General features: G+C 33.7%; 1 protein-coding gene across 1 annotated transcript; it reads right to left on the minus strand.

The window, feature by feature from the left end:
• Positions 1-1288: 1288 nt before the first annotated feature.
• Positions 1289-28930, minus strand: LOC114325624 (homeobox protein koza-like). Its single transcript, XM_028273734.2, has 3 exons — positions 28629-28930; positions 6745-6994; positions 1289-4253 (listed from the first exon to the last, which is right to left on the minus strand). The coding sequence occupies exons 1-3, from the start codon at positions 28804-28806 to the stop codon at positions 3902-3904; spliced, it is 780 nt and encodes a 259-aa protein (XP_028129535.1). The 5' UTR covers positions 28807-28930; the 3' UTR covers positions 1289-3901.
• Between the last annotated feature and the right edge of the window lie 43159 nt (positions 28931-72089).

Genomic DNA, 72089 nt, shown 5'->3' on the forward strand with positions numbered 1-72089 from the left:
GGTCTTCCATCTTCCGAAAAAAAAAACGAATACTGCCCATCATAGCACGCATCCAACTAAAATTTTACTAGGTGAATACGGCGGACTTATTTTTAAATTCATCTGCACTTGCTAATTTGGGTACTACCAGTGCCGATATGATGACGTCACGTTGCCATGACAACCGTTGACGCTTGTGCAGCCGAGAGCCGAAATTTCATCTACGTCTTCATCTAACTCTGCTCGAGTCATAGAAGTCAAATGACACAGGTCAGTATCTGACCGTCAAGGACCTACAGTTTTAATTTTTGGATTACATATTAAAATTCTTTTTTAATTTTTGGATTAATTAAAAAAATAGGTTTATAATTAATTTCAGTATTTAGATATAATAATGCTACTTATATTTTTTTATTTTTTTTTATCTCAATTTGATTATATTTTTTGGTGAAGATCACCTTCACCTACTTCACCTGGCCGGCCGCCGCTGACGTATGCGACTTTGAAATCGATAAATATGTGGTAGATGTAGACGCAAAACTCTAGGGTTTCTTCAAGAATCTGACTCACTGGAAAGATCTGATCCATAGTTAGTTTATTTGGTCGGAAGCCCCACTTTCTGGATATCCTGCCACAATTCTTTCGACGTACGGGAGCATCCTTTTGTACAATTTTGTCACTTGTTATGTTGTGAATTTTAGCTTTCTATATTGTTTTAATTATTAAAATATTCAGAGACTCAAGCAAACTAATGATTACAGAAATATCGTCTCCCATGGTGAGAGGCTCAAATTAAAGGGAATGAGAGAATTTTACTCTACGAAAAGAGTACAAAAATAATGTTGATTTACATGGGTAAATTGTTGATATATTAGAAAAGTATAAATATTGCTAACATCGTCGGATAGCTTTATAATAAGGTTGGTTCTCCAGTCTACTTTAATCTCCATGGATTCTGACCTTATGTTTCGTCATTAGAGTTAGCTATATGCTTATATTGGTATATTCTTCTCCTTTATTTTGGTGATCATCATGGCAATCTCTGTCTAGACTGGAGCAGCTCGGAAAAGCTGCACAGATGATGTGTTGAACAAGGTTCTGAGATTTTTTAAGCAGGATTTTCTTCTTCCTGGACCTAGCTTTTCAAATATTTTCCCTTGCGCAGAATGGCTTGTAGGAGAGCATAACTACATTCATTTCGCTGGTTCATTCTTTCATTCATTGCCATAGTGTGTTTGTTATTACTGTATCGGCATGGCTTCTTTTTGTTCTTCTACTCTATATTAAAACCAGCAATTAATTGAAATATCTATTTTATTACATAAATGTGCAAATAGAGGTGATTTTTTAATATCTAAACACTATAAAAACAAAAAAGTATATACATATTATACAATTTATACAAATAAAAATATTCGGTACTAAAATAATTTTACTGTTTACAAAAAATCAGTGAAAACAACATTACAAGTAATACTTGAATATGTACTTAGTTTTGTCAAATTATTGATTTTGGAAGCAAAAAAAGACGAATATCTTTAGATAACGTACCAAAAATAGTTTTCGTGAGTGGTTATGCCCGTACCATATCTAAAAGACTCATAATATATTCACCTTAGCGGGATGCTATTGCTGGAGGTGTGAAATTACATAAACAAGGGATTATTTCATAAAACAGGTAGATCCCTTGTTTATGTAATTCCACACCTCCAACAATAGCACCCCGCTGAGCTGAATATTAATGAGTCTCTTGGACAGCTGATACTAGGTACCTTAAATTGTGCATTTTCAACATTTTGCGTAAAAACGTTTGTATAAAAACAATATTGTAATGGTTTGTTTATATCTACGAGATCCTAGTGCTTAAATTAAGGTAACAATTGTATTTAAATCAGACTTGAGATACCAAAAACATTTTACAAAATACAGTAGTTCAAATACAGTCATGAATTTTTAATTTCACGTCACTTCTGCTTATCTAACTTTCATTAGTCAGCCATATTGTTTTTAAAACACTTTTAAAAATACTATTTTCTCTCTCAAATTCACATGGAAATTAAACAGGGAAACCCTTTTTTAATTAGATATTAAATTTTTAATTAGACATCAATTATAACCAGCTGACCTTGTTTTAAAAACCAGCTGACCAAAAAAACGATTGACCATAAGATGATCGTATGACCACTTCTCAGCAGTGTTTAGACCATATGAAGAGCAATCCGTCGGACTTTTGGCATCGATAGGTAACAGTTAATGAAACCAGGATCTACTTATATACACCAGACAGAGGACGGAATAAACGCACGGCAGTGGACTGAAGGCGACCAAAGTGCTCCGAAGCGACCAAAAGTCGATCAATGAGTTGGAAAGATCATAATCATTGTATTTTGGGATTTCAAAGGCACAATTGACAACCTTGAAAAAGGTAAAGCATTAATATCCAATATTATTTTGCATTAATGGACAAATTGAAGCAGAAACTGTGAGAGGCCCCATAGCTGAAGAAAAAAGTGTTAATTCTCCAAGGCAATGCCAACTCACAATAGCGTTATAATAATGGCAAACATTGGCCTTGAATTGCTTTCTCATGCAGCTTATTCTCCTGATTTGACCTCCTCTGATTATGTGTTCCCAAATCTGAAGAGATGGCTCGTAAATAAAAATATTCAGCTCTAACGAAGAGATAATTGACGAAACAAACACCTAAATGTAAAAGGATGCTATATCGAATGAAATAAAAGAATACTCTGGAAAACATGTAATTCCTTTCAAAGGAGATTACTTATCATATATAACTTTCTTACATCTAGTAGACAATACTAAATTACAAACCCAAATGGAACGAATTTTGATGCCAAAATAAGCAGACACGTGTCTTATCTCTGGAAGAAGAAGGAAGAGAATGTTTTTGAAACCACTAATAGAGAAACTACTAAAAAATAACAAATTTTTCAGATTTGTTATTTAGCGCGAATATCAGATTTGTTATTTAACTACAAATTATGATGAAGGAACTCGCAGACAGCTTACAATACGTCGGGCTAAAAATGAATATGACAGAAACCAAAACAATGACAAACACAGACGACCCCAGACGTATAACTATAAATAATGGCAGTGAGATAAAAGAAGTCCATCAATACCTATAGGTCAAATTGTAAAACTTGATAAAAAGAACCAAAGTGCGGAAATCACTAAAAGAACAAGACTGGCATGGACAGGATTTAGTAAATTTAGTTGGATACTTAAAAACTGCAAAATACCTCAATACTTGAAGCGCAGATTGTTCAACCAGTGTATCCTTCCTATCACAACATATGGATGTCAAAGATTTACCCTAACCAAGGCCAATATGAATAAACTAGCCACGACAGAAAGGTCAATGGAAAGAGCGATGCTGGGTATACGAACATCAGATAAAAAGAGGAACCACTGAGTAAGATCAAAAACAAAAGCCGAAGATATCACAACAAAAATTGCTAACCTCAAATGGAGCTTCTCAGACTACACTGCTAGACAAAAAGGCCAACGATCTAATGCCATGATACAACATTGGAGACCGTACGATCGTACGAAGGTAGATGACCAATAGGAAGAGATGAGATGGGTAGATGATAGAAAAACAATAGTCGGAACAACTGGAAGTATGTTGCTCAGGATAGAGATTGATGGAAGGAGTTGAGAGAGACTTATGTCCATAAAGTGGACCATAGAAGGCTAAGAAGAAAAAGAAGAAGTTATCTAGCGCGAATAACTTCTTCTTCTTCATGTACCATGTCCTTTCAGACCGTTGGTTAATATCCTAGCTATCTTAATTTTATTCACTGCCACCCTGAATGAATAACTGACTTTATAACATTGTTTTGTGTATCTCAAGCATATTTTTGTGAGTATTTCAGTGCCACAAGTGATATCTTCTCCACTAATTAAGATCTTCCCTACTCTCTACATTCGTCTCTTCTTCGTGATGGCTCATATTCCCAACTAACGACGGATGATAATAATTAAAATAAGGAAACAGTTGTATAGAACTAGAATACTGTTGACACAGACTCAGCATCGATTCCTGGATGGATTTGGGGTATTTCTGAACCATAAAGAAGTCGTTCTTCGCTTGGTCGGGGTAGTAACTTGTTTTTTGGTAAACTGGGTTCTTCTGTTGTAGAAAAACGGGGATATCGTCTTTGACTAGTACTTTTACAGCTACGCGTTTTGCGCTTTGGTTCAGGAGGCTGGATTCTTGCATTTGGAGCTGCTTCCGTTTGGTTTTGTACCTAAAACAGACAAAATGAGAATTAATAAACAAAAATCAGTGATTCCAAAGTGAAAGTGAAAGTTTCTTTGTTGTCGGGATATAAGGTTAGAACTATGCCTAAGGATGCTTCGGTGTTACGTGTTCTCTCTCTTTTTTATGGCTTGGAAGCGTGGACATTAAAACAAGTCCTACGAATATAATGGATTCAAAGAATGTCAAACGTGGAAGCAACTAGAAGGATAGGAAATGAAGCGGAAATAATATTAACTATCAAAAGACGAAAACTTGAGTACTTAGGACATGTGATGAGAGGGCAAAAATACCTATTATTACAACTTGTGCAAGGCAAAATGCGAGGAAAGCGAAATGTGAGAAGATGAAGAATTAAGCACTTAAGTGATTGTTTCGATAGCAGTAGTGCAGAGCTATTTAGAGCGGCAGTCAACAGGGTTCGCATAGCGATGATGATTTCCAACCTTCGATAAAAGATGGAACTTAAAGAAGAAGAAGTGATTCCAACCATTTGTGTTGAAAGGAAGAAAGGAGATAAAGACTCATTTCAAGACTATAGCTACCAATTATCATGCATATCACTCATGAGCACAGCATATATAAAACTACCAATTATCTTGTTAAAGAGGCTTACTCCGTATTCAGAAGATATTCTTGGCGACTACCAATACGGCTTTTGGAAAGTCAACAATATGTCAAATATTTACGATCCGAAAAATATTAGAAAAAACTAGGAATTCAACTGAGATGTACATTTTCGTAGATTTCCAGAAAATATAGCAAGATTATGGTTAGCAATGGTAGAAATGGGAATACCAAGAAAATTAGTGGAGCTTACTCAAATGTGCATGACAGACTCATGCACAGATAAAGATAAGAAACAGAACGTCGATGCAATTTAGCATAACATCAGGACTTATATAAGAAGACTCCTTATCACCTTTGCTATTCAATTTGGCGTTGGAATATGAAATAAGTAAAATATCATCTGAGCTGACAGGCTTGCGAATCGAGGATCAAAACTATTGTTGGTATTAGCTGATGATCTAGATGCAGTCGCTCATTCTACAAGAGACGTGAGAAAGGTGTTTTCACAACTCGAGGAGGAAACATATAGTATGAGTCTTCGAATAAATGAAGAGAAAACAAAATACATGCTATATAGTAACCAAAAATTCAAGACTAAGAGTTCAGCAGAACTTAACTATCTAAGAGCGGGAAGCACAGATGACAACCACATAAAGAAGAGGACTCAGCAAGTATAGCTGCGGGGAATAGAGCATTATACTTCTTATCATCATTATTAATATCCAAGCTGCTAAAAATACAATCTAAATTAAAACTGTAGATGTATACATGTCAATTATTCGACCAGTTGTTACATCTGGAAGAGAAAAACGGACTCGACATCAGAGTTGTTGGCATTTGAAAGGTTCTCAGAATGATATTTGGCCCTGGGATGAATTGATAGGAGAGTGGAGAAGGCGCCGCAATGCTGAATTTTTGACTCTGTATGGTACTGAAAACATAGACAGACATATAAAAGATACCGTATAAGATGGACAGGTCATATGGTAAGACCAGAAGAAGACACAGTGTTAAAGCCAGTATTTTTTGAGAGATCAGGTGTTAGAAAATCAGTAGACCGTCCCAGAAAAGATGAAAGGATGATGTTGAAGCCGATTTATCTAGGATTGGGGTACAATAAAGGTAAATGGAATCGCAAGATCGTAGAAGATTTTAGAATCGTAGAAGATTGTAGAAGAAGGTGAATGTGAATATTTGGAATGAAGCTTTAAAGAAATTCGGGATGAAAATAAATATGGAAAACCAGTAGCTTTAGTAATATCGAAAACTCAAGAAAACATAAATGTAAGGGTAAATAATGAGACCATTACACAAGTAGAGGACTTCAAGTATCTAGGATCAACAATGAATGGACATGTAAATATAGAATCACAAATAAATAGCAGGGTAATGTGTGCTTTAAAATTATACTATGCAGTAATGCATATGTTTTATTAGGAAAAAGGAAGTAAGCATGAAAACAATATTGAAAGTATTTAAAACTGTAGGTATACGAGCTGGTGCCACTCTGCGCTAGGAAACGTGGACAGTGAACCACAGAATTCATAAACACGAAGAAATAAGTGAAAAGTGCGGTATCAGAATGACCTTTAAAAGACTTGAAACTAAAACTAATAACAGTTATCGTGGTTCGGCCATATGGCGAGAATGAGTGAAGGTAGACCTGTAAAGAGGCTATGGAGAGCTGTATCAGATAAAAAAACGACTAAGGGGCAGGCCAGCAAGAACATGGAACGCAGATATTGGAAAGGATTGCGCAAAAAGAGATATTAGGTGAAGATAGGCCGAGAGACTAGCTACTGACCGTAAGCATGGAGACGTCCGATTTCTTCTCTTTCCTCGACACCGTAAAGTATAAGAGGACGGCTTAAATAAGTATAAGTGCGCTGTAAGTGATATTAAATTCTTACCTTCTGTTTTGATACCAAATTTTGACTTGCGTCTCTGTCAGCTTGAGGGCCGCCGCCAGATCGGCTCTTTCGGGACCGCTGAGATATCGCTGTTGACTGAATCTGCGTTCGAGTTCGAAGACTTGCGCGTGTGTGAACGCGGCCCGCGAGCGTTTCTTGCGGTTAGGTTGGTTGGCATCCCTGCCGGCATCGTCTGATTGGTGACACGACGAATAGTCGCTAGCGAGGGTCGACAAGTCCGACAGTGAATCTGAAACAATCACTTTGTTTAGCAGGTGTATGATATGTATCTTAACTAAACTAGTAATATAAAGAGAAAGAAAACCGCAGAAGACCAATCAGTAAATATTTCATGAAATAACTATATCTCTGATTTGCATCTTAAGAGAGAAAAAAATAGTTGAAAGACTGATAAGTTTGTACACACTTGAATGAACAAAGGAAATGAAAATGTAGTATGTCAAAGTGTGTAAATAATTTATTTCTTTAGCTGAGCGCTTTCGACATAAACGTCATCATCGGAGCTAATGCTAAAATAAAAAAAGAGATCTTGTAAGAAAAAGAAGTACAAAACTCTTTTTTTACTTACGTCAAATAGTAAAAAAGTACCGCCACATTGAGGTGTAATAATGTGCATCTTATGAATATAAATGTGATTTTTGATTGCAAATGCTAACTTCTTTGTCCTCCGTACAACACCAAACAGTAAAAAACAGAAAAAACGGCCACATACACGTTGCACAAACACATAAAAACTTTTTTCATGGTATGGGTATAGGTATCACCCATCCATTCTTGGCCTAGTAGAGACAGCTGACTGACAAAGTCGGATATTCAAATCTGCTTTTATCTGTTCTGCGTTGACGTTTGACAGCTGACATAAAAAATGAATATTTTTAACATACTGAAAGGAAAATTGAAAATTTTTACAATGAAATTGATAAGGAAATGTACCGTAGATGTTTGTACTAATCAACTAATAAATTAATTGATAACATGATTGATTGTAAGACTAATTGGCCCAACATACATACACACCGTGTTAGATTAAAAAATAAAAACAGAAAATAATGAGAAAGATCAATTTTAATTGTGAGTTCTCAAATTCAATATTCCAGAAGATATTAGATTATTGAAATTATCGATTGAGATAATATTAGATTGTTGTTATTTATCATCTTTTTGTCAATTATGTAAGTCATTGAAATGACCTTGACTGGGTGTATGGCTATTTTATTAAGTTGAATCCCTAATGTTTATAGTAGACATTAATATTAAATGATTTTTAAATGCTAAGATGTTAAATTGGGTATATTCAGTTTCTACTGTTGTAAGACATTGATAACAAATTAATAGGATAGTGTTCAGTGGAATTCAATTGTTAACAAAATAGTTTCGAACACTTTTGTTGTAAGGTGTTTTATTTCTAAAGCTCTCATTACTTGTTGATAGAAGTATAATATGTAAATATCTGTAATACAACAATGTATATATAAATCTGGCAAATAGTCACATATTTTCCTTATTTAAAGTTATAAAATTAAATGTTAAATGTAAATACAATAGTTTTTATATAACTTTAAAAATAACATCAAATTGAGCAGCTGTACTAGAACCCCAAAAAGGAAGACCATATCGAAGATGAGACTCGAACAACGAAAAATATGTTATTTTAGAAGATGCCAAATTGAGTTCCCTTGAGACTTGAGACAGATCTTATTGCATAGCAAGCTGAGGCGAGTTTCTTACTTAACGAATCGATATGAAGGGACCATTTGAGGTTGCTGTCTAAAAAAATACCAAGAAATTTTACAGAATCAACGGTACTGATCTGGCTGTTATTAAGGGGCAAAGGGTGAAGAGCTCCTTTATAGGATAATGCTACTGTTTTATTTACGTTAAAAGAGAGTAAATTAAAGTCAGACCAGGTCTTTATCGTCAGTAGATCCGAAGTTATAGTTTCATGAAGAGATGCAATAGTTGAGTTGCTCCAAGTGATACTAGTATCATCAGCAAAAAGAAAAATTTTCCCATTATTCCAGTTCAATCAGAGAGTGCAGCAAGCACCTCTACCTCTATGCTGCTCTCTCTGACCCAACTAGGACAAACCCCAGCGTGCGGGTACGGAATGCACCGAACGAAATGGCAGGGATGCCCTAGCGGCAACTGCTGTTAATATGCAGTCATAGGCCGAATTAAAATGAACAAAATATGGTATGTTCCTTACAATACTTCTTTGTCTTTTCCAGAAGTTGTTTCATTATAATAACAGAACCCATAGAAACAAACACAGGAATCAGGCAAGGAGATTCACTAAGCCCTCTACTGTTTAAACATAATGTTGGATGCAATAATAAAACAAGTGAAGAAAAAAAGAGGGTACAAAATGGGCAATAGAGAGATAAAAATACTCTGTTACTCTGATGACACCGTGTTAGTAGCAGAGTGCGAAGACGACCTACAAAGATTATTGCACGAGTTCAACATTGACGCAAAAGAAATAAATATGAATATATCAGCCCAAAAAACAAAAAGCTTAGTAATTGCCAAAGAACCAATAATATGCAATTTGGAGTTAGACAATCAAATTATACAACAAGTAGTGACTTTCAAATATCTGGGAATTAATCTATCAGCCAACAACAATATCGAAGAAGAGGTAAAAGACCAAATAATTAAAGCCAGTAGAACGGCCGGATGCCTAAACGACACAATTTGGAAAAACAAACACCTAAGATTGGAAACAAAGGCCCGAATATATAAGTCAGTTATTAGTCCAGTTATGACTTACACGGTCGAAACAAGACCAGATACAAGCAAAACACGAAGAAATCTGTAAACCAACTAAATGAAGAACTTAAGAAGGATTGCTGGAAAAGGACTACAGGATAGGGTAAGAAGTAAGGAAATCAGACGCCCATGTGGGGTAGACAATATAAATACCTGGGTAAAAAACAGAAAAGAAGAGTGGAATGAGCACATAAGCAGGATGTCTGAATCAAGGATAGTAAGACAAGTCACCGTTAGGCAGGAGAAGTATAGAACGCCCAAGGAAAAGATGGAATGACAACTTAGGGGCAGAATGAAAGGCACCGTTGAAGAAAAACAGGCAGTACTGCCTACATAAAAGAAGAAGAAGAGAAGAAGGAGATAATCTCTTACTTAGGCTAATTTAATGTCCAATTAACCTCGTATGTCCGAATCTTTTTAAACTTAATGATATTCTACGCCCTGTATATAATATACCTATTCTAAATTTGCCACTACATATTCCTGATTACTTAATTATATTTAGGTTAATTCTGTGGGTTATCCAGCTATTAGAGTAAATACTTAAACTTTCATGGTGATTTATAATTTAATGAGGATCGGAACGTGAAAGGCCGGCCATCTTTTTCAATTATACATAGTTCTTAATCAGCTTCAAGCACTGGTAAGCGTTCACGAGTGCTGACGTAACATATTATATGCTACCGAAATTAGCTGAAGAGGTTTTTCAATTATGCTAAGTGAAAGCATTCAAAACAAAATATTGGTATTTTGTTGAATATTCGTGAAAATACGAATACCAAATCGTAGAGTTGTTTTGGGTGTCAGAAATAGAATAAAATGGCAAAACAAACAATAAACAATAACAATTATTAAATAAATGCTTTATTATTAACCATTGTACTTTCACATGTTGTTAATTAAAAAATGACACAAAAATGGATTTTCTGAACCATATAAATAAGGGATTATAAATATATTTTTTATTGAAAATTAAAGTAATACTCTAAATCGATATAGACTATATGCTCAGAAAACTGGAAGATGAGTACACTAAGTGGGGCCTTACAATTAATATAAGTACAAAAAACCGAGTACTTAGTTGTAGGAGAAACACCACAACGCCTACAAATTGAAATGGGAACTATAAACCCAACAGAAGTCTTCAAATACTTAGAAGTCCAAATAACTTCAAAAGCAGGGAGTAACGATGATATACATTCCAGGATTGGCCAAGCAAGATCAGCCACCAGACAGCTACACGGACTATTGTGGAGTAATAAAATAACAAAAGAAAATAAAAGAAGAATGTATAAAACAATAATAGAATGTATTGGGTTGTACGGCGCTGAACTCTGGGAAATCAACCAAAGAAACAAGTCAAAAATTAAGGCCATGGAAATGAATTATTGGAGACGATGTTGCCGACTCATTAGACTTGATAGGGTGAGAAACGAAGATATTAGGAGACACATGGAAATTGATATCGATATAATAGACACAATCGAAACCAAAAGACTTAACTGGTATGTGCACCTTCAGAGAATGCCCGAAAATAGATGGATAAAATGGACTCCACCCACTAGAAGAAAATGAGGTAGACCAATACGATCCTGGAGAAAAGATGTCGAAGATGCAATGACCGCCAGAGACCTAAAAACTGAAGATTGCTTCGACAGAAAACGCTGGAAATTAGGATGCGAGAAGCGGCGACAGCTGTAGAAGACTCGCTTATTATATATTATATTATATATGAAAGTAATACAATATAGAACCATGAAAAGAAGTTGCTAAAACACAACATTGGTTCTTAAATAGATTTATGGAACTTTGGGACCAATAATCACTTAGTAATATTCTTCTTTAGGGGCCGGCGTAGCCGAGTGGTAGTGTGCTAGGCTAGCGTGCCGGTGGTGCGGAGTTCAAATCCTACCGCCGGCAAGAACAACTAGACATTTTTAAAAATGTTTATAGGCCCTAGGTCGACTCAGCCTGAATAAAATGAGTATCTTGGGTAAAACCAGGGGTAATAAAAGTGTACCCGCACTCTAAATATACCCTGGTAACTAATATACCCTGGTATATTTAGGACACCCAAAGAAGAAGACCTGTACACACTTTATACAGGGTACAAAAATTATAGACTGGGTGTAAGAAACAACAATGGGCAGCAAATATAATAAGCTTCAGCTGCAGTGATAACAGATTTTGGATCAGGGAAGAAAAAAAATTACGTTTTTGCTAATTCAATATCAAACAATAGTCAACCATAGATTACGTCATGTGCGTCATTTCCTAGTCTTATAAAGTTTTTCATTATATTGTTTCTTGCCTTCCAAGAAACCAAGAAGTGTAGCTAAGAGAAGAAGCAAACTAACCCTTAAAATGAAAGTGGGATTAATAAACAGCATAATTTTACTCATATTGTGATATGCATTTCTCTTTTGGAAACAGATATAGAAGGCTAACAGAAAGAAGAACCAAGCTGTACCCAAAAGAAATAGTAAACGTTCCCCAACGTTCAGATAAACAGTAGATCAGAGTACTGGATCTGATGACGACAAAACAAAAAAAAATTATCTGAACTACATGACCCCAAATCGAATCTTGCAAGAGACAGAAAGGTATGCTCAAACCTAGATCCTAGATCTTCTTCTTCTTCTTAAGATGCAGTGCATTTCTGTGTAGGCGTCCAGCGTACATTGTCTTGTCAGGAGGTAAGATGTTAGATAGTCAGGATTTAATAATTCTGCTTTTAGCAGCATTTCAAAGCATGTCATAGTTGTGGATTCATGTCCATTGGCGAATATTACGCAGCCATGACATCCCAAAAAAATTAAAAAAATACTAATACGGAAACGACATGATAATATGACAACAAAAACGTGTGCTGATAATACTAGGATAAATTGCATTTTTTACTCTTTGATATTGTGATCGCCACCATAAGTTATAGTCCAGGTTAATAAGATTTTTTCCATGACACTTCAACAGCCAGGATACTGAAGCGATTTTTCGACAGGTAATAACTATAAGAGCAAATTGTAACTATTTCCTGCGTAGGATCTGGCGGCCATTTTTATTTATAAACAATTTAGTGTCAAAAAATGGCATTTTTCTTTTTTTTCAAATCAATGAAAAACAGTGAAACCTATGGCTTTTTTAGAAAAAATATCTTCATTATCATAGAAAAGCTTTAAAATGACGTATTATAATATTATTATAATACATTTATTATTACACACTCATTTATTGTTATGGTAGGGGAGCAAAGTATGCTAAATGTGCAGTCACTCGAGCGCTTTGGAGACCTATTGAGTTGTGAAGAGTAGGTCCTAAAACCAAAAAAAAGTTAAGTAACATTTTCCATTTTAGTGGGCGCTTGCCATTTTTTAATTTAATTTTCCATTTCCAACAATCGTTTTTTCCGATTATAACGCCATCTATACATAATTCGAAAAAATGTTTCGAATAAAAGTTACTTATTTTTTCGTAAGGAATTCAAATCTGCAATAAAAAATGGGGGCTCCTATTTAAGATTTTAAAGTAACCCCATACCCCACCTCCGTGGGGGGTCGTGTTTGGTGCCATTCGATAGATTTTTAAAAAATAATAAATAAGTGTATTTTACAGTTTTTCGATCTGATGTTCATTTCGCGAAATATCGCGGGATTCGTATTTAAAATATTAAATTTACCCCCTACCCCTCTCCGTGGGAAGTCGTGTTTGGTATCATTCGATAGATTTTTAAAAAATGTTGAGCACATATTTTTTAGTTTTTTGATCTGGCATTCATTTCGCGAAATATTCGCTTTTTTCTTGTGAAATTTTGGGACTCACCCATTTCCTTACGCCCGGCTCAAATCGTCAGATTTTTTAAATATACACTCTTTTGCATGTACTTAACTTACCTTATCTTAATCTGACAATTTCGAGTTTTTTTAAGGATAGATTTTTTTTTTCGGGCCCCCCTTAACGAACTCCCCTGTGTTAAGAGCCAATATATGGTAGAGGTACATCTGCAGGGTACCAGGTTTCTCCCCATATGATAATCTGACGCGCTCGAGTAACTGCAAAAATCCCCGCTTGGGCTCCCCTACCATTAATATTATTGCGAAAAAACGTCGAATTTGCAAAAAAATGAGGGTTCTTTGGTGCTTAATATGTGATAAAAATTACAAGGCAACTTATTCAATTATTTAAATTTTATTCAAATTGTTTATCCCAGACAGCATTTTTTTTGCAATAACATAAGTCAGAAAAAAATGACGGTAGAACCATTCCATACGTCTCTAATGGAAAAGTATGAGCTATATTTTCAACTTGGTTTAAAAAAGTGAATAAAAAAGCATTTATTAGTAATAAATAATTTTGCAAACCTTTCGTCAATCTTTCCTATAAACTTTTTATTTTTTATATAATAAATTATATATATCAGAGGTGGCCAAACTGTGGCTCGCGAGCCACATGCGGCTCTTTGAAGAATTATTTGTGGCTCTCGTTAAATATACCCGAGATCCTTTTCAATTTTGTGTTATTATTTAAAAAAGTTATTATCGTTCCGTGTGTGTTTCAGAATGTTTTTTAAATTACTGACAACAAATATGAAAGACCAAATGCAACTTTATAACAAATTCCATTTCCATCCAAGCTAAGAGTGATATGACAAATCGAAAACTGCGCGAAAGAATATTAAGAGTGACGCGACAAAAAAGTCAGTAATCAGCCCACTCCAGAGCGATTTGTAGTCATTTTACTCGACTTGAAAAAAATTGTTACAATATTAAACTGGAAAAACTTAACGAGTAAATAAAAAAGCCAGAAGGAATATTGAGCGAAGTCCAAAATTTATTTCAAGACTTAAAATATTTTAAATCGTCTCTTCATTTTTTCTGAATTCATGAAATAAACATGGTCCACGCCTCATTGAAATAAACCTGGTCCATAAGGTGAATTTTTTATTACCATAATATGACCCAAACAACATCTGGAGAATTAAAATTAACAGAGACGCAAGAAGATCAAGCTCGAAAATAAAACTATAAGTTGACACCGATTACCGAATTTTGAAAATTTGTACCAAAATCGAAGTACCTACATACTCTAAATTAAAAAAGGATGATGTCGAATTATTTCCATATTAGAAACAACGTACATACCATTTAATTCCATTTTAAAATTCGTGAAATCCTAACACATTAGTATTAACTAACCAGCATCTAAAAGAATTACTTAGAAGTGCTACCACAAATTATTCACCAAATTTTAAAGAATTACCAAAAGAAGGAAAACAAATGTTGGACAGGGAAAGGAACGAAAACATTAGAAACATGGTAAGACAACGACCAAGAGAGAAAAAAATTGAAAAAAGAAACCTGAATTGGTTTGGACATATAACTAGAATGAACGAGAACAGACTAGTAAAGGAGGTGACAGATGCCAAGTGACAGGGGAATAGAAGAAGGAGCAGACGTAGAAAGGGGCGGATGGAACAAATCCAGGTAATCGGAACCAAGAGACGGAAAACAGAGTAACAGGTGAAGGAAATGGGAAGAAGACCGGAAGACGTGGAAGAAATAAGTAAAAGATGGATAGGTGATAGCAAAGTTCGACTCTCTTATTGGGCGTAAGGACAACGAGAAGAAGAATAAGGCAAACAAATGTAATTAAGTTTTAATATTTCGTAATTTTATTTCTGTTTTCAATAAATAAAAGTTCTGTTAAAAAACATTGTAGACTATTTACAAAATCTCATGAACCTGACTCACTCATTTGGTGATGTCAATCTATGAACAAAATGCTGGAAATGAACATTACTGAAAACATCAGAGTGTAGATCGGATCCTGTTGCGCAATTCAGTATGAAATTAAAATAGTCGAATTTTTTTAGGATTAATTTTTTTTAGGTTATGCTTATTTTCAAGGTTCATGAGGTTTTGTACCAATTCTACCTACATACCTTCTTTACATACTTTTTGAATACGTTTTTAATTGCGGCTCGCGAAAAATTTTAACTTGTGAAAAGTGGCTCTGGCTATTAAGGAGCTTGGCCACCCCTGATATATATTTATTACAATTTTTAATCAATTATTATATAAATAATATTACTTGGTAGTTGTGCAAATAAAAAAGGATAAAAAATAGATTTTTTTGAAAAAATTTATTTAAAAAGTTTATGAGGAAAAATTGACGATACTTTTGAATAATTATTTATTACTAATAAATGCAATTTTCATTCACTTTTTTTAAACCAATTTGAAAGTTTAGCTCATGCTATTTCATTTGACATATTTAGAATGTTTCTAAAATCATTTTTTTCTGACTTATGTTATTCCAATAAACAGGTCTCTGGGATAAACAATTTGAATAAAATTTAAACAATTGAATGGATCGCTTTGAAATTTTTACCACATTTTAAGCACCTAAGAAACCTCATTTGTCCAAAATTTCAAAGCTGTGCACTAATTCTGACAATAGTTATTGCGAAATTAATATTTTGCAATTTCGCCATTTTTTTGCAATTACATTAACAATAAATAAGTATATCAAACTTTGTGACACGCCATCTTAAAGCTTTTTCCATGCTCTCGAAGATGTTTGTACTAAAAAAGCCATAAGTTTCACTGTTTTCTATTGATTTGGAAAAAGGAAAAAATGCCGTTTTTAACACTAAATTGTATATAAATAAAAATGGCCGCCATATCCTACGCAGGAAATAGTTACAATTTGTTCTTATAGGTATTACCTGTCGAAAAAACGCTTCAGTACCCTGGCTGCTCGAGTGTCACGAACAGGGTATATTTTTGTCTTATTACCCTAGCCTATTATTGCATTATTATATAGTTACTTCCATTTGGAAATTGTTCATGTGAGCCCTCTTATTCTTTTGTAAGTAAAATTGATCTTTCTTTTAAATCATTTTTAATTTAATTATCATTAGCACAAAAGCAAACTGATGAATTAACTATTCCTAATTTATGCAGATGTGCCTCCTATTATTTTGTTTTTGTTAAAATTAAAGCCGATGAATTTTGTACCAAAACTTTAGGACATACGTTAAATGCAGCTGCTATAACTGAAAGGATCCATTGTAAATGTACACGATAGTATATTCCATTTCCATAATTTGAATACACCCTCATTGACATTGTCCACGACGTAAATACAAGTAAGCAAAAATCCGCTTTTAAATAAATAATATGTCAATGGATAGAAGCCAAAAGATGACACGGCAAAGAACCCCACAAAATGGTGGTTGATACAACCTGGCACCTATACTTGCGGAGCTTTCAGCCTAAAAGCTTTTTGCACTTTGTTCCCTTCATCTTTCCATTATCATCATCATCAACAGCTATTCCATCCATAGTCGGATGTAAGCCTTCCTTAGGTGTATTCATTCATTTCTGGTCGCAGTTTTTTGCATCCATTCCTGACAAGCCATTCGCTTGATGTCATCAGTCCATCTTGTTTGAGGTCTGCCTCTACTTCTCTAATTTACTCTTAATCGCCATTCAACAATTTGCTTCGTCCAACGGTTGTCTTCCATTCTTCCTATGTGCCCTGTCCAGTTCCATTTTAACATAGCAATTTTTTTGATCACATATGTTACTTTTAATCGTCTTCTTATCTCATCATTGGACTTGCAATCACTGAGCTTAATGTTGAGCATTCTCTGTTCCATAGCTCTTTGAGTCACTTGAAGTTTGTGGACTATGATGTTAAAAGCCCAAGTTTCAGTTCCGTATGTCAGAACTGGCAATACGTATTGATCGAAGGCTTTTACTTTAAAGTATTTGGTAAGTTTGATTGCAGTTGGTTCAGTAGCGTACCGATAGATCAGCGGGCCCTGGTTCCAGTTGGGATGCGGGCCCGCTCTCCCAATAAAAACAAACTTTGTATATCAAAAGTTTTTAATAATCATTAAATATAAATCATCATACATCATAAAATATATCATATACATAATATAAAATCTCAAGCTTATAGTCGATTTACTCACGGCTTTTGCTGTAATTTAAAAAAAAACCGCTTGGATTCACATGAAAGTTGGCATACCCATATCTAACATGTCAAAGAAAAAAAGTGATATTGTACCGATGTGTACTTTTGCCCTGGGGGGAATTTCACCCCTTCTCGGGGTTGAAAAAACATACGTTCAAGATAAGTCCGGAATTGAATAAACTAACTAATTCTAAAAAACTTTAGTTCTATAGAGTTTGTTCACAAGTCAATTATTTTCGAGTTATTTCGAGTGAATATGTTTATTTTTCGACAAAAAACCACGTTTTTAGACGGTTTTTCTTTCAACGTCAAATAACCAACAAATGAAGCACTTTTCGGAAAAAACTTATCGCAACTTTTTTAAAGCGCCTATTATTTTTGTTTTTTAAGTTTCTAGCATAAAAATTAAGTAGATATGTATCGCTCAAAATAAAATTGGTCCCTTTTAAGTTATTGGTGATACCAAAAATCTCAAGCAGTAAAAAAATATAGGTTTTGCTATTGTGAGTATTTTGGACTTTTTGTTTTCCTGAAGACAAAAATTCGTTAAGATATGGCTGTTCAAAATTTGCATAGACTCGTGATTAGTGATTCGTTTAAGCCCATTTAACTATAGCCTTTTCATAAATAAGCACTTTGAACCAACGAATCTTACAGATCTTATAAACAATACATAAGTAGAGTAATTTGTGATGCGGTAACGATTAATAACGTTTGAGATGCTATTTGGGGGTGATTTTCACGATTCTTTTTACCAACCAAAAAAATTAACCAACATTCTTTTGATCGTAACTTACTTACTTTTGACGTCAAAAACTAAAAAAAAAAACAAAAATAAAGCTTTTTTTAAATACTTTAAAAAAGTTGAGTTTTTCCCGAAAAGTGCTTGATTTTTTGGTTATTTCAGGTTGAAATATTCGATTTGGAATTTGACCAGTAAGGACCCACTTTTCATTAGCTACAACTCTGGGTCTACAGACTTTATATATTATACACCATCTTTTTCACTTTTTTATAAGCTATATTTTTTCTAATATTTTTTTTGATAAAATACTTACTTTTACCTAAAACGTGGGTTTTGTTGAAAAACCCACGACTGGGTAAAAAAAAAACGGTATAGAAAAAAGTTGCTTAGAATTAGTTAGTTCATCCAATTCCGGACTTATCCAGTTTCCTGTGTTTCTTAAAAAATTATTTAATTTTCAATTTTTTTATGAATAGATATTCTTCGTTTTTATGTATAAGTACTACACAAAAATTAAAATTTATTAACAGTTACATTTCCTAGTGTGTAAGTACCTACTTGTGTTGTTCAAAATTTCCCCATCAAATTAGAAACAACAGAAGAAAAAAGCGCGTTAGAGTGGGCCCCGCAGGGGCCCGGGCCCTTATTCCACCGAACCCGCGGAGCCATGCTCAGTACGCCACTGAGTTGGTTCGTTCCGTTTTTGGTCATAATTTGTCTTAGCTTTATTTCTGTGTTGCTTTGAAGGTTTTTCGTTGTTTTAAAACATATTTACATTTTCTTTACTGTTTGCTTGCAGTTCTTCTCCGAACTTGTCCTCTCTTTTCTTTTCCACATTTTTGACTATTTCTTTCATATTTTTTTACGTTCTGTCTTGTATGTCTTCTTTAAATATTTTTTCTTTTCTGTTATTTCGATTTTTTACCTCTTTATTCCACGTTGATAGATTAATAAAAAGATCGATGTAATAAAAAATGAGAACGAAGTAGAAATTTACAAATAGTGGCAACAAATTGAACTGACATAACTGAAAGTATCCATTGTAAATGTATACGACAGCATATTCCATTTCCATAATTTGAATACACCCACATTATCCATGACGTAAATACAAGTAAGCAAAAAACCGCTTTTAAATAAATATGTCAATGGATGGAAGCCAAAAGATGACACGGCAAAGAACACCACAAAATGGTGGTTGATACAACCTGGCACCTATACTTGCGGAGCTTTCAGCCTAAAAGCTTTTTGCACTTTGGTTACGTGCGTTACTTAATTTTGGTAATTGGTCTATGAATGACGCCATCGTTCCACACAAAAAGGATTGTGCAGGGATTTATAACAATAATTTAAAAGGCATTAAGGATCGTTTGTGCTATTTTGGTTATATGACGATTTGTCATGGGCGTTTTAAACGGTGAATGATACCGAATTATACAGTGACAGCAAGAAAGAAAAGAAGCTGAACAAAAAATTCTCACGCCTACATGTTTTTGCTTTATTGTTAATATTGTTTTGCAATACGTAAGTCAAATTTTAATTTAAATATTTATTATGTTTATATGGGATTTAGATACAATTGATTATAATGAACACTTTATTTTAAACAATAAATACTCCAACGAATTTAAGATCTACATCTCCGACACTTTTTTTTTATTAACTCCTTGAGAGATCTGCAATCTACCCATTAGGCAATAAGCGTTTTTTCTGACAATGAAGCTGATGACATGTAGAGTATTATTCCAATGAATAATCTCTTTTAAATATACCTAAACCTAAGTTAAACATTGTTGGTATGAATTTACAATAATTTGCCTTAAAAAAAAAAACTAAACTAAAGTCTGTGTGATTTAGATAGATCGGATGGCATTAGACGTTTCAGCCTACGGATTTCATTGGCATCGCGCACGTTTAATTGGGCCACTAACCGATTCGGGTGCACTGACACTTTTTCACTATAGTTGACACTAAAACGATGTATGGCATCTTTGATGGATTCTAAAGGGATATCATGCTGAATGATTTCGTTACTGACGTAGTAGGGAGCATCAACAATATTTCGTAGTACTTTATTTTGGAACCTCTGCAAGATGGATATGTTGGAGTTGCTAGCAGTTACCCACAGCTGGATGCCGTAGGTCCACACAGGTTTTAAGATTGTCTTATATAATAATATTTTATTGTCTATGGAGAGTTTTGATCTGCGACCGATGAGCCAATACATGTTTCTTAATTTGAGGCCAAGTTGCTTGCGCTTAGTGAATATGTGTTTTGTCCAAGTCAGTCGTCGATCCAGGTGCATTTCGAGATATTTGGCGCTATCAGATTGTGGAAGTTGACAATCAATAAATTGAACAGGTAGGCACGTTTCTCCGCGAAGGGTAAACTTCACATGTGTTGATTTCAATCCATTTGCTTTAATACGCCATCTTTTTAGCCAGTTTTGGATCTTGTTTAGACTAGTTTGCAGGTTCCTAGAGGCTGATGTTGAGTCAGTGTGGGACGCCAAAATGGCTGTATCATCGGCAAATGTCGCAACAGTGGTAAGTCGTGTTGATGGCACGTCTGCTTTATACAATAGGTACAGAATCGGTCCAAGTACGCTACCTTGTGGAACTCCTGAATTTATTGGATGCAGCTCTGTATATGGATCTCCGACACTGAACAAATATTAAAACCATGAAAAAGGAAATGTAAAGAGATGGGAATACCACTTCGGGACAACTTTTTGTACACATTAAGTTTTGCAGATGACTAAGTGGTAACGGCTCAAGATGAAGATCTGTTCAATATGCTCCGAAAATAAGAAGAGGAATACACAAAAAATGGACTAGAAATAAACCTAGAAAGTACGAAATACTTAACAACAGAACAAGAACCAGTGAGAAACTTGGAAATGGACGATGATAGGCAAATTAACGGCACTGAAAATGCAAATACATAGGATTCGTACTCTTAAAGAATAGAACCACCGAGCAAGAGATAACCAGCAGATTAGCACAGACAAGAACATGTATTAAACAAATGAACGGGGTACTGTGGGATAGCCAGATTACTAGAAATACAAAGAAAAGAATATATAACACCTTGGTACGTAGTTTAATGACCTGAGGAGCAGAGAATTGGGTAATAAACAAACGAAACAGGTTCAAAATTACAGCAACTGAAATGGAGTTCATGAGAAGAAGCTGCAGAGTGACAAGAATAGATCGCATTAGAAATGAGAAGATAAAACGAAGAATGGCAGTAGAACAAGACATACTCAGCTATATCGAAGAAAAAGATTTAATTTAGTAAAAGGTGGATATCAAAGATTTCGGATTGGAGCCCAATAGGAAAGAGAAGAAGAGGTAGACCCCGAAGATCATGGAGGGATGAAGTGGACGAGGCCATAAAAAGGCGGGACCTTAGAGATGGAGAATGGTAGAACAGAAAGGACTGGAGACGTTTGCTGAAAGAAGGAAGGCGGCGACAGCTGTAGAATCCTTATATTATAAGAATATAAGAAAATTATAATATATCATAAGAAGATATATTGATTGATTCTTGTTGCTGACTTTTTCTTTTAGTACAGTGGCAGTGGAACCCCGATAAGTCGGCCTCCGACAACCCGGACCAATTTTCATCAGACAAAACAAATATTTTTTCAGTTTGACTGAGTTTTTTACCAAGACATTAACAATAGGTACTGTCTACACTTTACGTAATTTAGATGTACTGTTCATATGTATTTCATGTTTTTGCAATAACCATAATGAAGTTTATCTGTAAGTAATACTATATTTTATTAATTTTTACCGTATTCTCTGGCTAACCCGGATTTTCGATAACCCGGATCGGCCGCGGTCCCGATTAATCCGACTTATCGAGGTTCCACTTTATTAGCAACCAGAGCCTGCTGCATTCTGCTGATGGCTTTGCTACACATTTTTCTTCATGAGGACTGTTTCTTTGAATTTTTTCTTTTTTTATGTCTAATTTTACAAGATTATTGATGTATATTTCCATTGTACTGTGTTCCTTGTTCCAGGCATGTTTGCATATCTGTGATTTGTTGAAGTCTCTGTTTTTGATATATTTATATTTCATCATCATATATCATACATGTCTTCCACTTTCAAAAAAGATGAATAAGGTCACCAAATAACTATAGAGAGATTAGTGTAATATCTTCAATAACGCATGAATCTTTTGCACAGTTATAAAAGAAAAAATAGAACAGCACATGGACCATTATGGCAAAGAATAAGCAGAATTACAAAAAGCCACATTAGGTATATCTAGATAATATATTCATCGTGAAAAGCGATAGACAAGAACAAAGAAACAACTATTGAAATACATTTGACCTTTATCTACTAAGACAAAGCATGGGATAGCGTGCCCAGGAAACAACTATAGGAAGCAATGAAAAGAATGAACGTTAAAGAGAAATGGGTAAATATAACTAAGAATGGATAACGACAGAACACCTAGCAGAACGCTTAGGGCAGGGGAACTATGGTGTGACGTCGGCTACTAGGAAGACCAAGGAAGAGGTGGATAGACGAAGTGAGAACCGATGCTAAAGACATATTGAGGGTGGACAACTCTAGGAGAGTAGCCAGAGACAGAGATACTTGGAGGGGGATGCTAGGGGAGGCCATGGCCCGACTTAGGGTGTAGCGCCATAGGAGAGAGGGTAAATATAACAGAAATACTATATAAAGAAACAGAGGTGCAAATAGTTAGGAGATGAAATACCAAAAACAATTACAGTAAAAAGGCATCAAACAGGGATGTGGCCTGTCACTTACACTATTTAACAATGCGAAACATTGGGCATACCATATAAGAAAATATGTACATTACATTATTGCTCAAGCTACTTTTGCATAAGGCTGGAGAGCTTTCAAAGACACTGCCTAATGAAAAAGTTGGAGGCCTTTGAGATTTGGATCTATCGACGAATATTACGGAGAAGTTGAGTTGATCTAATAAGAAATGAAATAGTTTATGCCGAATAAAGAACAGCACAGAAATAACGAAAACAATACAAATTCCAAAGTTACAATATTTCGGCCATGTAATGAGACATCCAGAGAGGTATAACCTTCTACACCTCTTAATACATAGTAAGATCGCCGGAAGAAGTGGCCCAGGCCGAAGAAGAACATGCTGGCTCCGAAATCTCCGGAACTGGTATCAAGAGACCTCAGCTAATCTGTTTCGATCTGCCGTAGACAAAGTTACCAAAACATGCACAAGAAGATAAAAGAAATAACAAATAAAAGAAAATACAACAGCTCAGCAACGGACATACTTGACACTCGGAATTTTGATCTCAGAACCAACAAAGATTCTAGAAACATGGAAGCAATATGTTGAAAACCTCTTTGCTTCAGACCGCACTAATAATTACTCAATTGAAATCACCGAAAACAGTCCTTCCATTCTCAATTCAGAGGTAGAAAAAGCAATATGCTCCCTCAAAAATAACAAATCTCCAGGACCAGACAATATTCATGCTGATGTGTTAAAACTTTTATGCTAAACGGACAACTCATTCCTAGAAACCCTGACCACTCTTTTTAATAATATATACTACACGACAGCGGCAGAATTCCGGAAAATTGGTTACAATCAACCTTCGTGGCCATTCCTAAAAGCCAAACACTAAATTGTGTGACCAACATAGACTGATAAGCCTAATTAATCATATCACCAATGTCTTCACCAAAATCATATACATATAACAAAATCTACAAGTGTGAAGCGGAAATCAATGAGTCACAATTTGGTTTTAGGAACGCTTTGGGCACATGGAAAGCAGTGTTTTGTCTGCAAGTATTAGTACAGAGGTGTAGAGATATGAACAAGGATGTCTACATGTGCTTTGTAGATTACTCGAAAGCCTTTGACAATGTGAGACATGACCAACTAATTGAAATTCTACAAAGCATAGGAATTGATGATACGGACATCCGAATTGTGACAAGTCTCTACTGGAATCAGACAGCCAGGGTAAAAGTCGGCAATGCGTCCACAGAGAGCATTGATATCAGAAAAGCTGTGCGACAGGGATGTGCTCTCTCCCCTTTCCTTTTAATATTTACTCCGAACACATTTTTAAAAAATGCACTGGATGAAGCAAACGAAGGCATTAAAATCAATGGAGAATTGACAAATCACATCCGATATGCGGACGATACAGTCGTACTTGCCAGTAGTATCGATGAACTTCAGTATCTTATGGACAGGTTACAAAAAGCGAGTGAAGAAAGAGGACTTAACCTCAACATAAATAAAACAAAATGGATGCTGGTCAGCAAAATTCAAAAACCTGCCAGACAATTGAAGATAAAAAACCAACTAATTATCTATATATAATTATATAAATATATATAATATATATATATATATATATATATATATATATATATATATATATATATATATATATATATATATATATATATATATATATATATATATATATATATATATATATATATATCTTGGAACAGTCGTTAACTCGAAATGGGATCAAACAAACGAAATACGATCTAGAATTGAAAAGGCCAGAGCAACATTTAACAACATGAAAAATATATTGACCCATTCCGACATATCTCTCCCACTAAAAGTATGGCTGCTAAAGCGCTATGTATTTCCAGTCTTGCTGTATGGCGCAGAGGTATGGACACTGACGGAAACATTAATGAGAAAGCTGGAAGGATTCGAAATGTGGGTGTATCGACGTATCCTCAAAATATCCTGGACGACTCACACCACCAACGTAGAGGTACTGCGCCGAATGGGAAAACAAAAAGAAATCTCTTTCACAATTAAGAAACGGAAACTTGAATACCTCGGTCATATTATGAGACATAATATCATATACTCCAACTGATAATACAGGGTAAAATAGAAAGGAAACGCGGACCCGCAAGAAGAAGACACTCATGGCTTCAAAACTTATGCCAATGGTTTGGACTAACATCGATCGAGTTATTCAGAAACGCCGAAAACAAAATTAAAATTGCTATGATGATAGCCAACGTCCGCAACGGACAAGGCACATGAAGAAGAAGTAGACAAAGTTATTATTGACAATATTATCGCCAACGTTTGAGAATCAGACAGGGTACTTAAAGAAGAAGTTTAAATCTTAAATACCAGTTTAAAAGGAAAAGTACAAAATCATAGGCACCAACCTTAAAAAATTCGGATGTCCCAAGTGTACAAGTACAGTAAAAAGCAGATAAGGATGCAAAATAATTATTAGAGAAGTCTTTTGTTCAATATTGGGTGAATAAAATTGATATAAATACACATGGGCATAACAGAAAGCGCAATGTTTGGTATACGACTGTCCGAGAAGAGGAAGAACTGAGCAAGATCAAAAGCGAAAGTCGAAGATATCACAACAAAATTGTCAAACTAGAATGGAGCTTGGCAAGCCGTACTCCTAAAAGGACCAATATAGATAAAAGGACCAACATTGGAACGCCACAACCATCGGAGACCCTACAAAGATAGATGAACACGGGAGGAAGACGAAGAGGAAAACCACAAATGACAATATAAAATAGCCAGAACAAATTAGTTTATGTATTAGTATGTTGTCTAGGATAGATATTGTTGTAAGGAGTTGGGAGAGGCCTATGTCCAACAGTGGACCATAGAAGGCTAAGAAAAAGAAGTTGATACATATGTACATAGAAATATATAGAAAAAATTTACATTTTGGCAAAAAAAACGATGACATAAAACAAAACTACACTTCGGTGCAAAAAAATCGATTTGGTCATTTTTGATGTTTCGAATTTCCTAAACCTGTTGCCCGACCAAATAAAATTTGGTGGGTTTTAAGACGTAGTTATTGCACAATATTTAACATACAATTAAAAATTGTATATTCACCATTGGCGTGCGTACGGGTAATATTATTGGTCATAATACCCGTTTGCGCGCCAACGGTGAATATATAATTTTTAATTGTATGTCAAAAAATGTGCAATAACTACGTCTTAAAACCCACCAAATTTGACTTGCATATCTCAACTGGTTTTAAAGCAATAAATAAATCGTCAGTTTGTAAGAAAAAATTAAACATCCCGTATCTCGCAAACGAAGCGTTTGCGGACATATGATGATAAAACAAATTGTCATTATTTTCTCATGTAACATTACCCCTTACCATTGTCGCACTTATTTAGAAATACCCTGTACTGATAACGAACATGGCCAGTTGTTGAAGTACCTAACTTTTTTACTATCCAACATAAGCGAATGAATCGAAAGACAAGATGTTAAGAAGACCTGAGGCTATAGCTGGGTTTTAATTTCAGTATTTTATAAATGCTACAATAATCCACAGGGTGATGCGAACTTTGAGAAAAAAAACACAGTTTGATTCGTACACCCGGTATACAATGACAGTTTGACTGTCAAGCAACAATATTATTACAACGATATACAGTGAGCACGTAAAGGTTGGAATAAATTCATTTTCTCGAGAATGGACGATTTTGGAAAAAAATCCCGAAACAGATCAAATTTTATTTTTAAATTGTGACTTTTTGGCATATATATCATACTAGTGACGTCACCCATCTGGGCGTGATGACGTCATCGATGATTTTTTTAAATGAGAATAGGGGTCGTGTGATAGCTTATTTGAAAGGTAATTCCATTCTCTATTCAGTAATATAAACATTAACATAACTATTTATACAGGGTGTCCAAAAACATTTTTTTGGATTAAATTTGTTGTTGACAGAAAAAGAAGAATGTATGTAATTTATTTATTTCAAAATACATTTTACTGCTCTCAGAAAACAGAAAAAAATGTATATTTGAAAAATAATCATTGCTTTTCGCTTAAATTAAATATTCAAATTGTCACGAGGCTGGTGGGTGGCTGCTTTAATATTGAATTTAAGCAAAAAACAATGTTTATTTGCCAAAAAAACATTTTTTCCTGTTTTCTGATAGCAGTAAAATGTATTTTGAATAGATTACACATATTCTTCTTTTTATGTCAATAAATTTAATTAAAAAAAAATTTTTGGGCACCCTGTATAAATAAATATGTTAATGTTTATATTACTGAATAAAGAATTGAATTACCTTTCAAATGAGCTATCACACGACCCCTATTCTCATTAAAAAAAATCATCGATGACGTCATCACGCCCAGATGGGTGAAGTCACTAGTATGATATATATGCCAAAAAGTCGTAATTTAAAAATAAAAATTGACCTGTTTCGGGATTTTTTTCCAAAATCGTCCGTTCTTGAGAAAATGAATTTATTCCAACCTTTACGTGCTCACTGTATAATGAATAAGGATATAACGTGGTAAAAAATCACTTAAATCGGACAACAAGTTTAGGAAATTCTAAACATCAAAAATGACAAAATTTTTAGTGGAGCGATTTTTTTTGCACCACAGTGTATATATTATGTATTTATAATTCTATTGTTAAAAGCTTTTATTTGGCGATTCAGACACTCACTAAACAGAAAGGACATTACTGGAAACAGAATATTAATAAGAAAATATATATCAGAAGATTTTATTATTGGAATTGGAAACGAAGACATTACTAGAACACTCCGAAGCTGAAGAACTGTTATTTACGATATACACCTGAAAAGAATCATATAGCATGAATACAATAGGTATAAATCGAATCATGAATCATGACTGAATACCAAAATAAAAAATAAACTGAAAACACCAACAAAACGGAGGAAAAGAGGATATCCAAAGAGATCTGTTAAAAAGGAATACGCTATATGGAAAGAGATATGAACTAGGATGACTGAATAGAAAGAAAATTTTCGAAACTATGAACCGGAACAGAGACACATTTTCTATAAATCTAACACATATATACGATATCATAAATTGTACAAATGTTTCTTAATTACAGTCCAACCCGCTTATTAGAATACCGGTTATAGGAATATCCCGGTTTAAGGAATAGAAATTTGAGGCCCCGAAACGTTTTTACTAGCCACTAATGATCGGTTATTAGAATATACCCGTTATAGGAATACTTTTGCTTGGCACGAAGGCTATTCCAATAAGCGGGTTCGACTGTATTTTAATCACACAGCTATGCCTACACAGAATTTCCTTTCGTTAAATGTACTTGTTACCGCCTTTTTGCAAAACTATATAACATTCTATAGTAATCATTAATTTAAATACCTTAAAAACCATGTGCTAAACCAGTTTAAATTAAACATTGTTGTCAAAATAATATACCAAAAGTATGAAATTATGTTAAGACTATGAAAAAAGTGTTGTTTTTCTTATTTGTTTCATTTCTAATAAAAAAAGATGAATATATTATCAAAATAGCTGGCTTACCTTCTAAAATCTTCTGGTTTTTCGACATATCCAAGGCAGACTCCTGCACATCACTATCATCGTCTCTATCAACGTTCTGCTCAACTTTTTTACTCAAAATATCGTTAATCGAAAACGGCGTAACCGACCCGCCGCATTTTTCCACCTTCAAACTGCTGTGATTACTGTCGTCGTCCATTTTTCCGGCGATTTATTGCTGTCTAATAACTGTCACAACACCCACGCAGCTACTGTGCTTCCCCTAATAGATCTGCCAACACACTGGCGATAAAATAGAGAGTAAATATTATCCCGGTCTCGTACGGCGGTGAGCCGCTGTGTGGAGTTTTTCTTCTCTTTTCAGCGAGTTTTCCGGGACGTCGTCCTTCTCCGTTTTTCTGAATTTTGATTCGCCGAGGGTGGGACTTTGGCTGCCGTATCGTCACGATTTTAGTGCTCGGAATAAGTTGGCGGGTTTTCCGGGAATTGCTCTTTGATTTTGGTCTTGTTTTTAAAAAACATTACTAAATTTATTAGTATGCATATTGTACTGTTTTTTACATCTCTTCAACTATTTAGATTATTAGCGACATAAGCGTACCAAAATAGGCAAATAATTACAATAAGTGGAACATTTGGATATTTTTAAAGTATTTAATTCAAGAACAATGGGCAGAAATAGAAGAATACCAGGACAAACAGGATAGTTTTAACACACACAAAAATAAAGAGTTAACTAACAACAACAAAAGAAGAAAACCGAGAATACTGAGAGATACAAGTGGGAAACTAGTGTTGAATACTAACGAAACATTAAAGAGATGGCCAGAATAGATCAATTATTAGATAGTTGTTCAACGACAATAGAAAAGCACACATGGAAATAGAAGTAGAAAATGGTGTGGTTTTAAAATTAATAATAAAGGAACGTATGTATTAAGAACATCAAAAATGGAAATAGGGTAGGTCCAGACTAAATTCCAGTAGAAAGCTTAAAATGCATAAATGATGAAACCTTATAATTAGACATTACAGTCAAATTGTTCATCAAACAACATCAGTTTTAGTAGATGGTGTGGAATCACAGGCTCTTAATATTAAAAGAGGAGTACGGCAGGGATACCTCTTGTCACCCCTGCTTTTCAACGTTAACTCCGAAAGAATTTTCAGAAAAGCACTTTCTGAAAAACAAGAAGGAATACTTGTGAACGGTGAAGTCATCAATAATTTGCGATATGCGGACGATACAGTACTTCTAGCTTCTAGTTAAGAAGATCTGCAAACACTACTTGATAGTGTCGTTGAGAGTTGCAGGGAGGCAGGTCTGGATCTGAACATACGGAAAACCAAAATACTCGTAATATGTAAACAATAGCATATAAAACCGTCTATATATGTAAATAATACCAAACTTGAGCAAGAGATCTACGATAGAGCAGGCTAGAGCCGCTTTTAGAAGGATGTTCAAGGTGTTATGTAACATAGACCTAAAATTGGCATTGAGGATCCGCCTACTTCGCTGCTACGTGTTCTCGGTCTTACTTTACGGTGTCGAGTCCTGGACTGTGAATAAAATCGTTCTAAATCGCCTTGAGGCTTTCGAAATGTGGTGCTATAAAAGAATTTCAAATTTCAACGTCTCAGCAAGACTACTGAGATCATAAAAAGCATCAAGCAGAGAAAGCTGGAGTATTTCGGACATGTAATGAGAGGTTCCAAATATAGGTTGCTACAAAATATCATGCAAGTAAAAATAACAGACAAACGCAGTCCAGGACGAAGAAGAACCTCATGGTTGAAGAACTTGCAAGATTGGTATGGTGTTGATACAAGCATGCTATTTATGGTGGCAGTGAATAAAATTAAGATAGCTATGATAGTAACCAACGTTCTGAAAGGACATGGTACATGAAGAAGAAGTCAAATTGTTTAACACATTATGCAAAACAGGACATGTGTTACCTACCAAAACAATGGTTAATCTCCACCTTTTGCGCTATCTCTAAAATACAAACGCTAAAGACTGTAGTAAATACAGAACAATATTAATAATAAGTCATGTTCTCAAATTATTCTTGAAGTTATTACATAGTCGTACAAATAACAAACTAGAAGAAGGAATAGATGATAGTCAATTTGGGCACAGAAACGCACTAAAACCAGAGAGGCGTTATTTGCTTTTAATGTGGTAGCTCAAAGATGCATGCATATGAATGCTGATGTGCATGTGTATGTTTGTTACATTGATTTTAGTCCAAATTCCAAAGCCAAAAAACATAGACAAAAGGAACTTAAGGATAATAATATACCTTTACAGGAAACAAAGACCACTAATTGTATGCACATCCTTACGAAGGAAAATAGATAGAAGAGGAGGAGGATTCAATTATTGTCAATTTATGTATGCCAAAAGTCGTCATCAAAGGATCCGTCTGGTTATTCTCTGTGGAAGTCTCGACAATTCTATAATTTAAGGCGAATAAGTGATTGGGCTTTCGTGATTCTGATTCTGATGCTTGGGCTGCCAGGTCTCGATATGTGATCACTATCAGGAATTCTTGGATTGGGAACATGACATTTCCTTCATATTTCTGGTACTAAGGTACTACAGGTTATAAGAAAGCAGCTGATAAATGTTGCAAGAACAAAAAAACTGTGGATGGAAGAGCTGTTAAAGGACCTAGAAAAGAATAGTAACGACAGCGCCAAACTATTTGGATACCTAAAAGCTCAACAAAGAAAAGGCAGACTAGTAGTTAAAATTGACAATAGATCATGGGAAACACACTTCACAGAACTATATAGATGCAAAGAACGCACGAAAGAGGAAGTAGGCGCAATGGAAGACATTAGAGATAATAAAATAGGGATACCAACATATGAGGAATATTTAGACATCATTCAAAAAATGAAACAGAAAAGAGCACCTGGCCCAGATGAAATTCCCAGTGAGCTAATTAAAAACGGAGGGGAAAAGTTATTAAAAAGCATCTATAACCTAATAGTTAAAATATGGGAAGCAGAAGAAATGCCCGAGTATTGGAAAGGAGGCAGAATTACACCAATATTTAAGAAAGGAGAAGTAACGAACTGTAACAACTCTAGAGGAATATCTCTACTGAGTAAAACATATAAAATTCTAACATCCCTCATCAAACAAAAACTCACTCAATGCACAGAGAAAAAAATTGGGGACTACCAGCAAGGATTCAGAGAAGGTAGATCCACTACAGATGCGATCCACATAGTTACACAAACAATCGAAAAATGCCACGAACACAACATAGAACTCCACATCCTCTTCGTAGACTTCAGACAAGCCTTTGAGTGTATTGGAAAAAATAAATTATTTATTGAAATGAAAAAATCAAGATATACCAGCAAAATTAATCAGATTAGCAAAAATGACCATGGATGGAACTCGAGCTAAAGTAACAACAGAAGAAGGTAGCACAAAATCAATTGCAATAGAAACAGGAGTGCGACAAGGCGATTCCCTGCCAATCACATTATTCAACATAGCACTAGAAGGAACAGTCAAGGCCAGCAAAATTAAAGGAACTATAGCCCACTCCTCAACACAAATAATTGCATATGCAGATGATTTAGTTCTTATGGGAAGTGGCAAGGAAACATTAAAAGAAGCAGTAACAATCCTGGCAAAAGAAGCACGGAAAAGAGGTCTAGAAAGTAACGAAGGAAAAACAAAATATCTACTCTGCTCTAGAAGAGAAGATAACAGGATGAGAAAAATCAAAAGAGAAAACCAAACTTTTGAAAGAGTCCAACAATTTAGATATTTGGGAGTAATAGTGATAGTGAATGGCCAAAACAAGAGAAATGAAGAAGTAACGGAACGAATACTAGCAGGCAACAAAACATACTGGAGATATCATGGGCTTATGAAGGACAAGAACTTTTCCAGAAATACAAAACTGAAAATCTACAGAGTTGCAATCAGACCAGTAGTTACCTACGCAGCTGAAACAATGTATCTCACAGAATAAGAGGAAAAAAATTAAGAATATTCGAAAGGAAATTCCTCAAATATATTATGGTCCGGATAAGAATAGAAAACGGAGAAATGAGAAGAAGAATGAACCATGAACTAACAGGCATAATGAAGGGAGAAGATATAGTTAGATTTATTAAAGCACAGAGGCTGAGATAGCTGGGACACATAGAGAGAAGGTAAAACGACCTACTCATTAAGAAGAACACCAGATGGAAACCAGAAACTGAAAGACCAAGGGGAAGGCCCAGAGAGAGATGGAAGGAACAAGTCATGAGAGATATCAAAATTCTGGAAGTGAGAAATTGGAGGGAACTATGCACATATCGAAATGAGTGGAAGAAAATTGTAACAAAAGCCAAGTCATACAACAAACTTTGACAACATACAAGTGGAATGCGGAGTGATTCACCGCAATAAGCGAATCAGGGAGCTCTAAATAAGAGCGGCAAACATTCCACCCGGAATGAAAAGCCCTGATGATGATGAAGGTTATACTTCTTATACTCGGTCGTCAGAGCCTCGTTGATTATCTAGCAGGATGCAAATGTGACCAATTGTCACAACTCGAATAGGCGAGGTTGACATTTGAATCATGCGGTGTTATCGATGTTGTTTCGACCCCTTACACCCCCGATAACAAGATAGTGGGATGATCGCGAAAACAAGAAGAAAATCACCAAATTCATCAATGGATAGAGAAATGCAAAAAACAGGAAGGCGTGGTGATAGATGAAATCAGCCTGCGGCTAGATTCCGTGCACTGTAGATATCTACACGATATCTATCGCTTTCTATCGCTTTCTATCGATGTCAATTGTCGTGAAAATATTTGAATTTTTAGCTTTAATTGAATTATTTTCTAGTTTTGCTAGGTTATACTCTAATTGATGCTGAAGTGACACTTAGTAAAACAAGAAAATATATTTGAATTAAAACTAAAAATTCAAATATATTGACATTGATAGAAAGCGATCGGCGTTAGCGATTGTACACAGAATCCCACCCCTGGATACACAATATCTTATGACCAAAACAGAGGAAGAAGAGTTATTCATCTCAGAATAGGATAATATGCGAAAGCATAGCTAGAAAGCAATCAATAGCGTTTAACCCAGCCTGAGAGACTTGCACACCACTTGAGAATGACATTCGGGTGATACAATTCATTGGGGCGAAGAGAATTAACACATATAAGCAGGAATCCCTCCACCCCGCCGCAATGCGCTGCAGACTATTCACTTCCACCCCTCTCCTTTGGGTGGTCTTCTAGCTCAGCGAATTTTGTGCCGGCTTTTTCTTCCATCATATTCCAGTACCCGGAATAGGAACCATAGAACCGTTTGAATCTTGTGTGCTGCTTGAGTCTTCTTTTTGTTGCTATGACTTGTGTGTCCACATGTAAGAGATGCATATGTAGTAATGCTGTTTATCAGTCTTAATTTTGTTTCCATAGACAACTTGCTTCTTCTTCCTGCAAGTCCCCTTATTACGACTCTGGCCGTTGCGGAATTCTGAACTGTCGCGTTAACATGTGGTGTAAACGTTAGACCTTGGTCCATTGTGACTCCTAGGTATTCAGCTTCGTTTTACCATTCGATGGGTTCATCTTGCACTGTTAGTTGTTCTGGGTAATCTTTTCTCTTTTGGAAGATAACCGCTTGGAACTTTTCTGTTAAAGCGTAGCTACGAGAATCCGAAAGAATTGAACGGCGACGATAATAAAAGGAAGTGCAAAGAAGATAATTTTTATTTAGCATCTACTGGAGCTGGAGGGTACTCAGACAGGGTTGTGTGTTATCCCCAACTTTGTTTAACGTATACTCAGAAATAATTTTTAATGAAGCCTTGGAAGGACAATGTGGAGTTCGAATCGGGGGAGAAACTATTAACAACATCAGATATGCAGACGACACCGCGATCATGGCTGAAAATATCGAAGATCTTCAATTCCTTATTGATCGAGTCACTAGAGAATGCTCCAATAACGGACTTAACATAAATGCAATAAAGACAAAGTTACTTGTGGTTAGTAAACAAGACGTCGGCCCTATGTAACTAATTGTCAGTGATGAATCAATAACAAAAGTTAACCATTTTAAATACCTAGGATGTTGGATAAACGAGACACTAAATCCGGATGAAGAAATTAAAACTCGTATAGAAATTGCAAGAGGAGCATTTATGAAACTTAGATCTATTCTGAGCAACTCTCAACTGAATTTACAACTAAGAATCAAGTTCCTAAAATGTTATGTGTATCCTGTATTACTATATGGATGTGAAACCTGGATCATGAAGGTTAACATGATGAACAAATTAGAAGCCTTTGAGATGTGGTCGTATCGTAGAATGCTCAGAATATCTTGGGTTCAACGCATTTCAAACAGAGAAGTCTTAAACAGAGTAGGTCAAGGCGAAGGTGACTTAATGAAGATGATAAAAAAGAGAAAACTGGAATATCTGGGGCATATAATGAGAGGTAGCAGATACAGGATGCTGCAGTTAATACTCAATGGAAAGATCGACGGAAAAAGAGGAATTGGTCGAAAGAAATATTCATGGCTCCGAAACCTTCGTCAATGGACTGGCTTATCAGCAGATCAATTGTTACATGCCGCACAAGATCGAGAACGATATCGCCAAATTGTTATGGAAGCTACCCACGCCTAAAAATTTGGGCACGGTACTTAAAGAAGAAGAAGGAGCTGGAGAACGATGGAGCAATTTGTGATGCCGAAACGAGCAATAAGTACCTAATCCCTGGAAGATAGAAGAAAAAGAAGTTACTAGAGTATAAAAACGTTGAAATTGTTCTGAAAAATAACATTTTTGGTATTTAAAACACCTGTTTTTAAGTTATCGGTATTGTAGACTGCACGAATGATTTTTAGAACAAGTTGTTTTGAAAGTAGCTATGCTTTTGGATTATACAATGAATCAGAAAGTTACCTCACCATTCTGTAATGCACATCGAGTAAAACAACTAAACATTCTCTGTATATTAACCAAAATATTTCCATCGTATCAAGAAATAATAATCACTTTCAGTCATTTTTCACAGGTGTAGGTACACAATCAGCTCGCAAGTTATGAATCCATATTTCTTAAATATTTACCACGACCTGAGCCTGAATCCATCAACAGATCGTTTTCCACTCATTTTTCACGTAAACCAGTTTGGCTTAGAGACAGGTTATAATAACCATATGGGCCTCGAAGTGGGCCACTTTATTCAAGTACGCGTACTTAGACAGACTTGTTTGTAAAATAACTATTTTAAACACAGTAAGTGGCCCGATATCGAGATCTTTTTTGAGAGATGTGGGCTTCCTTATATTCTACAACGTAACTAATTATTAACTCAGTGGCGTTCGTTTACAAAAATACATTTTTATTCAAAAAGATAATAAAGCGGCTGGCCTGGACGATTTTCGAACAGAACAAAATAAAGAACTTTGGAAAACCTAGAGTGTCTCATAAAAATGATGAATTGCTGCATTCGTACATTACAAATCTCCAGAACTTGGAGGGAAACTAGAGTGGTAGCCCTCTTAAAACTAGGGAAGGATCTTGTGGATACAACGAGTTTTAGACTTGTCTCTCTTTTGTATCACTTTTTCAAGGCGTTTGAAAGAATGATAGTGAACTGGATCGCTGAATCTGTGGAGACTAAAATTATTCCAGAACAAGCAGGGTTCAGACCCGGAAAGTGCTGCTATAGTCAAATCCTTAATATCACCCAACATATTAGAGATGATTTTGACCGGAAAGAAATTAATAACAGAGTATATTTAATTTACTAAAGAAGTAAAACTTCTCTTGTAGGTAGATGGTATATAAATTTATTAAATTTTTTTTTAAAAGATCCAAGTTGGATTAAAGTGGGTACATCACTAGTATAAAACAAACGTTTTCGGATTAATCAGTCCATCATCAGGTTGAAAATTTCAGATCCAAAGTAGTTGGAACTAGCTACTAGTTGGAACTATCCAACTATTTGGATCTGAAGTTTTCAACTTGATGATGGACTGATTAGTCCGAAAACGTTTGTTTTGTACTAGTGATGTAGCCCCTTCAATCCAACTTGGATCTTTTTAGAAAATTTTAATACATTTATACACCATCTACCTACAAGAGAAGTTTTACTTCCTTAGTAAATTTTTTATTATGGTATACAGCCAATGAGAGGAATTCTTTCCTTTTTATTTTAAATAACAGAGTAACTACGACACAGTTAACCATCAATGGCTGCTCGCAAAACTCTACGAAACTACAAAGAATTTCCGACTAATAAGGTTAGTGAAATGTCTCCTCCCGAATAGATGCTTCTACGTAATGCTCCAGTCAAAAAACAGTCGGTGGAGGGACCAAAAAATGGGCTTCCACGGGGAAGTGTCCTCGGGCCGATTCTATACAACATTTACACCAACGACCAACCCATACAACAACAAACAAGGCAATTTATTTACGCTGATGATACAGCTGTGGTAGCTCAGGGAAGAACCTTCAATGAAGTCGAAATGAAACTGACAGGTGCTCTAGGAGACTTAGCTCTATACTACGATAAAAACCATCTGAAACCCAATCCCACAAAAACTCTGTGCGTGCTTTCCACCTTAGAAACAAGCAAGCCCGAAGGCCGCTAGAGGTGAAGTGGCGTGGTCAGATGCTGGAACACAACGAGGCGCAAAAATACCTCGGCGTATATACGTTTGGATAGACTGTCAAGGTGTCAAGAAAAAACGAAGTTCCAGAAATAATAGCCAATTTATCATAAGTTTCAGAAATAATAGCCAATTTATCATTTGTCATTTGGAATCAAACAGTTGACATCAGAATTAGCAGCCAGCCATCTGAAGAAATTTCTATTCTGAAAGAAGTTAGACAACGTTGCGTGCTCTCCCGCTTCTATTTAATTTGCATGCAGAAAAGGTCTTTAGAGAAGCAGTAGATATAATTGGGTATAATTGCCAATGAAATAGTCTTCAACAATCTGAAATACGCTGATGACACAGTTCTGCTAGAAATGGACAGGGATGATTTGCAGGCACTCCTACATTAAGTGACGGACCATAGCCAACAAATGATCCTGAAAATAAATATAAAGAAAACCCAATGGATGGTCATCAGCAAAAACAAAAATATAGCTAATAACCTAATAACTTGGTAAATATTAGAATAAATGGAGACATGGTGCAGAGAGTACAAACATATAAGTATTTAGGCTGTTGGGTGAATGAAAAGTGGGACTTATCAAAGGAAATCAAATGCAGAATAGAGCAGCGAGAACATCATTTAGAAAAATTCAAAAGGTACTAACCAACAGAGAGCTAAAAATTACGCTAAGAATACGCTTGATTACGCTGCTATGTGTTTTGTTAGCATTTTGTTATATGGAATGGAAGCATGGACCCTCATGAAAACAATGTGCAAGAGGATTAAGGTTTTTGAAATGTGGGCTTACCGCAGAATATTGAGAACTTAAGGATATCGTGGATGAACAGAGTAACAAATCAAGAAGCGGTAGGTAATCAAAAAAAGGAAAGATAGAGAAAAAGCGCGGCTCCGGACGCAGAAAAACATCCTGGCTTAGGAACCTCCGCCAGTGGTATGGAGTGAGCACCACAACACTATTTAGGTCATCTGTGGACAAAGTAAAAATCATGCGACTGATCGCCAATGTTTTGGGAGAACAAGGCACTTAAAGAAGAAGATTAGAATAGTCTTTAACAAAGCAAACCACAATAAACCGATCGACATTGTCAGAAAACATGCTTTTTTGATTTTCGATATCATTGATTTCTCTCTTGTTCATCCCTATGGCTTTAACTGTTTTTATGATTTCATTTCTTCATTTTTTTTGGCCGTTCTCTCTTTCGTTTCTTTACTCTTTTAGTTTCTCATATTCTCAATTTAGACCAGGGCGCATCTGTAAAAATATTAGTACATTTGGACGTTGAGAGGTGACTCAAATTTTTTTGCAGAAATTGCTTAAAAATAACTCAAATAATAATATTTGAGTTATCCTCCCACTCAAAAAGGTCCGGAACATAGTTTAAATAATCAAAATGTTAAAAAATGAAGGAAAAATTCGGTTTTTTCTTCGTTTTTTAATTATAACTTTAAAAGTATTCATTTCCGAGAAAAGTTGTACTGACATAAGAATTGCGTAATTAAATTTCATATAATATAGAATTTGTTAAAAATTTTAAAAATAGTCACCCTTGTTGCAAAATAGCAATAATTGCGAAAGAATCATAAAAAACAAGTATTCGCATTTTACGTTTCTCAACCATTTATGCTACACTTAGGACCTTCATATTCTACCCAGAAAAACTTTGATATAATAAAATAATGCTGAGAATTTCATTAAGATCGGGTAAAGAGATTTTGCAAAATAAATTTTGCAATCCAGCTTTCGCAAAAAAATTATTTTTTCAAAATATTACAGGACTGAAAATAAAACAGACAGCAAGTTGAATTTTTTTCATATAGAAGAATACTGTACCTTTTATTTTAAATTTTCAAAATTAAAATCGGTTAACTACCACGGCGTCAGGAATTTTTTTAAATAAACATTAATTATTGGTGCTACGCCCAGGACAGCGGATATTTTGCTCTGATTGGGCATTCCAATCACCTTTGATAATGGTTGATACATTTTAATTTTTAGTACATTTCGACATAAATAAATCAATTTGTTTATTGCAAAATGAAAACACATACTCTGTCCTTTGAAATAACACTTTTTTAGCAAAAATTTTCTTTGTTCATATATTTTAACTTAGAGAATAAATATCTATTATTTTTAAACATATGCAATTATTTAAACGATATTTCACAAACAATAATAAAATTAGTTTGAATTTTGTGGAATTAAAATATTAAAATACAAGAAAATATAGATTAAGAAAATAATATATTAGATAATATAAAACTTAAAAATGATAATATAAATATAAAAGTGGAAGAAATTTTGGTGGAAATCAACTTGTGTGAATCGAACACCGCTGTTCTGCGCGTAGCACCAAAAATTAATGTTTATTTTAAAAAATCCTGACGCCGTGGTAGTTAATCGATTTTAATTTTGCAAATTGCAAATGAAAGGTACAGTACTCTTCTATATGCAGAAAAAATTTCAACTTGCTATCTGCTTTATTTTCAGTCCTGCAACATTTTGAAAAAAAGATTTTTTTGCGAAAGCTGGATTGCAAAATTTGTTGAACCGATCGTAATCAAATTTACAGTATTGTTTTACTACATCATAAAGTTTTTCTGGGTAAAATATGAAGGTCTTAAGTGCAGCATAAATGGTTGAAAAACGTAAAATGCGAATACTTGTTTTTTTATGGTTTTTTTTTTCGCAATTATTGCTATTTTGCAACAAGGGTGACTATTTTTAAAAGTTTTAACCAATTCTTTATTGTAAGAAATTTAATTACGCATCTTTTATGTCAGTACAACTTTTCTCGAAAATAAATACTTTTAAAGTTATATTCAAAAAACGAAGAAAAAAATCGAATTTTTCCTTCATTTTTTGACATTTTGATTATTTAAACAATGTTCCGGACCTCTTTGAGTGGGAGGATAAGTCAAATATCATTATTTGAGTTATTTTCAAGCAATTTCTGCAAAAAACTTTGAGTCACCTCTCAACGTCCATCTCAAAACAGATGCGCCCTGGACTAATTACAGTTAGTTGAAAATCATAAAATTTTGTAACTTTTCTATAGGGCTTTTCATTTACAGTCATTTGTTTCGAGCTTCTGTCATGTGTCACATAATATTAATATATCTACGACATACGTTATTGGTATATACAATAATACAAACCAAAGAAGTATGACGTAGATATATTAATATTATGTGACACATGACAGAAGCTCGAAACAAACGACAACCGATGAAAAGCCCTATTCGTCCTTCTTCACCTATAAAATAAAACGTATCTTTTACGGTTTTGCAAATTATTTCATCAAAAAGTTGACATTATAACAAGAAAAATTGGACCTTGTGCAATAAAATCGGACCACTGGGCTCAGAGATACAGCTCTTCAAATATTGCGTAAAAAGACCTATTTTTGACCCTTTAAATGGGCATATCTTAGGCTCAGTGACATCAAGAGGGCTAAAATAATAACTTTAGGCTACTTTTATAAGGTACCATAATATATATGAATAAATATGGTGATTTGAAATTCACCTCGTGACGTCATCGGTCATTGTTTTATTCTAGCGAAACTCTGCCAAAATAAATCCGGCAACGCCGTGACCCTTTCATTACTACCAATGGTTGTAATTTTTGCTAAACCTGTTACATCACTTCGGTCATTCTCAAAAAGGCATAATGGTGATTAGACGCCGCGCCGTGTCGTAAAATTATTTGTCTTTGTGCGGTCTTGTGAGTTAAAAGTGTTTAAAAATATGCAACAACCGTTTAAAATTATTAAATCAAAAACTAGGTGTTAACGCAGTCAGACAGAAATTGTTTCTTATCCAAAACAAGACTATAAAAACTAGTCCGGCTGTCTCGTAGGTAAATGGTCTCCTTTGTTTCTATAAAACTAGTAAAACATGTTAACATTTCGGCTATTCGTTTAGAACACTTGTTTTTATATTATAATTATAATTATAATTATTTTGGTTATTAGTAATAAGAACTCTTGTTTTTTGTCATAATTTATAATACCTACTTATGTAATTACCGATCGGGTTGATACTAAAGATAAAGTTTTTTCTTGTAGACGCTACAAGATAGCTGTGACAGTTTTTTGTGTACCGGCATTTGGATTTTTTATTGGTCAGATCCATAATTTTTTCACTTTTCGGTACATTAAACGGTGTAAATGTACCAATCCATCGATTTTTGGTGTAGACTTTTACTAAATAGATGCATATTTTTCATTTTTCAAACTTCTATTTCATTGAAAAACCTCGAAAATTTAATAGACAACAACAATCAGTGCGGTATAGTGATAGTGCTTAGTGATAAATGATTTTGAACGAGTTGCACCCTCTTTTGGTAAGTCAGCTTTGTTTCTTATAATTATTATAATATTACCTATTTATTTATTTACAAAGCTCAACAAGTCTTAAAGGCCGAGGGCTAATATACCTAAAATTAAATACATTATAATATAATAATATAATAATAAGTCGATTCACTGAACATTTGGTAATTTTTCATGTCTCGAATTTCCTAAACCTGTTGTCCGATTTAAGTGATTTTTTTACCATGTTATAGCCTTATTCATTAGCAATAGGGCTTTTCATTCACAGTCATTTGTTTCGAGCTTCTGTCATGTGTCACATAATATTAATATATCTACGTCATACGTCTTTGATTTGTATCATTGGTATATATCAATAACGTATGACGTAGATATATTAATATTATGTGACACATGACAGAAGCTCGAAACAAATGACAATCGATGAAAAGCCCTATATCGCTGTAATAATATTGTTGCTAGACAGATAAACTGTCATTGTATACCGGGTGTATGAATCAAGCTGTGTTTTTTCTCAAAGTTCGCATTACCCTGTGGACTATTGTAGCGTTTATAAAATACTGAAATTAAAAACCAACTATAGCCTCAATCAGGTTTTCTTAACATTTTGTTTTTAGATTCATTCGCTTATGTTGGATAATAAAAAAGTTAGGTACTTTAACAACTAGCCATGTTCGTCATCAGACCTACAGGGTGTTTCGAAATAAGTGCGGTAAACTTTAAGGGGTAATTTTGCACATGAAAATAATGATTTTGCTTTATAATCATATGTCCGCAAACGCTTCGTTTCCAAGATACGGGATGTTTAATTTTTTTACAAACTGACGATTTATTTATTGCTTTAAAACCAGTTGAGACATGCAAATCAAATTTGGTGGGTTTTAAGACGTAGTTATTGCACACTTTTTGACATACAAATTAAGAATTTAATATTCACCATTAGCGCGCAAAGAGGTATTATGACCGATCATATTACCCGTATGCACGCCAATGGTGAATATAAAATTCTTAATTGTATGTCAAAAAATGTGCAATAACTACGTCTTAAAAGCCACCAATATTATCCAACGTAAGCTAATGAATCTGAAAACAAAATGTTAAGAAAACCTGAGGCTATAGTTGGTTTTTAATTTCAGTATTCTATAAACGCTACAATAGTCCACAGGGTGATGCGAACTTTGAGAAAAACACAGTTTGATTCGTAAACCCGGTAAACAATGACAGTTTATCTGTCTAGCAACAATATTATTACAGCGATATTGTTAATGAATAAGGCTATAACATGGTATAGTTCAGAGAAATAAGGAAAAAAAATAGCCTGTTGGTGGCACAACCCCCTCCAGGCCGAAACCAAATTTTTTGAGTAATATGGACATCTATAATAATAACCTATATATTTCCTGCAGCCGATTTTGATGATATACATAGTTATAAACAAATGAAGATCAAAAAACGGTAAATTTTCGCTTTTTTCGTTCTATTACTAAGAAAATAGTCATTTTAAACAAATTTGAGAGTAAGAAACTCATAAACAGTATAAAAAACTTCAATATGGCGTTTGCTTAATATGTCTATCCTTATTGGTTGCTTAGAAAATTGCAAAACAAATCATAAATTTTGAGTTTTTATAAATATTTATAACTTATGTAAAAATTAACTTAGAACCTTCTTATTACACAGAATGCTGAGACTTATGGTGCTTAATTCATACCCTAAATTTCGAAGAAATTGGTCAAATAGTTTAAAAGTTATTTAATTTGGATAGTTTATGGAAGAAGGAAATTTACAGTATTAATTTAATTAAAAAAAATTACAAAAAATAATTATAAATATTGCAAAATTATTTTGCAAAAACATGTGAATTAAATAAATGGGGGGGGGGCTAACTTTGTCCCTAATTGTCCTAGGACAGTTGTTTTTCTGTCTAAATGTGTATAAAAATTCAGTCTTTCTAAATATGAAAAAATAATTTTTCTACAGGTAACGGTTAAAAAGTTATTCCAATTGTTTATAAGTAAGCAAAAAATCGACATGTTTCTTCAAAATAATTTTACACTGTTTAAAATTATTTTTTGTCATTTATTTTTAATAATAGTAATAGTATAAATGTTCTTCTTTTATAAACTGTCCGAAGTATGATTGTAGCCTCATAATTTTCTGACTTGTAGTGTTGCAAAAAAAAATGAATTTGGGATAAACAAATTAAATAACTTTTAAACTATTTGACCAATTGCTTTGAAATTTAAAATATAATTTAAGTATAAGAAGTATCAGCATTTCGTGTAATAAGAAGGTTCTAAGTTAATTTTTACATAAGTTATGAATATTTTTAAAAACTCAAAATTTATGATTTATTTTGCAATTTTCTAAGCAACCAATGAGGATGGACATATTCAGCGAACGCCATATTGAATTCTTTTATACGATTTATGAGTTTCTTACACTCAAATTTGTTTAAAGTGCTTAACTTTTTGGTAATAGACGAAAAAAGCGAAAATTTAGCGTTTTTTGATCTTCATTTGTTTATAACTATGTATATCATCAAAATCGGCTGCAGGAAACCTATAGGCTAATAATATAGATGTCCATACTACTCAAAAAATTTGGTTTCGGCCTGGAGGGGGATGTGTCACGAGAAAAATCTTATTTATCTGGACTAGGTAAAAAATCACTTATATCGGACAACAGGGTTAGGAAATTCGAGACAGCAAAATGACCAAATTTTCAGTGGATCGATTTTTTTGCACCTGAGTGTATTATAAAATAATATAATACCTATATAATATTGTAAACTCGTATCAAACGGGGTGTCTTCTTGTCCAATCATGCCCCTTGCCTACTAAATTTACTTACTATTAATTCTCCTCCATTCATCCCTGTTTACTCTTTCTTCCCACCCGTCCATTCGCTCTTTTCTGAGATCTTTCTATTATCAGTGTTATCACAGGTTTACATGCTTTAAGCCACCAAAATGTACGGGTAAAAACTCTTAAATTGATTTTAAACAGTTGGGGTTACATTATATTATCTGATTTTGAAAGATGTTTAAAAATATTTCCAGATTAACCCCTGGCATCACATGACATCAACCATATTGATTGGAAAATTGAAGATAGACCTTACATGGCAGAGTTTAGGTTAATCTGGAAATATTTTAAACATCTTTCAAAATAAGATAATATAATGTAACTCCAACTGTTTAAAATCAATTTAAGGGTTTTTACCGGTACATTTAGGTGGCTTAAAGCATGTAAACCTGTGATAACACTGATGATGGAATATTGATTCCAAAAACGTTTTGTTGTGATACAGCCCTTTTTAGGGATTTTAAATACATATACCTTTTACAAAATAAGATTTTTATTTTTTGTGATTTATGGTATACAGTATACAGCCAGTACAGGAATTTTTCCTTGTGATACTTTGTATAAGCTATACCATCTTTGTCTGGGTCATCCTTTCCTCCTTTTCGTGATTGGACCCCGTTTTTGGCATCTTTGGCATCCTCGTTAATGTATTTAATACAATATTTGACAGCATGCCGTGGAAATAAAAATGGTAATCAATTAGTAAATCATTAGAAATTAATTGGTATTTGTCTATTCTTCTAAGAGTGAGCATCTTCTAGATATATGTTAGCGACCATACTGACCCATCTTATTCTATTCACAGCAGCTCGACATGGATTAGTTGACGTTCTTCTTCTTTGTGCCGTCTCCGAATTTCAGGTTGGATATCATAATCACTATCTTTACTCTGTCTACCGCTGCTCTGAGGAGTTCTATAGAACTGCATTTCAACTAGTCCCTTAAATTCTTATACCATGACAATCTCCGTTTTTCTATACTACTTCCTCCTCTTATCTTTCCCTGTATTATCAGTCTGGCTCTTAGCATTTCATATCGCTGTCCCTTCATTACGGGTCCCAGATATTATAACTTTCTTATTTTTGTGTTTATTATTTCGTATTCTTTGCCCATTTCTCGCAATACTTCCGTGTTCGTTGTCTTCTGTGTCCATGCTATTCTAAGCATCCTTCTGTAACACCACATTTCAAACAGGTCACAAAATATCCATGATATTTATATAAATATCAAAATATCGGATATATATGATATATATCCGATATATATCCAAAATGTGATATTTATAGGATATTTATGATATTTTGGAAAACATTTCAATAGAGAAACTAAATTGACCAAAATAAGACTCTAATTATTGTAGAAAGTAACAGTATAAAAGATATAGTTTTACTTAATGAAAAATACAAAAATTTTTGTCAAAAATATAAACGTACGTATGGTATGGTAGTATGTTACATAAACAGAAAACAAAATTATATGCATATCCAAGTAACAACTAAATTAACTAAAAATATTGAAAACATTAACATAAACATATTATAAGTATTTCTATTTTTACAAAATAACTTAAAATTCTGAACATTTAAAACACAAAATCATTTAGAAAATTATATAAGATGAAGGTTCAACATCGGAAGTGTTTGAATCAAAATTAGTAAAGCACCCCTTAATTCTGCCTCTTCATTTTCCCTTCTTTCAGTTTCTTGTTCAGGCCAAATCCATTCCAAATTGTCATGTTTTTGGTATGAAGAACTGTTTACATATTTAAACATGAAATCAAGTTTAGCAGCCTTTTCTGTCCCTAAATTATTTCGTAATTTAGAATGCACAAGTCCAAAGCTTGAAAGCACTTTTCAATGCCTGCCGTTGAGGCTACTGCTGTAAGTAATTGGTTAATTCGTTCGAGAAATATGTTTTTATCAGGATTCAGCGATTGGAACAGACTTTCACCATAATAATGGAGATTTTTTTGAAATTTGGACCATACATGAAAGACGGAAAAGGTTTAGACTTCGAAGTTAGGGCCATTACAAACGAAACAAAATCTGTGTCGAATTTAAATATTCATAAGCCTGTTCTTTTTGTTCGGCAGTAAGTCTTTCTCCCAAAAAGCGATGGTCCAGTAAAAAAATGAGGTAAACCTAGAGCCATATTCCTCCTTTTGTAATAAAAACGTTCTTAATTTGAATTGGTTGATCACTTAGATTTTTTTCCAGTCGAATCCAAATTTCTACGGCGACAGCAAATGTCGTTGAGTCTCGTTGCATTCTATCAACTGCCACTGAAACAGGATGCAATATTTGTAGAAAGTCCTTAGCATTTGCAACACTGCCTTCTTATGTAAAAATTAGTACGAAATAAAATACTGATATATATCACGATATTTATAATATAAATATCATGATATATATCACGATATATATCGTGATATATATTAGTGGATATATATCCTCGTGCCCTGATTTCAAATGACTGTAGCTTATTTATGTGTTCTTGCTTCAATGTCCAGTTTTCAAGTCCATATTGCAGTATCGAGAACACGTAGCATCTCAAAGCTCTTACTCTCAGTTTTAATCTAAGGTCTTTGTCGCAGAGAATTGTTTTCATTTTTACAAACGCATTTCTTGATATTTGTATCCTGTCCTTATTTCTGTTTTTCTCTGAAATCCAGGTTCGTAGATATGTATATTTATCAACCCTTTCTATCGGTATATTTTCCAAATGTATGCTTGTTTGTGTATTTGTTTTCTTAGTTATTATCGTTTATTTGATCTTTTGTATATTCATTTTTAGTCCATATTCGTCAAAGAAAGTGTTTTGTTTAGTAATAATTGAAGTTGTTTAGCAGAGCTTGCCATAATCATGGTGTCATCTGCATATCTTATGTTGTTAATATGTGTTCCGTCAATTATTATTCCTTCACTTTGAGATAGTACTCCTCTCTCAAAAATGACTTCACTATATACATTAAATAGTAATGAAGACATAGCAACATAATATATCCCTGCCTAACACCTCTCCTGATTTCAAATTCTGGCCTGAGTTCGTTATGTATTACAATTGTGCTCTTTGAATCCAGTGAAGCTTTGTCATTATTCGTAAGTCCCTATTGTCTATGTTTTTTGTCTTTAGATTTTGGATCAATTTTTCATGTTTTATTTTGTCAAATGATTTTTCAAAATCAGCGTAATAAATAAAGACTGGATTATATGCAAAATGCATATGCATATATATGCTGCATATTTCTCATGTTTTTCATAAATGCATATGCCTTGCATATTTGGAGATTTAAGAGCATATAAATGCATATTTTGATGGGAATTTACTCTACCCCATTTAAAAATAAGGTATATATTAGTAACATCAACATCCATTAAAATAAAATGTGAAAGTAAATATTTTGCTGTTAAGCTCCTTTGTTGTTGTACCCATAAACATAATGGGCGTTATTTATAGCTGCAGGTATCATTATCCGGATATTTAAGATTTATAGACTTCTCAGAATTTACAAATTACCTAAGTAAATACCGATTATATTTTGAATAACATTACAAATATTACCTGTACTTTCTGCTGGTGTCGGCCAACTATGAATTATTCTGGGAAAACCAACCAAAACGAAATTTTAAGGCAGCGTTGCCAATTTAGCTTATTTTATGCTAGATTTGGCATATTTTTGTGTTGTTTAGCTTATTTATTTCTTGTTTAGCATATAGCATATTTTCTAGCATATTAAATAATATAAAAATTATTTAGTAAAAATCGAAAATCTTCTAATTCAGAACAAATTTTTATGTTGGCCTTACAATTACTAAAACAACTTAGGAACTCTCTCACAGGAACTTGAAACTGATATCAGTGAGTCAAATCTGATTCCTAACAAAAAATGTTTAACCATTCACACATACACACCTACATCAGCAAATCCCTTCGCCTTCAATAATGTTTATATTAGTACTTATGTCTGTGGACCATGAGATTACTATTAACTACAGGATCATGTTTCAGCATTTTTTAAAACAAATAATTTATCTGTACTGGGTTATGCTTGCTATAGGGATTTTTTATTAGTTGATAATGGAATACCTACTGTTGAACTGATCATTCCATCATTCTTGTGAGGTTTGGCAAATACTATATTGGTCGAGTTGGCAACACTGTTTTAAGGGTAGGATAGATTATTTTATTTTATGAATGGTTAGTCTTAAATCAATCGCCGATTATTCAACTTTTGTGATTGCAAGTTATTGACTATACTGTGTAAAAAAATCATTTTATTATTATTGTGAAAATGCCTAAAGTAGCAAGGGAAAAATCAAGTCTTCTCAGAAGTTGGATTGGAAGTAACAATCATCTAAAAGTTATCGACAGTGAAAGTATGTTTTGCACCATTTGTGATAAAAAGGTAAGTTCTCCACTTCAATAGATTTTTAAACTTATCAAACTTCTTTGCACATCTATGTGTCTGTCTATTCTAAAATGACAAACCGTCCCATTTCTTCAAAAACTGTTTTTTAAAGTTCGCAACGGTTTGGCTTATACAGAGCGAGGTGTTGAGAGTGGCCCACCCTGTATACTACGGTACACTGACTGTACTTTATTGTTTGACGATTTCAATTTCACTTTGAGAAATAAAAAAAAATTGGGGGAGGTTTAAAAAGTTTGATCATTTTAATGTAGGTATCTATTTACGAAAACATCTAAAACATCATTATCATTATATTCCAGATTCCATGTCAAAAGAAATTCCAAGTAGTTCAACACATAAAAACTTCACTTCACCAAACTAAGCTATCAAAAAATGATAATAAACCTCGCCAGCAGATTCTACAGAACAGTTTGCAGATTCAGAATACGTCAGTTGGGCAAGAAACCTTTGCAAAGGATTTATGCCATTTTTTTTTGAACTGCAATATCCCTCTGCACAAGTTAGAACATAAATCGTGTCAAAACTTTTTAAAAACTTATTGCAAGATTAAAGATAAACCAGCTCAAATACCAAGTTCTTCAACTCTTCGGAAAAAATATGTCAGTGCATGTTACAAAGATGTGATGACGAGTATTAAAAATCAGTTAAAAGCCGATTATCTTTGGATTTCCGTCGACGAAACAACGGATACAAAGGGTCGACAAATTGCGAATCTAATTGTTGGAGTTCTTAACGACTCTGGCGATTTTAAAAACTCATACTTAATTAGTGTAAAATGTTTGGAAAAAACAAACTATGCTACAATAGCTAGATTTGTTAACGAATCCCTAACAAATTTTTTTTTACCTGATCAAGTACCATTTGAAAAAATATTATTAATGCTTAGTGATGCCGCCTCATATATGATGAAAGCTGCATCCAATCTTAAAATCTTTTTCCCTAATTTAATTCACTGTACATGTTTGGCGCACGGCCTAAACAGAGTTGCAGAGAAAGTTAGAATTGAATTTCCCAATGTAAACACCTTAATAAATAATGTAAAAAAAGTATTTCTGAAAGCACCACTACGTGTACAGGTATATAGGGAGATGCTTCCCGATATTCCTTTACCACCAGAACCAGTATTAACCAGATGGGGAACTTGGCTTAAAAGTGCTATATTTTTATCTGAACACTACGACGACATCAAAAGCGTTATTTCAAGTTTTGATCCGACTTGTACCGCTATTGATAACTGTCAAAATATTTTTAAAGAAAAGTCTATTAAAAATCAATTGTTGTATATAAAATCGAATTTCGATATCATTGAAAGTTCAATTACAAAATTAGAGGCTCAAAATTTATGTCTTCACAATAGTATGTCTATTGTTGATTCGGTTAAACAGAAAATAACAAATCTGAATGGGGAAATTGGAGTAAAAATTAAAGATAAACTTGATGACGTTTTAAACAAAAATGAGGGTTTCACTTTATTGCGTTCAATAAATAATATAATCAATTTTGGAAACTTCGATGAAAATATTAATATGGATCCGTCTCTAATAGCAAAGTTTAAATATGCCCCAATTACATCTTGTGACGTTGAGAGATCTTTTTCTGCCTATAAACAAATATTAACAGATAGAAGACATAATATTAGTTTAGAAAATATGAATCAATATATGATTATTTATTGTAACAATAAAAATATGTAAATTTGTTTTATTGTACTCTTTTTATAATATTAGTTTAGAAAATATGAATCAATATTGTAACAATAAAAATATGTACATTTATTTTATTGTACTCTTATTTATCTTGTGGTCAAAATAAAATATTTTGCCGTTTTATTTGTCACAAAACCTGAAGTTAAAAAAATATATTAAGAAATAATAATACAATTTGGTTTAAATTCAAACCTATTTATTTATTTTTATTATTTTTTATTTATTTATGTATTTAACGTAAACCATAAAATTATTCATATAAAAATAAGTGCATATATAAATGCATATTTGCATGTTAATTGTGCATATTCAGCTTGTTTTAAAATGCATATTGCATGCATATTTTAGACATTTTTTAGTGCATATTTTCCAGTCTCTAGTAATAAACATGCACATCCACATTCATATCCATGCGTCTTTGAGCTATCACATTAAAAAAAGCAATTGCAAATCCAAGCAGTTGACGTTAGACCACTCCATTTCCTAATATTCTCCATTCTCCATGTTCTTTTCTCTTCTTCGCTTGAGTTCAATGTATCATTTAAGCTCAGGCTTGTATTTGTGTCTTCTTCTGATTTATAAAATTTACAGGTGTAATACTCTTTCCCGAATTTTACCACTTCATGATGTGGTTTGTGTTATATTTTTTGTTTTCATCTTTTATGCCGTATATTCCTGTTCATTTTTGTACGCTTATTAGGCAGGTCGCACATCAAAGAAACATGAAACGTAAATTACGTTTCACGGAAATAAACCACTGCTAAACAAATATATATCCGGCCATTTATGAAACTCTCCGAAAATAAAAATGTGTCATGAGCATGGATCACACTCGTTTCATTGGTAGGCGGACTTTGAGATTTGTTTAGCAGTGTTTTCTTTTCATGAAACATGTTTTTCGTTTCATGTTTCTTTGGTGTGCGGCTTGGCTTAGTACTCTTTCAGACTGAGACACTGGTAGGTGTATGACACCGGTGTCCGCCACCGTGCAGCAAAGCATTGTGTTAAATGAACGACTACAGACGAGCTACTTTTGAGTGTCTGACTGATTTTAGTGACTCACCAGTGCTTTGCTGCAATTGAACACCGGTGGCGGACACCGGTGTCAGACACCGGTGTCTTAGTCTGAAAGAGTACTTAATACATTGATCTTATTCCATAAGGATTTACTGTCATTTCTATAATCTTCGTTTAAGCTGTTCCCAAACTGTTTTTGCTTTTTGGTTATTTTTTTTATATTCTTATTGTTATGTAGTCCTTTTTCCCCTGAAGTCTTTGTTTGCACGTGCACGTATATTTTCCATATTTTTTTTTATCAGTGATATCCAATTTTACTGGATTTGTCCACCATCTGGTTTGTTTTTGGTTTTTCATTATTTTCTGAATTCCACTCCATTCTTTAGATGATCTGTATAGTACTTGCTTTAGGTTTTTCCATTTTTCATCTAGTGAGCCCTTTTTTTTAATCTTTTTGTATTTCTGTAGTGTTCTATTTAGTTTATTTTAGTAAATGGCCCTTATTTTATTTATATTTAGTCCCGTTATGCTTATTCCCTAATTCGATATCTGGTGTAAAATTTATTAATTCCTAGCTGAACGCTTTCGGCTTACAAAGGTCATCTTCATAGCTATGGTAAAATGATAAATACCACTAAAATACCACTAAAAAGAGAGAGACAGTTGAAAACAATTTTTGGAAATAATCCTTATGTATTTTTAAGTAAAACTTGATTAGGGATTTTTCTTTTTCTTCTTCTTCTTCTTCTCCTTCTACTACTACTTCTTGTATAGACATGACTCTGTTTGTTTTTTTCAATCTGCCTCTAGTAAGTTGTCGTTCCATCGTTTTCGTGGTCTTCCCACTGATCGTCTTCCTATTGGGGAACCGCCTCTTGCTGTCCTGACTACCCTATTATTTGTTGTCATTCGGCTTATGTGGTCATTCCATTCTATTTTTCTGTTTCTTACCCAGTTATTAATGTTATCCACCTTGCATCTCCGTCGTATATCTGTACTTCTAGCTCTGTCCCATAGAGTCTTACCATCGATTTTTCGAAGGGTTTTCATCTCCGCTGTTTCGAGCAATCTTTTTGTCCTCTCTGTGTCGGGTCGTGTTTCTGCCGCATATGTCACTATTGGTCTGATGACTGTTTTGTAAATTCTTAAGTTCATTTTTTTTCCGATATTTTTATTTCTCCATATTGTGTCATTCAGACCTACCTGCTGCTCTGTTTGCTCTATTCACTTGATCTTCCACTTCTGTTTCGAGCCTTCCGTAGCTAGATAGTGTGATGCCTGCCTAGGTATTTAAACTCCATCAGTTGTTCTATTATCTGACTTTCCAGCTCCAATTTACATCTTATTGGATCTGCTGTTATAACCATGCATTTTGTCCTTTTTGGGGAAATTAACATGTTAAATTTTTTGGCGGTTATGTTAAATTTGTGTAGCATATGATGTAAATCATGTTTACTTTGAGAGATTAGTATTGAATCGTCTGCATAGCAGATTATTTTAAGTTGTTGTTTTCCCATTTGGTATCCTTTTTTAGTTCTTACTTTTTTATTATTTTGTTCATGATCAGGTTAAACAATAAAGGACCCTGTCTTATCCCATTGCCGGCTTCAATTGGGTCAGTTAGTTCGTCTTCCACTTTTACTTTTATTGTGTTGTTCTGGTAGATGTTTTCGATCGTTTTAATTATTCCTAGAGGTACCTCTCTTGAGTATAACAAATGGATAACGTACTTTAATGTGATCCTGTCAAATGCTTTCTTGAGGTCCGCGATACATAAATATGCCGGTTTGTTACTTGCCTCATTATAAATATAGCGTCAGTGCATGACCTTCCCGACCTAAAACCTTGTTGTTGTTCTGGTAATGGTATAATTTTATTCAATGTGTTTGTTATCGCTTTGGTTGTTAATTTTAATGTTGTGTTTAATAAGTTGTAATTCTCCGGGTCCGATTTGTCTCATTTTTTAAAGAGAGGTATTAGGATGCTTGATCTCCTTCTTGTGGTATTCTGTTTTGTTCTATTATTTTTTGTATTAGTTTTAATAGTTGTTTAGTTAGATCTTGTCCTCCGTACTTTAGGAGTTCGTTCGATATTCTGTCCTCTCCAGGAGATTTTCTATTTTTTAATTTTATTAATGCTTTCTTTACTCCCTCCTCGATGTTTATTTCTTCGTTTGTCGTAACTTCAGGTGTTGGTGGTTCATTATCGTCAATTTTAGCAAATAGAAATCGGAAGTAGTCTGCTCATGTTTCTGAATGTGTTTGGATTGGAAGATTGTAATTGGAGATTGAGTTGGTCTATTAATTATTGTAGAAAAGTTAAAAACATTTAGAACAGCACATTGGGAAAAAACATATTAAAATTTTTGATTATAATAGGGTTCAAAAACTGTCCATTTTGAGCAGAGACAACTGGCAGAATCATAATTCTGTCATCACATTCAGCAGCTATAAAGAAACTCTTCAACCCTTGCTTCTTTGATCACTTCTGTACAAGACGATGGAGTTCTTTGCCTTAGGATTTATTTTTATTAATGTTTTTGAAGTTATACTTCTTTAGGCGCCATTGAGAACGAAATCTTTCAATTTATGTAGATATGTATCGGAGCAAATAAGGTGCAAAATGAATATATTAGTAATTTTAGTAAGTATATTTATTATAATTTTTATGTCTTTGGATTTGTCTTCCTCGGGAGTAAGATAATAAGTATTATTAAAACATTTTTATTTTATACTTCACTTGATCTATTTGTCACTGTGATTGTAATTATGTCAGAGAAGCGATGTAAACAAAGCCGTAGTAGATTATTGGTAGAGCATTCGACTAAAGATCGAAAGGTCCCGCGTTCAAATCCGGACAATTTATTTTCCTTTTTTTTAATTTTTGGTATTGTTTTCATAAAAATTGTTTGAAAGTGTAAGTATTAAAATCAGTTTAATATTTAAATAAAATACAAATAAACTGTTTAAAGTATATTTATTTTGTTGAAGTCATATAATAGAAGTATAACTTCTTACGTAAGTACAAAGTACATACACATTCTTTTTTTTACCAAGAAACATTAAAAATAAGAGAAATAAACGTATTAATTCTCTCGACGAACCGCCACTGGTCTCCTCTATAGCTCCCATAAATTTTTCTCGGGACGATCATTTTGACGCAGATTTAACTCAAGCACCAATTCCACCGTAGATTCATATTTTATTTCCCAAATTAATTCGCAACATACACAGCATCGTTAAGTAGCGTGTTTTATGGTTCAGATGATATAAACAAATAATTCTTCTATATAGATTATTAATTATAACATCGGTTGCACAACGTTTTTCTACGTGGGTTGGAAGATATTCCATAACTTTTTAAGTGTTTTTAAAATATAATGTATCTATGAGTAGGTATGCATGAGTATCTAAAATGTTCGTTTTTCTGGAACATTTAGTTAAATTCCATAAGGAAAAATTTTCCTGTAGCTGGCTGTATACCATTAATTACAAAAATTGAAGAAAAAAATCTTCTGTGTAAAAGGTATATTTATTTAAAACCCCAATAAAGGGCTACATTAAAAGACAGAACGTTTTCGCTCTAAAGAGAGCATCATCAGTGTTCTAAGCAAGCTCTACATTCTACATACTAAGCCACCAAAAATACATGGGTTAAAACCCTTAAAATGCCGACCAAAAGTCTTACATTGGCATATTATATATCAAACCCTGGCGATGCATGGGTGAAATTTAAACAAGATATACCTCAAAGCATCATATGACTACACCACGTGTATGTGGGTGGTTGAGTTGATTTCTCTGCCTTCTCGTTTAGTCTAATTGGATTACGAAGGGAACCATTCTTGTTGGAACTTTACCGCGCTGAGTACATGGGACGTGAATTTTAAATTGTAAAATTCCCTCATCTTCTTTAGCCTTAGCATCCGTTATGGCTTGCAAATTTTAGAAGCCTTGGAGGTGTAACCAGTGAAGGTTCCCATTGTTTTCAATCTGGTGCGATGTAGAGTAATATTTTTGATGTTATTTTTTGCAGTATTAGATTGAAAACTTAGTCTTTTGATAGCAGTTGCCTCCAGGGCATCCCTGCCATTTCGTTCGTTGCAATCCGGGACTGCACGCTGGGGTTTTGTTTTGGTTGGGTCGGAGAGACCCAATATGTGCCTCCTGATGAGAGACTAATAAGTTTCGAAACCGGTAGAGGTGCTTGTTGAACCCTCTGATTGGACTGGAATAGAATTCGGCTGTAGTTTCGTGTTGCAACGAAATTGAAAATGGTTAATCATTTTTGAACTAAATAAAACAGTTGATATAAAATTACAAAATTGTATTTTTGAAGTTATACTTGTTTAGGCACGAGGGTGAATTTTTACATTTCTGGCGCATGCGCACACCGACAGTATATTAGTCAATTATCGTTATATATGACAGTATATTTAGTCGCTCAAACGTTATACGGGATCGTATTGGGTGTTAAAATCATCTGTCAATAATTGTTGGAGATTATGGATCAACAAATGTTTTGTATATGTATTAGTTTTTATTGTTGTGATGGCAGAGAAAAAGTAAGTTTATAATTGTAGTGACTTTTTAAATAGTTTTTAAAAGCGACAGGTACGTAATAATTGTAAATGTTTCAGTATCCTAATAAAATTACATAGGTACCTACCTATTTGAAAAATTTAAAATGAACCTATCAAAATAGCATGTAATGCTTTGATTTACATAATTTGATTACCATCAAAATTTCTGTCAATATTCACCTAATCTATTGTTTTCATACTCTATGTTTTGTTGTATTTTAATATTTCAATATTTCAATATTCTACAAAAATCAAAATAATTTAGTTGAATTCAGAACTGTTAAAAGTTTAAGCCGTTTAGTTCGTCGATTTTCCCACATGATGCAGGTGTCTCCGTGGGTAGAAGTGTAAGATGAATGAATTCCATTACTAACTGCGCAAACATAAGCGGGTTCGAACCCCGATAGAAACTTTTAGTTTTTTTTATACATTTTATGATTGTAAGTATATTTATTATATTTTTTTTACAGAAAATACGTATAGCGGTACGCTTTAATTACTATTTTTGCTAATTTTATTTTCTTAATTTCTAATTATTTTTTCTCAAAAACGAAACACTGTTAGTCATTCAAAATTCACATGTAAATACAAACCAGATGTTAAGAGAGACATGGTTTTACGAAACTGAATGTATCCTTCACCATCTGTTTTTCGTTTGTGCGGTTTAACAAACTGCACCCCCATAAATTAATTACCATATCAGACAATTATGTCAACAACTTACTTAATGCATTCGAAATTGTTTTCTTAAAACTGCAAAAGTATACGCCAGACCTAAATGATTTATTGCTCATCTGGTCAGAGGAAAGAAACACAAACAGATTAGCGTCTGTGGTTTCTTTTCAGCCACTCAGTCTCAGTCAGTCAGTCGGTCACCACACCCGAGAGACATCGGCCGCTCGCTGGACCGAAAACAATAACAAACCCTCTTACGTGATATATAAGCAAAACACTGTTTGCTACCCAAATTAATAAATATATTCCGGTTGGTGTATGGCGGAATTTAATTAAAACGACAAAGAAATAATGTGTACAACGAACGGTAATCTGTTTATTTATTTTTTGTGAACAAGCGGTGTGTTGTTGACCTATATCGACAATCGAAGGGTGTGTGTTGTGCAGGCGCTGGTAGTAGACTGACTGGGTCGAATGAAACCCCACTGTTATGTCAACTGATTTGCGGTTTCTTAGATAAACCAGAGAAAGCCATACATTGAGAAACTTTATGGATTTCAAGAATTTTGACATAACGAGGCTGGGGACATCGTAATCAATTAAGAAGTGTTTCTTTGAAAGAAACATTAATCTTATACAATCTGTTTAACGTTTCGTTTAACATCTGCTCTGTATTTACATGTGAATTTATATGACACATATTAGGTATTTCGTTTTGCGAAAAGTTATTAAAAATAAAAATTAAAATTAGCAGAAAATAGTAATTACAGCGTAATGCTATAAATATATTACTGTTCGTTGTTTAACTTATTTTTTTATTAATTCCGTCAACATTACCACCGGAATATACGTATTTAGTTAAAAAATTTTCCGACAATTATTGTTCAGAAATTATTTGTGGCATTTTTCAATGTGTTTGTGTGTGTTTTATTCTTTTATTTTTTTAATTTTTGGTACTGTTTTAATAAAATTTTTTGGAAAGTAGTAAGTATAAAAATTAGTTTAATATTTAAATAAAATATAAATAAACTGTTTAAAGTATATTAATTTCATTGGAATCATATAATAGAAGTATAACTTCTTACGTGCGTACAAAGTGCACACACATTCTTTTTTTTAGACCAGTGAAAAAGCTTCAAAATGGTGATTTTCGAAAGCGTTTGTTGCTTCGCAAACTGAAAAATAAGGCAAAATCGTTATTATTTCGCCGGTATAAATCGGTATAATTAAATATTTCGCCCAAAGTTTCGTCAATAACATTTAGACAGAACATAGAGAGTCCTGAATACTAAAATATAAAATATGTACTAACTCGATAGGTTACTAACTTTCAGTATGGGTAACCACATCCTTCTGCATTCTACCGAGGAATTTGCGACACAATTGGTTTCATTTAGCATAATTAGAGCCGCTTCTTTGATTTTTCTCTTTTTACTATCTGTTTCTTTCAGGACGATACTTGAATCTCTCCACTGAACTCTATGTTCATTATCCCATGCGTGTTGACATATTTGAGATCTACCAAATTCTCTATTTTTAATATAAGACTGATGTTCACTTATTCTAACGTTTGATGGTCTTGATGTTTCACCTAAATAAAATTGTTCGCATTCACAAGGTATTTTATAAATACAATTCTTTGTTATTTCTTGTTTATTGTTATGTTTAGTTTTAGATAGAATATATCTCAATGTGTTTGTTGTTTTGAATGTTGTTGAAATGTTGAATTTATTTCCTATTGTTTTCAGTTTCTCGGATAGTCCTTTTATATATTATGGTATTGGTGGTATTGATATTTTCCTCGTATTATTTCTTGTGAATGTTGTAGGATCCCGTTCTAAGTTGCTCTGTTCCCTTAGATCCAATCTTGACAATTCCTTATTTATAAACGATAAAGGATAATCATTTTTTAATAAAACAGAAGTTAACAATTGTTTTTCTTCTAAAAATGAATTTTCGTTAGAACAAAAATATAAAATAAATAACTCACATACCTATAAAATTTTTCTTTTATACCCAGAGTGATAATGTGACCGGATTCCGTAAAAAGTGATACCATTCGACCTAAAACAAAAGCTGAACAAGCGCCAAATCATCAATTCTCTCGCTCCACCGATCACCTTCGTGCAATCATAGATTACAACAACAATACCCTTCTTTAGGGCCTTTCAGGGCACGCGTGCATCCCTCAAAGAATGACTGACTCTGAATATGCTACCAGTCGGATGAAATATTCAGAAGTGTGGCTTACTTGCCAGAACAATCAACATTTACCAGAATGCAACAGTGTCCTTGTTCGCTTAAAACGGGGTTATTTAGACTCAAAGTGGTTGAGAAGTTGAGGTTAGGGAATGAAGTGAGTGCTTGGAATTTGCATGACAAGATCTCAATTAGGGTACTTAACTTAACATATATCAATTTTTTTTTGGAATTATTTTAAAGGAATGAAACTGAATTGGGTAAAATATTCTCAAGTTTATTTCCAGAAAAAATATATTTATATATACTACCCCAATTTACGAGAAAAGAGACAGACAAAGACATCAGATATATTTGACAACGAAATGAGAAATGCGCTAAAAAGGATGAAAAATAACAAATTTACCTTTTATGTTGGAAATGTGTATTCATCATCATAATGTTATTGCATAAACAGAATTTACTTAATAATAACAATAATTTAATGAAAAATCCTGTGTAAAAGGTATACAATTTTTTTATTAAAATCCCTTTAAGAGGATCGGAACGTATTTTCGGCTGCAATGCTATTCAAATGGGGATTCATTTTTTTCAAATCCTGAGAAAACTAATAAGTATTTTGGAAAAATTTAAACACAGAATGAAAGATTACGTTATTAGCGAGGGCCGAAAGTCCCTGAGAACTTCTACAATGTTTATTTTAATAAGTTACAGGGGTGAAAAAACTAAGAGAAAATTTAGTGTGATTTTTAAATTCAAATATCTCATTCAAAATAAACTTTTTATTTATTCTAAGGGACTTTCGGCCCTCGGTAATAATTTAGCCTTTCATTCTGCGTTTAAATTTTTCAAAAATATTTATTGGTTTTTTCAGGATTTGAAAAAAATGAACATAATGCCGTGGTAATATTTTCCAAATCTGTCTTTGTCTTACAACGCACTCAACCGAATATAATATTGTCAGCATATATTGTCAGCATATTTTGTCAGTCAGGCACTGACAATCAGTGACAATTTTAAATATTTGACATTGCATCGGGAATATTTTGAGAAATTGATTAAATATTATTGATATATAGTGTATTTGATAAATAATTGATTTAAGACGTGAACTTAATAAAAAGTTATTTATTGTGTATTATTTGTGAAAGATCCAAGCAGAGAATACATCAGATATATCCTGTGATCCAAGTATTTTGTTGTTAGAGATGTTCAAAATTGTAAGAGTTCTAAAATAAGAACATATTATTAAAAAATCACTTTAAAACTTTTCCTCTTTTCTCGATTGATTATTAGTTTTTGTTGTACAAATAAATTATTACAATCACTGAAAACATAGTTAGTGAAAAAATTATCACATTTATTAACTGAATTAATAATTTGCAATTATAAAAATAACAGTTATCCAAGAACATTCAAAAGCCATCTCTTTAAATTAATTATGACATTTTCAAGTAGAATGACATTCTAGTAATGTTTACATATCCACACCAGTGTGAATTTTACTACACGTAATTTGCCGTGTAAAGACAGAAAAAGTAGGGATACACGTAAAATATTTGCGAATTATGTACCCATAGCCTTAAGGGCTACCTCACAGAACGTTTTTAATTTTTAACAAAATTATTATCAGTGTTTAGAACTGGTTGATCATAAGCTGAGCTACCAAAGAAATACCAGGGATACCTTTAAATGGCAGGTATAAAAATTTGTTATAACAGCATATTTGCTTAAAATTCCATAGGATGGATAGTATTTATAAAGAATTAAGCCCTTGGGCACAACATGACTCCTCCATCATGTGGGTTGCTAAACGATATGTAGGTATGTCTCTACATGAAGACTATTAGATGGCAACTTTCAGTCTTACTTACAGGCAACTTACAGTCTTGTCAACTTAACAATAATTGTCAACTTAATAATTTTTATACCTTTTACAAATGATTTTTGATTAAATTGTTGTGATACTTACTTACTTTCCGTGTCCGGAACACCAGCAACTTTAAATACTGTATTTCCAATGGTTGGCCACATAAATGGCCCTGTCATTCGCTAAAATTAAGTATTCTTCTGTGCAGGTCTCTCTTATCTCTGTGCATGATAGTAGATGCCGGCTGGTCTGAACCACACCACAGTCGCAGGTATCGCCCTCCTGGTATCCCCATTTTTTCAAGTTACTAGCACAACGTGAAACGCCGGTGCTTAGTCTGTTTAGCGCTTTCCAAGTCGGATACGGTAGATTGTGTCCAGCAGCCCTTTCCTCTAAGAGAGGAAAATGTGTTGCGGTAGCTGACGCTTGCCATAGGTGTATTCGGTGCGTCTCTGGCGCTTTGGGAATGGATCTTGATGTTTTCAGAAAGCTTTTCCGAGATCTTAGTCTACTTGGCTGAGTTTGGTGGTCATATAAGGGGTGTCTTCGGTCCGTCTCCTGCTTTTTTCGTTCTACCTCTGACGTGACTTTCTCCTGATATGTGTCGGTTTCAGGCAACCCGATATTATACGAACCGCTTTATTTAGAGCCACTTCAACGTTCTTTGCGTGAGCAGAGTTTGCCCATACTGGTGCTCCAAACTCCGCGGCCGAAAAACATAATGCTAAGGCAGAAGTGCGGAGAGTGTGTGGTTGTGCTCTCCATTTTGTATTAGTTAGCTTGCGGATGATATTATTTTTGGTACTTACTTTCTTCTTGACATCTTGATAGTGGTATCGGTAAGACAGAGTTCTATCCAGACGTACGCCGAGGTATTTGGCGTCTTGTTGTGTTCCAGCATCTGACCACGCCATTCCACCTCCAGCGGCCTTCGGGCATGCTTGTTTCTAAGGTGATTGAATGTTAATTTTTGTGATTGACGGTATACAGCCAGCTACAAAAAAATTTTTGTTTTCCTAGTGGATTTTTTAATTTTAATAACAGTTTGGTCCTCTCCATATGATCCTATAACATCGTTCTATTTTTCTACTTCTTTTTGTCTTCTGTTATAGCAACTACTCCAATCTTCTTATCTTCCATTTCTTTTCTGTTATCCTCTTATCTATCCTCTTATCTTCCATGTTGCCATTTTTAAGATGACCTTCTGCTTGTTTGTCTTTATGTTGCCATTAAGATTAATTTCTTTCGGTCTGTGTTATCGTCTTTGTATTCAGTCATGTGCCTCATTCTGTGCTTCTTCCATTTTGTGTTCCGTCCACGTATTTTCTTTCATTCGTTTTTTAACTAGCTGGCACTGTATTGTTAGTAGCTTTTTCTATCATGTTTGTTTTTTGGTTCCATTTCCATTTTGTGTGTTCTATAATTTATGAAACTATATCCGATTTTTGTTTGTTACCCTTTCGTTTGCAATTTCGTAAAATTTTCTTTGTATTATATTTATATCTCCTTTAGCGTCAGATTACATTGTATGTATACAGGGCCGGCGATAACTGGCCTGCAAGGAATTGATTTTGATTTTTCCTCTCCCTAGGAGGGGGCTTTTAGGGGGAAGCCCCCCTAAATTCAGCTTGTTTGTATGATTTTTAGAGATCCAGTGGCATTTTCGTCCCTCGTGACTGAAGTAAACAGCAAAATAAAGATATCTTTAGAAAATCAAAGAATATGCAAGATCGATTACGAGGATTATCACAAAAAAATTCATGTAAACAATATTTTATCTACTCTATGTCATATTATGTATAAGTTTTTAGTTTGTGAAAACTATCATTATAGATAGCAGTGCGTGAAGGGTTTAAAGTGTGCGTGAAATAACAATGTATCTTAAATGGGATTTACTTTTTCGCACTGTTTTGACACACTTTCATATAATCAAATATCCTTAACTTTCACGTTGTCATGGTGATGACATAATGAGCAATAAATACAACAAAAATTTTGACAGTTTTGTGGTTTGAAAAAAATTAGAATTTTTAAATGACAAAGTTCTAAAAATTGTAGAATAGAAATGAATTCCAGTGACGAAGAGTTACAGTTTTTTTATTTGTTTATCGTAGATAAAATATTGTATGAAACTGTGCGTGAAGTACTTTTGCGAACTTACGCGATGTATAGCACCGATGTATAGTACTCGCTCCATTGTCGCTCGTGCTCTAAACATCGCGTGCGTTCGCAAAAAGCATACTTCACGAATTGTTTCATAAATAAGTATTATTATATCAAGATGGGATAAAACTTTTCATGATTTTTAAATATTATTTCTACATAAAATATTCTAAAATTTATAGGCCTGTATCGCGGGTACGAAAAAAAAGTTGATTAATAGCAAGCTGAAAATTTGTTAATAGTTTAACGGCCTATAGTTGGATAAACTTTGATATATGGCAACACTGACACAGGGGAAGTTTTAATTGTGGAACTCGTTATAAGTTTCGAACGTAAGACTACGAAAACGTCTCATGTATTTTGTCGGACAGAACTTTCAACTGATTTGTTACCCTTTCATTAAAATCTCATGCAAAAATCAGATTGCTATTTATCACCAACATAATTCCTGCCATTTGATATGTTCTACGTGTCGGACTTATTAAAATGGCCATCATATTTGTCGGACAAACATCTTTTCATATATTATGTAAGGTTTCCTATTAAATAAACTTAAAAACAACCTGCTACTTTTCACAACCATAAACTTGTCAGGATGACATGTTTCACAATTAAAATCACGTTCCACAATTAAAACTTCCCCTGTTTCAGTATTCCCATATATCAAATTTTGTCCGACTAGACACCGTTAAGCTATTAACAAATTTTCAGCTTACTATTAGGTAATCAACTTTTTTTTGATACGCGGAATCCAGGCATATTAGTCATTATTCTAGTTTTACCTGTCTAGTAAGCGAATATGGGCATATTTTTCCTCATAAAGTTCATCTTAGTTGAACAGAAGAGCGTATTATTACGTTAACAACGCAACAAAACGCTGCATCCGCTGTAGAATCTTTGCAAAAGTTCGCGAATATTAAATATCTTTTCATATGTAAATACTCGTAAAGAAATTCTAAAGTTTTCCAAGGAAAATTGGCTGAAGTTTGATAAGTTTACTTCCTGGTGGAATTTTGACTTTTGTAAGTGCTGTGCAAGTTTCGCTGAAAATTCTTTTAATAAGACGTGAGCTCACTTAAAAATTTAACTGTTTAGAAAGCTGTAAAACTCAAAAAACATAGAAATGGGGGATGGAATAATATCCTGATATCAAAAGTGTTTATTAAAAACGTTTATTTATTTTATATTTTTTTATCATATGTCACTTGACACATCTAGCTTATTTATACAGGGTGTAACAAAAATACAGGTCATAAATTAAATCACATATTCTGGGACCAAAAATAGTTCGAATGAACCTAACTTACCTTAGTACAAATATGCACATAAAAAAGTTACAGCCCTTTGAAACTACAAAATGAAAATCGATTTTTTCGAATATATATCGAAAACTATTAGATTTTTTTTTATTGAAAATAGACATGTGGCATTCTTATGGCAGGAACATCTTAAAGAAAAATTATAGTGAAATTTGTGCACCACATACCCCCCCCCCCCCAACTTTTGTGTACTTCTCAATTAAATTATTATTGTGGTACCATTAGTTAAATTCAATATTCTTAAAACTTTTTTGCCTCTTAGTATTTTTTTGATGAGGCAGTTTTTATCGGGTTGAGGCTTATTTTTTAATATGTTTACATAAAATTTTTATGAGGGTTTTGTTCCTTTAAACCCCCCAAATGTTTGTGTACGTTCCAATTAAAATATTACTGCATTACAATTAGTTAAACACAGTGTTTTTAAAACTTTTTTGCCTCTTTCTATTTTTTCGAGAAGGCACCTTTTATCGAGATGTGGCTTTTAATATGGTTCAAAATATACCTAAAAATCTTAAACATGAAGAGAAGTATCCATACTTACTCAAATGTGGTCTCGAGGTAAACCAAATTACAAAAAACTCGAAGATGTACCACAAGGTTATTTATTATTGTTAAAAAACATATAAAAGGACGTTTCGGCTTAACACAAGCCATCATCAGCTTAAATACAGGACAAAAAACAACTGACTGACCTACAATGTAAAAATGTAAAAAAATTTTCCACTACAGTTAATTGATAAGCTCTTGCACAGACTTCATAATAAGCTGAATTTAACATACCCTACTATAACGACTAATACCACTTCCTCATTTTATGGTTCATTACATTTTCTAGGTCCTCACTCCTATCAAGTTCAAAAAATTTTCAAAAAATATGACATCCCTATTGCTTTCAAAACTAATCATAACCTTAGTTCCATAGTAAACTCTAAAGATTCAGTTCCACTTTTCCACAAATCAGGAGTATACAAGCTTTGCTGTTCTTCTTGCAATTCCGTTTATATTGGACAGAGTGGGAGACGTCTAGACACCCGTTTTGCAGAACATTTGAAATTTATTGAAAAATATAAAGACACGGATATCTCTAACACTAATTCTGCCTTTGCTAATCACATTCTAACTACTAATCATCATTCTTCTACCTCTGATTTTCAAATAGTTCATTCTTGTAATAAAGGCAATAGATTAAACATACTAGAAGCCTTCGAAATACATATAGCTACCAATAACTCATCTTTAAATGTTCTCAATGAACAACTCCTACATACTGAACCTTATATGTGTCTTAATTTAGCGTTCTAATTAAGTTTTTTTCAGTCACCAAGATATTGGACTTACCCACATTCTCAGTTAATATTATCTCATTCTAGTTTTTAACATAATCTGTCTCTTTTCTCTTTTCAATAAACGGACTTGCAGGATGCTTCCTCCTATAGAACTTTTTTCATAAAAACCTCTTACACTATACCTTTTCATAATACACACATCTAGATATATCCTATCATTTATCCCAATATTCACCTCTTCCTTCCAGCCAGTTAAACCCTTCCTTTTATTTCAATATACTCTAAAGATTGTTTGTATAGTTGTCTGATAGTTGGGGTTTTGTTTTTGTTGCGACCTGATTTAGTGGCTTAAAAATTCTTTTGCTATTTGAATCCCACCTTTTTAACTTACCTTTTTTCCATATCAATTTTGTTAAATAATCAATCAGTTTCAATATAAAAATTTTATTCACATATTTTTCTCATGGTGTCACTCCCAAGTAACATGTTCAAAGACACTCATGGCCTTTTTGTACAATATTACATTTTTTCACCTAATTATTGTAGTCCATCACTTATGCATCTTCTTGTGATAGAACTGTTTTAACACCCATACTCTTACCAAATAACCTTATAAATTTAATCTATGTACTCTTTTAGTTTAACACTTTTGAGTGTACAGGGTGATATTTCGGTTTTTTAAACCATTTTACCTAAACAGATATTGTAATATATATTATTTATTTATTTTTCTTCCTGACTGTGATACCTAATTTGGAGTATTATCTTATTGTAATTTATTTGGTGCTACCATAATATGTTTTTTGCCCTGATTGAATCTTTTTAATGACTGGCCTACTTCTATCCAAGCTTACTTGGTCTCGTTTGCCTCAGTGGTTACTTACATAAAAGTTATTGCTATTCAACATTATTACAGACATTCTCTGGTCGTTTCCATCTTTGCCACACTTTAATACAGTCTCAGTTTCCTTTCCACTCTGCTCAATCCACTTAAATTAATTCTGACGTTTATCTTCTTCTTTTCTTTCCTTAGTTCGAACAGTCTCCTAGTTACAAGTTTACCACCATTAATGACACTTCTTTGTTGAGTACTCTATGTCATCATTGACAGCAATTTGACTTTCCACCGGAAGGTCTTTACACCTGACCGGCTCACATGATGGTTCCTCTACAAGTGAAAGTTCTTGAGGTTTTTACAATACAATAATTACAAAATGCTATTAATAGCTAATTATTAATGAAGAAATGTGTACATCTATATATTTCATAATGTAAACTAGCTGATTCCTCCTCCTTCCTGTTTTTTCTGGTAAGTTCCTAAACTGAGGTGGGCGTTGTCACCATCTACTTTATTCTCATATATAACGTTGAATATTTTTACATTGTAGGTCAGTCAGTTGTTTTTTGTCCTGTATTTAAGCTGATGATGGCTTGTGTTAAGCCGAAACGCGTCCTTTTATATGTTTTTTAACAATAATAAATAACCTTGTGGTACATCTTCGAGTTTTTTGTAATTTGGTATACCTAAAAATGTAAATCATACATAAATTATATTATTACCAAGTCTCCATAATCGTACTTAACCATATAATAATAATATATGTACAAATATGTTGTGGATTTGACAAATATTCAAAATATTTCGATAAAAACTGACTTTGCGAAAAGGTACTAAGAGCCAAAAAAGTTTTAAAACAATATGTTTAACTAATGGTACTACAATAATAATTTAATTGGAACGTACACAAAAGTTTGGGGGGGTTTAAGGGAACAAAACCCCCATAAAACTTTTATGGGGTGTCCAAATTTCACTATAATTTTTTCTTAAGATGCTACCGCCATAGGAATGCTACCGCCATAGGAAAGTCCATTTTCAATAAAAAAACCTCTAATAGTTTTCGATATATTGGAAAAAATCGATTTTCATTTTGTAACTTCAAAGGATTGTAACTTTTTTATATGCACATTTGTACTAAGGTAAGTTAGGTTCAATCAAACTATTTTTGGTCCCAGAATATGTGATTAAATTTATGACCTGTATTTTTGTTACACCCTGTATAGTCTAGTCTGGAGTCGCCATTAGGCTATCCTCTGACCTGCGATGATATGATTTTGTGGGACACTGTTCTTTAATGTGATAGACATAGCTTGAGTTTTCCTTGTAGTTCATATGAGTGTCATTAAATTGTGTTATTAAATTGTTTATTCGCCATCTGATTAGCTATCACTTTCTCTCTTTCAACTTCTTCTTTGTATCCTCTTGATTTTTCTACTCCAAATGTGATCTTGGCTTCTAATAAATGATGACCACTGCCAGAGACAGCTCCTCTAATGATCTTAGATCTTGTAAAATCATATTTATTCAGTTCAAAATGATGTTCATTCTCTAGCTTTTGGTTTGTTTTTTGGCTTTCCCAACAAGTGCTCTTCCAAATTTTCCTTCATCACTACTTTAATATCTGTGCCATTTAAGATTGCGCGATTGAAAGTGAGTTCTATGGATAAGTTGGTAAACAAATTAAAAAAGTGCCAACATATGACATAAAAATAATCGTGAGATATTAATATGAATGTGAAAGTAGGAAGGGAAGGTACTTATACTTATATCAATATAATAGTTGGTAAAGAAAACACAATAAATCCGTGAGTGATTAAATAAACTTCAGAATAGCCGATGCCGATAGTGACCATATATTACATAAATATAGTCACATTGAAGCCAGAAATTCCCAAACAACCAAGAAAAAAAACAAGGCAAACAATACCCAGTTGAACAGCTTCAAGATAAAGAGGAACTAAAAAAATAGAGGAAGAAATAAAGAGATTGAGAAGAATTGCGACGGTGAACCTAGAGGAGGAATGGGAACTAATACAAACAGCCATGATACAAGCGGTAGATTTTATCTTTGTGAAAACTGCAAAAGAATGCTAGGATAGGATTGTCTGTTTATCTGACTGGAGAATCTATTGCAACTGGCTGATTGGTAATGTTTATGTCATTAAAAAACTATTCTAATTATCTAATTCTTTTTTCTCTCTTTCTTTCTTTGTTCCTTAGCAGTGGAAAGTATGTTCGTCATCTAGGTTTGTTTTTCTTTTTATTAAAATTTATTTCAATTCAGAGGCGTGCGGTCCATGGAAGCGGGGGAAGCGCCGCTTCCCTATTTATACGCCGATATAAGAAAATATATTATTAATTAATATTTAATAATAAACAATTTTCCCTAATCCAAGTATTCTACATATTACCTAGGCAATAGGCATTGAAAAATATTAAAAATTAATCGCGTACGAACGAACTCAATATGCACACAATTCAACTATTTGGTGCACTCCTGACAGAAGCGCATCTCAAAATCGCCGCTTGTCGTACAGTTGTCCCGTTTAAAAAGTGGTCAGGGTTCAATGACCGCACCCACTAGTCGCGCGAATTTTGGTACCATGGAAGCGCTTATCCTATCGCCTTCGCGAAAGTGAGATGCCCCGACTGTTACTGCTACTAAGGGGTGCTTAGGTATTACATACATTCGCTTAAAGAATATTTCGATTTAAATTTTTTGCAGAGATTTTTACTTTTACTGATCTTTTATTTGACATTTTACAGAAATCAAATGGTATTGCATTTTGTATAAGACAAATTGATGACTTTATTAATACGATAATTAAAAAAACGAGAGCAGTTTAAAAATATTTGGGATAAAACTGAACATGGGGTTTGAACATGAAAGAAAAATAATGAAGATTGATAATTTCGGAGACAGAGAGAGAGAGACAACATAGGAAACAAAGAGACCTTTTGATAATATTCTACAACAAATGAAATCTAGCTTTCAAAATTTTAACGATTAAAATTTGTAGAATTATATATATAATCTTAATATTTCTAATTATAATTCATCAAAATTTCCCACAGAGGAATTTATTTCATTACGATTAAATAATGAAAATTTTTTGATATCCCAGCTTTGCATTCTCAGTTAAGTGCCATTTATGAAACAACTGACATTAATGATAAAGAAATACCCAGAAATCTTGGATTTCTTTATAACTACTGGTTTAAACAAGTCACTGTGTGAAGTGGTCAGGTTGTGTGAATTAGTACTACCAACTATCCCAGCCACAAGTGTATCAGTTGAACGAAGTTTTGCAGTATTAAGATGCATTAAGAGTTTCAAATTAAGAGTTTAAAAGAAATTCAACAAGCGAAGACAGACATTGAAAGTTAGCCCTATTATCCATTGAAAAAGACAATTATTGACAATTATTGACATAAGACAATTGCATTCAACAATTATCAGAAGTTGATAGGAGAATAGACCTCGAGTATAAATAAGTGTCATTTTAGTGAAAGTTGTGTGTTGTGGAAAATCGGAGTATATTTTTTTTAAATAGGATTCTTCTTTAGAAAACCAAGCCCGGCGCGAGGACTCAAGGCCCGAGCTAGCAATACAGATCAATGATAGGTCACTAGTCACTAGAAATAGCGGGAATAGAGTGCCTCACGCATTCACGCGTCACGGATTTAGTGTGTGAGTCCTTGTACGCAGGACGTCTCACATAATTAAGTACTTTGCTGATAGAGAGCCCCTGCGCATCAGAGTGTTATCAGGTGGGAAGTGGCTCGACCCTCGACCCTTAACGACGTTCTACACCTTCGTTCCGGGGTATGCCTCTCAGAGGAAAGGGGGGGAAACTTATATGCATGCGAAAGTTGGTAACAATGCATTTATAGCAGAATTAATTAAACGAAATTAAATTACGGAATTAATTATAATAAATAAATTAAAAATAAATGGTACGGTAAATAATCTTCATTTTTTAATATGTTATTCCTTACAAAAAACCTTTCATTTAAGCACAAATAATTAAAAATCGTAAATTTGGGTCAAAAGTTATTAACTTTTTAAGAATTCCCATAAGAGCCCATGTTAAAACTAAACTTTGACCCTTAATAGTACTTAAACGGCACGGTAAAACAATTTTTAAAACATCAAGTCTTAGTTTTTTTAAGTAAACTATAACATACTAAAATTTCATGCAAATCCTTAATTCTTTGCCGAAGCCGAAGGTGTAGAACGTCGTTAAGAAAATATTTTTATATCCTTATTGAATCGCTTCCCCTTTCAAAAAAGTCACCGCACGCCACTGTTTCAATTACTACGAAAAACTACCATCAAAAATTACTTCTGCTTTTCGTATAACTATGGGGAAGCCAAGAACACTGGTGTGACTTGAACACGTGGAAGGGATGCTTCCAAAGATCACAAAAGAGACAAGGAGGAGGGATATACTAAGGGCCGGTTGTTCGAACGCTAATCAACAATGATCATTATTAAATATTTAATTACTGTCACCAAAACTGTCAATGTCACCTTTGTTTGGGTTGCTGAAAACATAATTAATTACAATTATGAGATTTATTATTAATTATGTCAATAATTATTGTTATATTAATTGATTATATTCTCAGAATTGTAATTAATCATGTTTTGACAACCCAAACAAAGTTGACATTGACAGTAATTAATTATTTGATAATGATCATTGTTGATTAGCGTTCGAACAACCGGACCTAAGGAAGCAGAAGATCATGATGACGATCATGATCTTGGGACTTTTGGTGACAGTTCATTTAACGGGGACTTTTTGTTATCGGTCTATTAATCGTAGAAAATATACAACAAAAGTAATTGTCTAATTTTTTCAGAAAAATAGTTTTCACTTAATTTAAACGATTGTTCTGAGTTCTGTGAAACAGCCAGTCCTACGCACAATCGTCGAGAGAGATATTTAAAATTTTATTGGTGTAGGAACAGATCACTAAACATTGTTTATATATTTACCAGAAGTAACATTAAAAGCGAGAGTATATTAGAAGAGTTAATGTGAGCGAGCAGTTTCAAAGAAAACAGACATCACTATATAATTTGGGCTTTAATTTCACTCTATGTAAACACCGGTTCATTCCATTGTGGCCACCAGTTCTTTCAGACGAATGGCGTATACAAAGTGTATACAATTGACTCGCTGGGTTATTTCGAGAGTTTATTACTTCTCTGTAATGGTCTTTTCGAAATTCGAGAAAAACGAATATGATAACGAAATTATTTTATTGGCTTTAGCTTTTATTTAATAGGTGTGATGTTCTGAATATTACTTCGTCAACGTAGAGGATACAAAATACGAGAGGATTAAAATCAGTCATAGAGCTCTTATATTTCGGCTATCAAAATAAATACAAATTTGAAGTTTTGCATAGTCATACAGGTTGAGGGATCACATTTTTTAAGATATCAACTCAACTGAAATTTAAGTTTTAATCGCGGCCTACTGCGAATCCACA

This window comes from Diabrotica virgifera, chromosome 4 (genome assembly GCF_917563875.1).
Source record: "Diabrotica virgifera virgifera chromosome 4, PGI_DIABVI_V3a".
Lineage (NCBI taxonomy): Eukaryota > Metazoa > Arthropoda > Insecta > Coleoptera > Chrysomelidae > Diabrotica > Diabrotica virgifera.

Excerpts from the sequence above, each read along its gene's own strand:
- LOC114325624 (XM_028273734.2), bottom strand. The coding sequence starts at position 28,806 with ATGGACGACGACAGTAATCACAGCAGTTTGAAGGTGGAAAAATGCGGC. Across the intron at positions 6,995-28,628 it reads AAACCAGAAGATTTTAGAAG|ATTCACTGTCGGACTTGTCG; the intron begins GTAAGCCAGCTA and ends TGATTGTTTCAG. Across the intron at positions 4,254-6,744 it reads ATTTGGTATCAAAACAGAAG|GTACAAAACCAAACGGAAGC; the intron begins GTAAGAATTTAA and ends TGTCTGTTTTAG.